Source organism: Salmo salar, chromosome ssa11 (assembly GCF_905237065.1).
Source record: "Salmo salar chromosome ssa11, Ssal_v3.1, whole genome shotgun sequence".
In the NCBI taxonomy this organism is placed as follows: domain Eukaryota; kingdom Metazoa; phylum Chordata; class Actinopteri; order Salmoniformes; family Salmonidae; genus Salmo; species Salmo salar.
This window is the reverse complement of record NC_059452.1, coordinates 21,820,440-21,881,387: the sequence shown is the minus strand read 5'-3', so window position 1 is coordinate 21,881,387 and position 60,948 is coordinate 21,820,440. Positions and strand designations below refer to the sequence as shown.

The window sequence follows — 60,948 nt, the reverse complement described above, 5'->3', positions numbered from 1 at the left end:
CTCGGGCAGTTGTTGCTGCCATCCTGTACCTGTCCCGCAGGTGTGATGTTCGGATGTACCGATCCTGTGCAGGTGTTGTTACACGTGGTCTGCCACTGCGAGGACAATCAGCTGTCCGTCCTGTCTCCCTGTAGCGCCGTCTTAGGCGTCTCACAGTACGGACATTGCAATTTATTGCCCTGGCCACATCTGCAGTCCTCATGCCTCCTTGCAGCATGCCTAAGGCACGTTCACACAGATGAGCAGGGACCCTGGGCATCTTTCCTTTGGTGTTTTTCAGAGTCAGTAGAAAGGCCTCTTAAGTTTTCATAACTGTGACCTTAATTGCCTACCGTCTGTAAGCTGTTAGAGTGTTAACAACCATTCCACAGGCGCATGTTCATTCATTGTTTGTGGTTCATTGAACAAGCATGGGAAACAGTGTTTAAACCCTTTACAATGAAAATCTGTGAAGTTTTGGATTTTTACGAATTATCTTTGAAACACAGAGTCCTGAAAAAGGGACGTTTCTTTTTTTGCTGAGTTTATAAAAACAATATATTTTCAACGTGACGTCCATGGTCTCTAGGGCCTTAGAATGACCACACAGGCCCTGAAATGCACTATGGTCAGGATAAAGGAGGAACATAGTACAGCAGGGAATCTCCAGGGAAAGAAAGGAATGGCATGGTGGAGTGGATATCCTTCACAGATTAATGAATCTCATGCCCTGCAAAACCAAAATACAGGAACACCTTTTTGCATTCCCATATGAATAAAATAAGTCTACATGAGAATTTGCACAATCTAGGCTGTTGGAGCAGACACTAGAGGTTCTGGGGGGGCAGTGCCCCATGTCCCTCCAGTGGCCTGGTTGGGTGGGGGCCAGGTCAGACGTGGTGTCAGTCTACAGGTAAAGAGCCTGTTTGCGTTGCTGCTCCTAGGGAGGCTCTTCCATCCCCCTGTCCCTGTTCCAGTTCTTGAGGCCCTCTGGAAGGGAGGTGTCCTCCTCCATGGCCCCCGTCCCCTCCACAAACTCCTCATACGTAGACTTCTCCTCGTAGGGGCGAGGACCCAGCAGCTTCCGAATATCAGCCTTGTCCAGGACCTCCTTCTCCAGGAGACGCCTCCCCACCTGGAGGAGAGACACATGGGAGCAGATGGAGGTTAGACCACTTTTCAACCATGTTCTACAGTTGAAGTCGGAGGTTTACATACACCTTTGCCAAGTACAATTAAACTCTGTTTTTCCACAATTCCTGAAATTTAATCCTGGTAAAAATTACCTGTCTTATGTCAGTTAGGATCACCACTTTATTTTACGAATGTGTAGTATTTGGTAGCATTGCCTTTAAATTGTTTAACTTGGGTCAAACGTTTTGGGAAGCCTTCCACAAGCTTCCCACAATAAGTTGGGTGAATTTTGGCCCATTCCTCCTGACAGAGCTGGTGTAACTTAGTCAGGTTTGTAGGTCTCCTTGCTCGCACACGCTTTTTCAGTTCTGCCCACAAATTTTCTATAGGATTGAGGTCAGGGCTTTGTGATGGCCACTCCAATACCTTGACTTTGTTGTCCTTAAGCCATTTTGACGCAACTTTGGAAGTATGCTTGGGGTCATTGTCCATTTGGAAGATCCATTTGCGACCAAGATTTAACTTCCTGACTGATGTCTTGAGATGTTGCTTCAATATATCCACATCATTTTCCTTCCTCTTGATGCCATCTATTTTGTGAAATGCACCAGTCTCTCCTGCAGCAAAGCACCCCCAGGGCATGATGCTGCCACCCCCGTGCTTCACGGTTGGGATGATGTTCTTCGGCTTGCAAGCCTCCCCCTTTTTCCTCCAAACATAACAATGTCATTACGGCCAAACAGTTCTATTTTTGTTTCATCAGACAAGAGGACATTTCTCCAAAAAGTACGATCTTTGTCCCCATGTGCAGTTGCAAACGATAGTCTGGCTTTCTTATGGCGGTTTTGGAGCAGTGGCTTCTTCCTTGCTGAGCGGCCTTTCAGGTTATGTCGATATAGGACTCATTTTACTGTGGATATAGATACTTTTGTACCTGTTTCCGGCAGCATCTTCACAAGGTCCTTTGCTGTTGTTCTGGGATTGATTTGTACTTTTCGCACCGAAGTACGTTCATCTCTAGGAGACAGAACGCGTCTCCTTCCTGAGCGGTATGACGGCTGCGTGGTCCCATGGTGTTTATACTTGTGTACTATTGTTTGTACAGATGAATGTGGTACCTTCAGGCATTTGGAAATTGCTCCCAAGGATGAACCAGACAATTCTTTTTTTCTGAGGTCTTGGATGATTTCTTTTGATTTTCCCATGATGTCAAGCAAAGAGGCACTGAGTTTGAAGGTAGGCCTTGAAAAAACATCCACAGGTACACCTCCAATTGACTCAAATGATGTCAATTAGCCTATCAGAAGCTTCTAAAGCCATGACATCATTTTATGGAATTTTCCAAGCTGTTTAAAGGCACAGTCATTTACATTTACATTTAAGTCATTTAGCAGACGCTCTTATCCAGAGCGACTTACAAATTGGAAACCAAACAGACTTGTGAAAGGTAAGTTGAATCCTTTCAAGCGATGTTGAAAAATAGACCTGAAACTTTTCTTTCATAGGCATTTCTGTTTACTTCCGATAGCCTTTGTTCCAGAGAGACACAGCAATTCAATCATAATGGCACCAGCGGTAGAGCACCCCCATTTTCCAATATTCCTTCAACACATTGTACAGGTTTAAAAATGACAATTGATCACTTGGACTGTATATTTTGCAAAATGTACTTAACAGCAGACAAAAAAAACCTAAAAAAATACACATATCATTTTGCATATTATGAGACCTGTTCAAGTCCCTCAACCTATGGTAGATTTAATACATGTCCCAAATGGCACCCTATAGTGCACTAGTTTGTTTAGTGTAGTGCACTATAAGAGGAATAGGGTGCCATTTGGGACAAATCCTGAATGAGTAGAACCCCCCCATTGTTTCACACACGGGACAAACACACATTCTCCAAAACATGACTACAAGCAGTTTATAGTCCATCCAAAATACGAATATAAACAAGACATTTGTGAATTGGTGGCATGAAATCCAGCTTGCGATCATGAAAAGGATAAGACCATGGCTACGAGCAGATCGATCACAAAAAAAAAAAAAAAAAAAAATAAAAAGCGGAACAATTATTTTATAATAAAAAAATAAAAGTTGCTGCTCTTCAACTGTGTTTCTGTCCTCAGAGGGAGAGGAGACTCAGAGGGGTCCATACGCCTTTAAGAGAAGCCTCCGAGAGGAAGGAACCGCCGAGGGGTCCATACACCTTTAAGAGAAGCCTCCGAGAGGAAGGAACCGCCGAGTCAGTCAACTTAGTGTATGTAAACTTCTGACCCACTGGAATTGTGATACAGTGAATTATAAGTGAAATAATCTGTCTGTAAACAATTGTTGAAAAAATTAGTTGTGTCATGCACAAAGTAGATGTCCTAACTGACTTGCCAAAACTATAGTTTGTTAATAAGAAATTTGTGGAGTGGTTGAAAAACAAGTTTAATGATGTCACGTCCTGACCAGTTGTTATTGTAGTTAGGTCAGGACGTGGCAGGGGTGTGTTTGTTTTGTGTTGTCGGGGTTTTTGGGTATTGTTCTATGTTTTGTATTTCTATGTTCGTATTTCTATGTTAGTTTTGGGAACGACCTCCAATTAGAAGCAGCTGGTTGTCGTTGCTTCTAATTGGAGGCCATATTTATATGGGTTTATTTTCTCTTGTGTCGGTGGGTGGTTGTTTCTTTATATAGCTGGTAGCCTTACAGGACTGTTGTTCGTTTTCTTTAGTGTTCACGTTTAGTAAATAAAAGTATAAGTATGGACACTTACCACGCTGCGTATTGGTCCGATATTGATTTCACCTCTTCTGAAGACGAAGCTTATGACAAATGACTCCAACCTAGGGGCATGTTAACTTCTGACTTCAACTGTATATACCTTTCTGATACATTATCGATGTGATTGGCATCCTATTTCTCCCCCTCTTAGGGTTAAGAGATTTGGGCCTCCTCTCTCGATATCTCACTCCTCTGCCACCATCTCTCTCCTACAGACCCCTCTCTTTCCCTCACCTTCTCCACCACATCTCTCTTCTCAGTGATGAGCTGGTGTGTACGTTGGAAGGCAGCGTCTATGAGTGAACGGACCTCCTGGTCTATGAGCTGGGCCGTGGGCTCGCTGTAAGGCTTCTCCATCACCATCTCTCCCTGCCTGGGGAGCTCAAAAGACACCTGGCCCACCACCTCACTCATCCCAAACTGAACCACCTGAGAGGGATCGAGGGGGAGAGAGAGAGCGAGGTTAATTAGTGTTTGTGTGTGTGTGTGTGTGTGTGTGTGTTTACCTGTGCGTAGGCAGACTGCGTGACCTTCCTGAGGTCATCCTGTGCCCCTGTGGTGATCTTCCCAAAAAAGACCTGCTCTGCCACACGTCCTCCCAGCATCATACACATCCTGTCAAACAGCTGCTCCCGCGTGAACAGGTACTGCTCCTTAGGAAGGTACTGAGCATACCCCAAACCCTTCCCCCGGGGGATGATTGACACCTGGGACAGGAGAGGAAACCAACAGGTAAGATCCTACGTTCTGCTCAGGGTGAAATTGAGGGATAGGTAGGTAGAACAGGGACAGAGAAGAGACAGTGGGTGGGGATAAAAAGGTATTAGAAGAGGAGAGAATGCTATTGAGGAGGGGAGGAGATGGCCACACACCTTGAGCAGAGGGTCAGCGTGTTCCAGGTACCAGCCCACCACAGCATGGCCAGCCTCGTGGTATGCTACAGTGGTCTTCTCTAATGGCTGTAGTACCTGGGTCTTCTTCTCCAGACCTGGGGGAAAGGAGGGCATGTTTACAACCACAAAGTGTGTGTGAGTTTCATGTCTCAAGGCTGCACTTGTGTGTGTTAGGGGAGGGGGCTTGGTTACTTGTTCAGGAGTGAAAGAGTGGCCTCACTGGCCCCGACAGACAGGGCAGAAAGGTCATGTCAACACCAGCCAGTCTGACAGTTACATTCCAAAGATGAACTCCCTGTTTGAGCCCTGACATCCACTCTCCCCACCATCCCCCAGTCAGTGACAGTAGCTTACCTCCGATGACCCTCTCGATGGCCTGCTCAAAGTGCTTGACGTTGATAGACTCGTTAAGGTAGCGTGCTGCTATCAGGGCCGCCTCATTACACACGTTGGCAATATCAGCTCCTGTATGTTGAAAGAACCATGTACTGTGTTCATTTCATCATTACTTTTAAAGGGATAGTTTGGGACTTTGGCAAATCCCTTTATCTACTTTCCTCACGAGCAAATTCTAACTAGATTATCGCAAAGACTGGAAGTATTTGGGTAAAGCTAGCGCAAAGACGAAGTCTCGCTAATGCTAGTTAGAGGTGGCTTTGCAGGCCAATGCTAACTTCCTTCCTACTGGACACAGAGACATAAATGGTATCCATGAGTTCATCTGACTCTACGGAAGGAGATAAAGGGCTTCATTTCCAAAATCCAAACTATCCCTTACACAGCTAGCTGTCAATGTGCACACAGACAAACACACCTGGCCCTGCACTCACCAGTGAAGCCAGGTGTGAGGGCAGCTAGTTTCCTGGTCAAAGCTTCAGAGTCTATACTGGAGTCCAGCTTCAGAGGCCTCAGATGGACCTTAAAGATGGACGCTCTGCCCTTTATGTCTGGTGGACCTGAGAGGAGAAGGGGAGAGAGAGAATTTGAATTAGTGCAGGGATAGAAAGGGAAAAAGAAGGGGGATCAGGTTTGACAGGGAGGAAGTGGAACATATTTATGGGGACGGATCACTGGCCCAGGCAGGAGAGGGAAAACATTGACACCCTAGTCAGAAGGCCCAGTGGAGCAGCTTGCCTCCTATCCCTAATGGTTACTGTCCCCGGTTACATAACCTTTCGGTTTATAGAAGCTCTCACTCGGGCTGCAGTTAGTTTCCATGACAGACAGAAGAATGCAGGCCAGTGAGGCCAGGCCAGAGCTGCCTACCATTGTACAGCTGGACTGGACTTTGGGGAAAATGGATCCCAGCTGTCAGAAATAACCTAGATCAGCCATCTCACCTCACTCACAAAGAGTACAACCACATGACATAACATGTTACTGCAATGTTGGGCACAACTCAAATCAGACCGCTATCGACACAGATAAAGCAATTAGGCAAGTTATGACATCACTGATAATGGCAAAAACATTTTGCAGTCAGTGCTTTTGCACCTGTACTTTTGCCAAGAATGTGACCAAAAATGTCTGTGCACTTAAAGTTCTCACTTCTAAAATGGCTTGATTACAAGGACTATTTGCGAGTACAAAAACCACAGGCAAGCTTTTACTGCATTGCTGAGATGGGGTTCAGTCAAATTCTAATCATGTCGGCAAGGGCTGTAGGAAGTGGTTTCACTACCCAGGGAAAGGTGACAAAAAAAGCCTTAACCACATTAATTTCAGCCAGGGCTGTATGGGACTAGAATATGGAGACTAGACAGTGGTCTCACATAGATAGATCAGGAGTTTTTCACTGACCACATGACCCAACCGCGAAAAACTCTGGGCTCTAGTTAGAATTTATAGCGCAGGGTTTTTCCTGTTCAGGTTCAACTCATTTCCCTAAACTCGCAGGGCCAGGCTAGCTCGTTGCTATGGTAATGGGGGTCAGGAGAGGCGGGACGGCACTGGACAGGCATGACGTGCTAATGTCATGAGATATGCCGGCCGGCTAGGGCTGGGTAATCCCTCAATAGACTGCACTGAAGATGCTAATCCAATGACAGGGCAGAAAAGCTCATTCTGTTTGTGGGCTGTTGACCAGAGAGGAAGAGTTGTCAGAGAGCAGCGCCAGAACAACACCAGAGCAAAGAAAGCAATGCTAATGCCACATTAATACACGTAAACCACGTTTAATCCAGGTAAACTACGCTCTTTGAGTCACAGTACTGAACACACTGATAAAGCACTGTTAAAGTAGCTTTTACTGTAGAAATAAACATCATTGTGTATACCCTATAGCGGCTAGATAGCAGCATCTACCCAACTCCACATACTGTGACGTATATCTAGAATGCACTGTATATGTGAGGTACTGATAGAGTTGGACTCTGAAAGAGGGGCCAATGAATTGTCTGATAGTCTAACAATGGCTGTGTTGATCTGTGGCGACAGGTAGAGACAGATTAGGCCCTGCTAAAGTTAGACTATCTGTACCTACTACAGTATTTAGATCATTGATATAATGTACAGCTATGACAGAAATAAACAGTTCCAGGCCACACAGATTGTATTTATGGAGTGGACTGACTGTACCTATGTAAATCTGTCTGTCGAAGCGCCCAGGTCTCATCAGTGCTGGGTCCAGGATGTCTGGTCGGTTGGTTCCAGCCAAGACGACCACGTTAGTGCTGGTGTTGAACCCTACAGACCCAACAGAGAAGTGATGGGGAAAAAAACAGTTGAGATTGTATGGAAGGGTCACATAATGAACAGGACACAGATGACTATGGTTAATTAAACATGGCACATTCATTGCGTGTCTTTGGGAATCATTTCCCTATTTTTTTGCTTCATTTAACCTTCAATTAACCAGTGTAAGACCACCAAACCAGACCTACCATCCATCTCCACTAGAAGCTGGTTCAGTGTGTTCTCCTGCTCACTCTGTCCCCCAAAGTTCCCTCTGCCTCGCTTCCTGCCCACAGCATCGATCTCATCGATGAACAGGATGCAGGGAGCGTTCTTACGGGCCATGGCAAACATATCCCTCACCTGGAAAAAGGAAAGGCATGGGTTACATTACTGGGTAGGTCCACAGCACAACAAATCAACACTTTTAGCAAAGTTTATCATGCTTATTGTATTAAACTCATGCCAATACAGTGATTCAGAGTCATGTATTTATTCCCATAGAGGAGTGAAACAAGTGCGTGACCTCAAAGCAAATATTTAGACAAAGAGAGGAAAAGCTAACAGAAATCCACCCTGTAATCCAACTGTCCCTCTTCCTCCCCTCTCCCCTCGGGTAGTACTCACCCTGGCTGGGCCCACGCCAACAAACATCTCCTGGAACTCAGATCCGTTGACGGTGATGAAGGGGACATTGGCCTCTCCGGCTGTGGCCTTGGCTAACAGGGTCTTCCCTGTGCCGGGGGGACCCGACAACACTGCACCCTGGGAAGCACATGGTCATAGCTGGTATAAGTGGGCACTCTTGTGAGTACTTGGAGGTTAGAGTGCAGTGGTGACTGAGATGCAAAGGAAATGTCTATGTAAACAAACAGCCAATTAACTATCATCTCAGCTCATCACACTGCATAGACAAATTCAACTGCAGTGTTTTCCTGACATGGCCATGAAATCCAACACACTGCTATTTTTTATCTTGGTGAGCATCATCCTGTACAACAGGGTAATCTGAGTAGTGTTTCAGATGCTGGTAGGGTATCTAAGGAAAGAGTTACCTTGGGGATCTTGGCCCCCAGGTCCTGGTACTGCCGGGGGTTCTTCAGGAAGTTGACAAACTCTAGGATCTCCAGCTTGGCCTCTTCGCAGCCAGCCACATCCTTAAATCTCACGTCAATGTTGTCCTTCATGATTTTGGCCTTGGATTCGCCCATTATGAAGGGGTTGCCCCGCCCTCCGCCACGGCCTCCTGCCATTGGTCCCTGGCGCATGGTGAAGAGCAGGAGGCCAACCAGCAACAGGGTTGGAAGAATGCTCATCAGGAAAGTACTATATATAAATAAAAGAGAGATTAGCATTAAGGGGCCAATCAATCTATCAACATCTCCAGGGTCAGTGAGCGCTTGATAGAGAGGACCTTCAAATGAGTTCCAACCCCACAGCTCCTAATCTGAACAACATTCAAATAAAGTCTTCCTGTTCCCACAGCTCTTCATCCATCCATCCCATGGCCTAAACCTCATGATGTCTCACCCGTCGCTCTCGCTTGCGTAGATCACAGGTACTCTGTGTGTAGAGTCCAGGCCCATCTCCTGCTGGGCCAGCTCCAGGTTGTGTTCAAACGTCTCCACGCTGCCGATGTTGAACCACAGGTAGCTCTGTGACACACAGAGACAGGGGGATGTGAACACACTTATAACTGTTGGCATTCCTCACTGGTTAAACTCTAAGCAAAACATTATGAAACGTAACCACATAAGACTAAATAATACATTAAATCCAAATGCTTATCTTACTAACTTGTAAACTCTATACATGTCTTGAAATCCAAAAAAAGGGGACCTATGGATAGTGTAAAAAAACAAAAAACAAGACTCCCAAATGTCTCCCCTGTGATTATTTGGTACACACCACCTCTGACGTATTGACTCCATGCACTGGGATGACTCTGACATACTGTTTGTTGACTACCTCCAGACGGTCCACCTGAACAGAGAACACATCAGACACATCAAAGAATGAAGACCTCAGACTCACTGTTCCACACACAAACAATGACATAACAGCTCCAGGCATGAAAACACATGCAATAATACTTTACTTATGGGTCTTATAAAACGTTATTACATAGTAACTAGTGAAGAACTGTAATCTAGTATATCCCCCGTCTCTCACCAGTCTTCTGGCCAGGTAGTTATTTACAAAGTCCTTCCAGGAGACTTCCTTCCCAGTCTCTCGGAAGTAGAAATACAGGAACGTGGAGGCCATGCCGGCGAATCCGATCGCGACATTGCGCATGGTCTTCTCATCCCAGGGGAAATCATTCTGTCACATTCAGAGAAAACAATGAGGGGAAACAGGGTGGAAATGATGTATACAGAAGTCCGTCTCATCAACACACGCACAAGCAAACAGACACAGTTTCTGAGTGGAAGCAGGCAGAGTGGGGCTCTGGCCACCGTCTGCCTCCCTCTCATGCCAACACCCCCCCCCCCCATTAGTAGTATGATAAAAGGTGATCCTTTATCCTCTTACACAGCAGCCCTTTATAAATAGAACTCTACTTTTTTTACTTTCCTCCCATCTATTACATAACAGGCTGCCAAACAAGGCATTATTGACTGACGTGTTTATATAGCGTCTCTGGTTCAGATCAGGTAGCTTAAGGGGTGGAAAATCAAACATGAGTGATGACAGAGTGCTGTTGTTGTGGAGAAAACAGGCACACCTTGTTTGTTTACATGTCTGCTCTGTAGAAAGCTGAGGCTTTGAAACAGACCTGGAAGCGAGTCCACCAGTCTGATTCATCCTTCCTTCCGCCTCTCCTCCTCTCTCTCTCGCCACCTCCATTTGGTCCCCCTTCTCCTCCGCCCTGAGATTCTGTCTCTTTGGTCTTCTCATCTAAACAAGCAAAATGACACAGGAAATTAAATCACAGACAACTGGCTGTCCATCATTGACATCCCAGTGTTAACAGTGGGCCAGCAGAGAGACAGGATATAGGCTATCAGTCATACCACCGGTCTCTTCAGATGATTTGTTCACTCCAGGAGTGTCCTCACTCTTTGGGAAGAACTTCTCAAATCCTGAAGCAATTAAAACATGGAATTAGCATAGGGATTGAAGATGTAGGACACCATCAAACAACAGCGACAATGAATTGCACAGTCATCTGTAATTGCCATGGTCATTACATGCATAGATGATAACATCAACATATTCCTGGTGTTAGAGGGATTTACCTCGTGGGGGTTTGGAACTGAGCAATCGAGCCAATGTGAAAGTGCATTGATTTAATCCCATGGGATTGATTCGTTTTAATGCGGAACACTGAGGAGAGAGCAGGATTGGATTAACACAGCCTACCTTGAATCTCATATTTGAAAGAGTTAAAATATCTGCATTAGGCTACTGATATTCAACAATACACAGTTGAAGACAATTCAGATGTTATTCACTGAATATTCTAATTATGCTCCCAAACATTTAAATGGGTATAGCAGCTGACTTTCTTTTTATAGTTTACTCTCTGTTAGTCAGCCCCTCCACAAAACATTTTTGGATGTGCATCATTTTTTATCCCTTTTACTATTCACTGAATATACAACACATCCACACATCATAATAACTGATTATTATTACAGTAAATAATATTAAAGTCCTTAATAAACAGATTAACTCACTGAACTGATGTTAGGCTATAAAAGCATCGATTTGGCAAAAGGCCCTAGAATGTTTCACGCAATTTGGGTCAAGGGTATAATAATACGAAAAGCTCCGATACCGTTGCGACGGGATGCAATTCGTCAAATTTACGTCAAATGTCGATTTTTTTGTGCATTTTATCTAACCCTAACAAATTGTCCTAACCTTAACCCAATTATCCTAAAATGATACGATAATTCTCCTAACCTGCTGAGTAAATTAATCTAACCTGCTACGAAAAGTAAAATCTGACGTTAATTTGATCAAAACTGGAGACATCGCTTCTAGCCATGACCCATAATGTGCTGCAGCTGAGACGCCCCTTCCCCAGAACGCATCCCCAGAACGCAGCAACTCGATATGTTATGAAATGAATGAGGGGAAAAAAAGTTTCATAAGCAAGGAAGGGATCTTTATGCAAGAAACTCTTTATGACAAAGTTCATCAAGTAAAGGCAAACAAGGCTTAATCATGCATTTGTAAATATATTGTAAATCTGGCATCAATGTTGTGTGATATCATTACATGGTTCTTTTGCAAGTTGACGGCAGACGGAATTATTTCAAGAAATGACACCCTACCTTCGATAATGCGCTAACGTTACTGTAGCGAAAAGCTGTATGGATGGTGGCGCAGCCTCTGCCCCAAGCCTGCACCCCGTTCCGCAGGGGCCAAACACTCACTGAAAGCAGCCCCATCATGCGAACCATATTTCGGCTGAAGCAGACAGAGTATCCCCGCTGTTGCGGTAGAGCGACTCCCGAGCCTCAACAGTTTAAAACTAGCTACGATTACAGAGTGAGATAAACCAAGTCATCAACCATATATAAGCCTGACGTAAAATAATGTAAACAAAAAATGACATTCACAAATATGTATCTATGCATCTATCATTGCTGTCAATCATTCGTTTTGTGAGTTGTACAATAAGGAATTTCGATTAATTCTAGTTAAATTATTCACATTTTTGTGTATTTATGTTCGTGCATACCCACGACCTCATCTGGTCCTTCGAAGGACCAGACCGCTACTTTGCGATTGGTCAATATGCGTGGAACAATAACAAGTGAAGTTTATGAAAATGAGGGAGTTCTATTAACCCAAGCTGCTGTGCACATGTCTATGAACGAGCGAAAGCGGTGGAGCGCCCTTCTCAAACTTCACAGTAATCTGTGAGGTTGTCAACAAGTTCCATAAATAACAGTCCATAACATATGTTCGAATTTTCTAACTAGTTTTCATTGGGATGGGAAGGCAGATAAAGCGTTTTTATAAAAAAATAAATCACTTGTGCATGTGAAAATACCGAATCCTACTCGTTACTCCACGTGCTTGATCTAGCCTCGGCGATGTCACTTTTCTTTGGAGCCGACTTCACCGTGGGCTTTGAACCACGGAGGTGGGAGGCAGTCCGGTTCTGAAACGAACGCACACCTGTCCAAACTCCTGCCCCCATGGTAACCCGGGCCAGATAATTGAATCCCCTCATTCACTGGTCACATTTTCCACGATGATCAGACAGAAACAATCTCTCAGCTGTTTTTTTGTTTTTTTAAACAGTTTACTGTTGGTACACTGTTCAAAACAACATTTAGTATGGCCACGGTACATAGTAATATTTGCATTAGGCCTGGAGCAGAGGGCTACATTGGCAAAGGCTGCCAGTGTCAGCTAAAACACTCCTCACAACAGAATTTATTAATACACTATTCATGCTTAACGTCACATGATCTTAGAATTCATGTTTATATCTGGATTTTCACTAACACATGGAACATTACACTTGCATGTTATCAAGATCATTACCTAGAGACAAACATAACACAGCCAAACACTCATTATTTTAAAACAAATAATTTGTCAACATAAACATTTACATGCTCATGTGTCCAGAAGTATCATTCGTCAGCTCAAAGAATGTGCCATATTTTGAGGCAAGCTACAAAACACCCCACAAAAATACTGTTAAATTGATGACTTGATCAATGGGTAAATGCACACAGTGTTCAATTAGAATTCCAGCACACAATGTCACCTTAAGATATAGTTAATCAGCACATCATGAGCTCTCCTTGACTTTACCCTCTTGACATTGTTTACATGACTGCCCAATAATTCTACTGTAAAAGCTACTGCATTAAAGTTGCCTAAGACATAACATACAAACCACATGTTCTCTTCTCAAGTGTTTCAGGCAGATCATTTTGTGGTGTTCAAACAAATAATCAAAACCAATTTTAGTGTCATTGTCCATCACGTAACATTGTTTCACAACAGGAGGGGGTGAAATACCTCATGCCCATAGGGAAGCAGTTTTGAAGAGTTACGACCTAACCTCATTAGAAATACCTGGCTCTTGTTATCGATGTCAGTTAAGGCCTGGAGGTGAATGGTAGTTTTGTTAAATTAATTTGTTAAGATAATTGGAATTTAACACCTACTTCAGGGTAGTTAAAGATATTAGAATGTTAAGAGGTAAAGACAGTTATGTGACCCACATTGCAGTTCATGCCTGCAGCATGATGCCCATGATGCCCATTCTCACACAGTAACACACATACTGTACAACATTGGCTTAGTGCTCAGGGTGTTTCTGTGGGCTATACAATGCAGCCAGTCTCAGAGTATCACACTTCATTACCAGATCATATAAAACTCTAGTATCCTGCTACCATCTTCCGTAGTCCACTGAACTGGAACAAAGTACCTTGAAAACATCCCCACAAAACAACAGAGAGAGAGCTAGTCATGTTTGTGTCAGAAAAATGTCTTGATGGTCCTCAACATAAGAAAAAGTGCCATGGTCGCTCCCACAGGTGGTCAGTCACAGTGACAGGGTTAGATCGACAGGGCTACGTGTCTTTCGGATACGGCGGATCGTCGTGCTTGCGTTCGGTCATCCGGGCACATTTCGGGCAAGTTGTGGAATTGTCATAGAAACAGTCCCTAAAGAGAAACAGCACACAGGAAATAGCCAAGTGTCAACCAATCACTGATATTATACATGAACACTACATATGTCTTATAAACGTGTCTGCCAGTGGAGGCTGGTGGGAGGAGCTATAGGAGGAATGGCTCAATGTAATGGCTGGAATGGAATAAATGCAACAGAGTCGAACATGTGGTTTCCATATGTATGATGTGTTTGATACCGTTCCATTTATTCCATTCATTACAATGGGCTCATCTTCCTATAGCTCCTCCCATCAGCCTCCTCTGGTGTCCACAGATAAGGGACTGACCTGTGGAAGACAGCAGAGCAGTCGTGGCACACTGAGGTGTGGCTGTCAAACGGGAACAGGATGTCTCCCTCCTTACACAGCTCACACACAAAGCCTTTGGCTTGGCACCGCTGGAGAAGGCAAAAGACAGGGCACAGGTCAGTATCACAGGTCTCTACAGCTTCAGCAAAACATCTGCCTGCTCTGTTCCATTGGTTTTCTCCCCAGAATGATTCGGGTTCTTCCTCACCTTTGTGACAGACAAGTACTGTATACAACTCACGTCACAGTCCAGTTTGATGTGCTTGGCAAAGGTAGTGTGGATCTCTGTGAGAGAGCAGCTGAGTCTGCCACTGGAGATGTCAATCAAATCCTGCAGCGAGTACATGTCATTGTTCTCCACAAAGTGCTGGCGATCATGGAGCTGAGAGCGGAAGGGAGATTCAAATATATAGAGAGACAGAGGGAACTGAAACATTTCCATATCCATTAAATTAGGTTAACTGACTCTAAACCAACTGAATGTTAACTAAAAGAATGTAATAACTAAAAGCAATGCCTAAAATTTGAGCCCCTTTCACTGTAAAAACAAACCCTAACCTGGGACAATATTTTCTAACACTTTTTCACATTTGCATATGAACTAGAATAATCCCCTCTGGTGCTGTATGTTTCATATACCATAACTGCTCACAACTAAGCCTACATACGACTGTATGCATGTAAGAATGTACAGTAGCTGTGTAACGTCGAGGTCATCCATTAACTCACATAACTTGCATATTGACATTTATATGTGGTCTAGCATTACCAAGACCATTACCTCTTCCTAAACTCAGCAAAAAAAATAAACGTCCCTTTTTCAAGACCCTGTCTTTCAAAGATCATTTGTAAAAATCCAAATAACTTCACAGATCTTCATTGTAAAGGGTTTAAACACTGTTTCCCATTCTTGCTCAATGAACCATAAACAATTAAATGAACATGCACCTGTGTAATAATCAGCTTCTTGATAATGCCACACCGGTCAGGTGGATGGATTAACTTGGCAAAAGAGAAATACTCACTAACACATTTGTGCAAAGCATTTGAGAGAAATATACGCTTTTTGTGCACATGGACAATTTCTGGAATCTTTTATTTCAGCTCATGAAACATGGGACCAACACTTTACATGTTGCGTTTATGTTTTTGTTCAGTATTTATAGCCAAGCTATCATTGCTCATCGTGTACTTATTCCTTGTGTTAATAGCTTTTTTCTATTATGATTATAAACATGTACATTACCGGTCAAAAGTTTGGACACACTTACTCATTCAAGGGTTTTTCTTAATTTATTATATTTTCTACATTGTAGAATAATAGTGAAGACATCAAAACTATGAAATAACACATATGGAATCATGTAGTAACCCCAAAAAAAGTGTTAAACAAATCCAAATATATTTTATATTTGAGATTCTTCAAATAGCCACCCTTTGCCTTGATGACAGCTTTGCACATTCTTGGCATTCACTCAACCAGCTTCATGAGGTAGTCATCTGGAATGCATTTCAATTAACAGGTGTGCCTTCTTAAAAGTTAATTTGTGGAATTTATTTCCTTCTTAATGCGCTTGAGCCAATCAGTTTTGTTGTGAACAAGGTAGGGGTGGTATACAGAAAAACAGCTCAAAACAGCTCAAATAAGCAAAGAGAAATGACAGTTCATCATTACTTTAAGACATGAAGTGCAGTCAATACAGAACATTTCAAGAACTTTGAAAGTTTCTTCAAGTGCAGTCGCAAAAACCATCAAGCGCTATGATGAAACTGGCTCTCATGAGGACCACAACAGGAAAGGAAGACCCAGAGTTACCTCTGCTGCAGAGGATAAGTTCATTAGAGTTAACTGCATCTCATATTGCAGCCCAAATAAATACTTCACAGAGTTCAAGTAACGGACACATAAACATCATCTGTTCAGAGGAGACTGCGTGAATCAGACCATCATGGTCGAATTTCTACAAAGAAACCACTACTAAAGGACACCAAAAAGAAGAAGAGACTTGCTTGGGCCAAGAAAAACGAGCAATGGACATTAGACCGGTAAAAATGTGTCCTTTGGTCTGATGAGTCCAAATTGGAGATTATTGGTCCCAACCGCCGTGTCTTTGTAAGACGTGGTGTGGGTGAACGGATGATCTCCGCATGTGCATTTCCCAACGTAAAGCATGGAGTAGGAGGAGGTGCTTTGCTGGTGACACGGTCTGTGATTTATTTAGAATTCAAGGCACACTTAACCAGCATGGCTACCACAGCATTCTGCAGCGATACGCCATTCCATCTGGTTCGGGCTTAGTGAGACGATCATTTGTTTTTCAACAAGACAATGACCAATTCAACAAGACAATGACCAATCCAGGCTGTGTAAGGACTATTTTACCAATAATTAGAGTGATGGAGTGCTGCATCAGATGACCTGGCCTCCACAATCCCCCCCGACCTCAACCAAATTGAGCTGGTTTGGGACGAGTCAGACCGCAGAGTGAAGGAAAAGCAGCCAACAAATGCTCAGCATATGTGGGAACTCCTTCAAGACCGTTAGTTAAGCATTCCAGGTGAATCTGGTTGAGAGAATACCAAGAGTGTGCAAAGTTGTCATCAAGGAAAAGGGTGGCTATTTGAACAATCTCAAAAACAAATAAATATATTTTATATAACACTTTGATTACTACATGATTCCATATGTACTATTTCATAGTTTTGATGTCTTCACTATTATTCTACAATGTGGAAAATAGTAAAAATAAAGAAAAACCTTTGAATGAGTAGGTGTTCTAAAACGTTTGACCGGTTGTGTGTGTGTGTGTGTGTGTGTGTGTGTGTGTATGTATGTATGTATGTATGCATGTATATATATATATACACACACACTGCTCAAAAAAATAAAGGGAACACTTAAACAACACATCCTAGATCTGAATGAATGAAATAATCTTATTAAATACTTTTTTCTTTACATAGTTGAATGTGCTGACAACAAAATCACACAAAAATAATCAATGGAAATCCAATTTATCAACCCATGGAGGTCTGGATTTGGAGTCACACTCAAAATTAAAGTGGAAAACCACACTACAGGCTGATCCAACTTTGATGTAATGTCCTTAAAACAAGTCAAAATGAGGCTCAGTAGTGTGTGTGGCCTCCACGTGCCTGTATGACCTCCCTACAACGCCTGGGCGTGCTCCTGATGAGGTGGCGGATGGTCTCCTGAGGGATCTCCTCCCAGACCTGGACTAAAGCATCCGCCAACTCCTGGACAGTCTGTGGTGAAACGTGGCATTGGTGGATGGAGCGAGACATGATGTCCCAGATGTGCTCAATTGGATTCAGGTCTGGGGAACGGGCGGGCCAGTCCATAGCATCAATGCCTTCCTCTTGCAGGAACTGCTGACACACTCCAGCCACATGAGGTCTAGCATTGTCTTGCATTAGGAGGAACCCAGGGCCAACCGCACCAGCATATGGTCTCACAAGGGGTCTGAGGATCTCATCTCGGTACCTAATGGCAGTCAGGCTACCTCTGGCGAGCACATTGAGGGCTGTGCGGCCCCCCAAAGAAATGCCACCCCACACCATGACTGACCCACCGCCAAACCGGTCATGCTGGAGGATGTTGCAGGCAGCAGAACGTTCTCCACGGCGTCTCCAGACTCTGTCACGTCTGTCACATGCTCAGTGTGAACCTGCTTTCATCTGTGAAGAGCACAGGGCGCCAGTGGCGAATTTGCCAATCTTGGTGTTCTCTGGCAAATGCCAAACGTCCTGCACGGTGTTGGGCTGTAAGCACAACCCCCACCTGTGGACGTCAGGCCCTCATACCACCCTCATGGAGTCAGTTTCTGACCGTTTGAGCAGACATATGCACATTTGTGGCCTGCTGGAGGTCATTTTGCAGGGCTCTGGCAGTGCTTCTCCTGCTCCTCCTTGCACAAAGGCAGAGGTAGCGGTCCTGCTGCTGGGTTGTTGCCCTCCTACGGCCTCCTCCACGTCTCCTGATGTACTGGCCTGTCTCCTGGTAGCGCCTCCATGCTCTGGACACTACGCTGACAGACACAGCAAACCTTCTTGCCACAGCTTGCATTGATGTGCCATCCTGGATGAGCTGCACTACCTGAGCCACTTGTGTGGGTTGTAGACTCCGTCTCATGCTACCACTAGAGTGAAAGCACCGCCAGCATTCAAAAGTGACCAAAACATCAGCCAGGAAGCATAGGAACTGAGAAGTGGTCTGTGGTCCCCACCTGCAGAACCAGTCCTTTATTGGGGGTGTCTTGCTAATTGCCTATAATTTCCACCTGTTGTCTATTCCATTTGCACAACAGCATGTGAAATTTATTGTCAATCAGTGTTGCTTCCTAAGTGGACAGTTTGATTTCACAGAAGTGTGATTGACTTGGAGTTACATTGTGTTGTTTAAGTGTTCCCTTATATATATATATATATTTTTTTTCTTTCTTCTTCTTTATTGTATTCTGCATTGTTGGGAAGGGCCCGTAAGTAAGCATTTTACTTAGTCTACATCTGTTGTTTACGAAGCATGTGATAATTTAAACTTGATTTGATTCTTATATCAGTATGTTATTAATAAAAGGCCAGAGGGTGGCGCTGTTGCAGCACATACTATCAGCCATGACCTCAGCAAAAATTGGTTCCTCTGGGTTGTTTAACAATAAATACTGCTGCAAGAACCTTATGCAAGGCACTGGACGCAAATGCAATATCCTTTATACTGATTTTGGAATGTGATATTTATGTGATATTATGGCTGTGGTGAAGATGTCGTGGGGGTGTTGGGATGATGTCGGGGTGTTGTGATGATGTGTTGATATTGCGGGGATGTTGCTGACCTGCAGTAGCAGCCGTGCCTCCATGGCCTCCTTACAGGTGATGAAGTAGGGCTTCATCAGTAGGATGTCCTGACGGAGCTTCTGCAGGGAGGAACACATTCACACACAAGCCATCAGTCACACCTTGATTCCATGGGCCAATGTCAGACACAACATGTTCTTTGGGAAATCGCTTTTGAATGTGCCCCCCATCCCATACTTCTAATTTCATGGAACTATTTTTATTATATACCATAAGCAAGTGTTTTTCCTTCTCTGGCCCTCCAATCTCCCCAATGACAGAAACAGCTGTCTGTCTGCCTCAGTATTCTAACCCTCACCACAAAACACACTGGCACAAATAGAACTGCTGACTGGTGAGAATCTCCTGAAAACAAAAGCCTGGTCTACTGTTTGATAGTACAGACAAGGAAGAGCTCCCAAAACAAGTTCTATAGCAAACCCAGACTTCATCCCAGTTTATATGGAGTGGAAATAGAGGGCAAACCAAAAACTGTACAAAAAGACAAAAACACATTTTAATGAATTTATGGCACAAAAAGAGTCCCTGTTGCTGATATGTCACCTACCCTGATCTCCACTAGTTCCTCCACAAAGTTGAAGAGCAGTGGGTTGACCTCCCTCAGTTTCAATACAGGCCGAGGAATCATCAGGGCCAGGTAACGCATGGAGGAACGACATACCTGACCAGAGAGCAGGGGACACACCGTTAGATAGAACTGCACAGAATGCAAATAGTCAAACACAGACGCTAAGAAAACACAACAGTGTTTTAATGTGTTCTGTCTCCATGTGATACACTATAATAGGGTTCTATGCTCTCAACATCATAGGATCATTATTATTCCTGGCTTCAGGCCTGCTTCTTCAGTGATCTTTATCCATTACACAGTCACCAAAGGAAACAGCGGTGCATTCTCTTACCAGCTGCTCATAATGTAATATAATGTAGAGTTTGTTGAAGTTCCTAGTTGTGTAAACATCATGTAATATAATGTAGAGTTTGTTGAAGTTCCTAGTTGGGTAAACATCATGTAATATAATGTAGAGTTTGTTGAAGTTCCTGGTTGGGTAAACATCATGTAATATAATGTAGAGTTTGTTGAAGTTCCTAGTTGGGTAAACATCATGTAATATAATGTAGAGTTTGTTGAAGTTCCTGGTTGGGTAAACATCATGTAATATAATGTAGAGTTTGTTGAAGTTCCTGGTTGGGTAAACATCATGTAATATAATGTAGAGTTTGTTGAAGTTCCTGGTTGGGTAAAATTCTATATTGATAAGGAAAAACAGTGTTCCATTAGCATCTCTCTTTGGTACCTTGCGTGGCTCAAACTCCCAGTTGTGGATGACGCGTGCAGGGATGACAGCGGTGTCATTCCAGTGGCAGGTGCTACAGTAGTACTGGCCCGTGTAGTCACACTGCCTGGCCTCGCTGGGTACGCCCCCTACAGGACAACACAATACAGTGCAGCATGGGGCTCCGTGAGCGATTATAACGCCACACAACTCTCACTGACGTAACTGTCTCAGAGACAACTCTCACAGTCACACACAACTCACTGATCATGCAACTAACACTGTCACAACACATTACAAAACAAATATTTTCCTAACCGCAACATAATTAAACTCTTAATGAGATACTACAACTCAACATAGCTGAGAATGACTAAGTGCTCTAGCTAAATCTCTTCAGATCCCCACAGAGGAACACTAAGACTTATTGGGCTCCAGGTTTATCTTGTACAGTACAGTAGGTTTAGTCACAGTCTGTGAGAGGAGAAGAATGTCCACACAGCCCTACAGGCCATTGACCCAGAGGTTAGGCATTGCTTTTATAACTCTGTTATTAATACAACAAGGGTCCATAGACTTCATGCCCATATATTTCAATTTGTGCTGACTGCTAATTGGCTATCAAGTCGATCTCATAAAGGCTGAACACTCACTTAGTGACACAGGTGTGCGGCACTCGGCACAGCGGTAGTCCTGCCGGTCCAGCCCGATCTCTGGGCAGATGCTGAGCTCGTACTCTGACTGGTGGCTGACCTTTGACCTCACACAGGGCTTGTTGATGAGGTTCAAGCACTTGCTATGGCAACGGTAGTAACAACCTGCGAGAGGAACAGGGGGACAGAGATTAGTCAACAGCTACTACTGTTTTAAAATTCAATATATGACTTAAGATTTGAGAGAAAGTTGGCCATACAGTACACCAATTCATTCAATTTCTCTCTCCAACTCAATTAATTCATCAGGGCCACCGTTGACCAATAGAAGGCCTCAGGAGGGCAGTGTTGCCTAGCAACTGAACGCCATTCAGTTTTGGTTGCTTAGCAATGCTCTCTCTTTTATATGTTTACCCAAGTTCAACCATACAGCTGTAACAGTTCAGTGTCCATGAGGTTTTACCACTGAGAACATTTTGGCTTAGTTTTAATGCACTCCTACCTGCGCAGGTGTACCAGGTCTGGATGAGGCCCCAGATGATAGTGCTGCACTTGTCACACGTCTGTTTCACACTCTTGCTCTTCTCCTTGGAGAAACGATGCTCCAATAGCACCCTCAGGTTTGGCTCATCCTCTTCAGGGTCCTGTTGAGTGACAAGGAGCAGAGCCAATCAGAACGCAGCACAAGAGCACAGCATTGTGTCAGAGGCCTACACTACAGTCTCTGTTAATCAACTGGACGAGTTCACTGCAGCACTTTCAACCCCTCATTCTCAGTGTGTGAATGACACCAAAACAACCCATATTTAAAACAATTCAGGCAATCCCATCAGAATCCAGACACTGCATGAGATATAAAGGGGTGGTTTCACATGTTCTTTTTTTAAGTTAGATGTGACAAACACAGAGAGAGTCTGACATAAAATGAGGAAACATGGACACGAAGAGCAAAACTAGACTTACAGTGCCTTCAGAAGGTATTCATACCCCTTGTCTTATTCCACATTTTGTTGTTACAGCCTGAATGAAAAATTCTTTAAATTGATTTCTCCTCTCTCACCCATCTAAAGACAATACCCCATAATGACAAAGTGAAAACATGTTTTACAAAGTTTTGCAAATATTTTGAAAACAAAATACAGAAACATCTCATTTACATAAGTATTCAGACCCCCGAGTCAATACATGTTAGAATCACCTTTTGCAGTGATTACAGCTGAGTCTTTTCGGGTAAGTCTAAGCACTTTGCAACCTGGATTGTTCCATCTTTTTAAAATTCTTCAAGCTCTATAAAGTTGGTTGTTGATCATGGCTAGACAGCCATTTTCAAGTCTTGCCATAGATTTTCAAGTTGATTTAAGTAAAAACTAACTAGGCCACTCAGGAACATTCAACGTCATCTTGGTAAGCAACTCCAGTGTATATTTAGCCTTGTGTGTTAGGTTATTGTCCTGCTGAAAGGTGAATTTGTCTCCCAGAGTCTGTTGGAAAGCAGACTGAACCAGGTTTTCCTCTAGGATTTAGCCTGTGCTTAGCTCTATACCATTTATTTTTATGCTAAAAAGAACTCACTAGTCCTTGCCGATGACAAGCATACCCATAACATGATGCAGCCACCACCATGCTTGAAATATGTAGAGTGGTATTCAGTGACGTGTTGTGTTTGCCCCAAACATAACACTTTGTATTCAGGACATGAAGTTAATTTCTTAGCCACATTTTTTACAGTTTTACTTTAGTGCCTTGTTGCAAACAGGATGCATGTTTTGGAATATTCTTATTCCGTACAGGCATCCTTCTTTTTAATCTGGCATTAAGGTTCGTATTGTAGAGTAGCTACAATGTTGATGATCCATCTTCAGTTTACTCCTATCAAAGCCTTTAAACTCTGTAACTGTTTTAAAGTCACCATTGGCCTCATGGTGAAATCCCTGAGCGGTCTCCTTCCTCTCCGGCAACTGAGTTAGGAAGGGCGCCTGTATCATTGTAGTGACTGAGCGTATTGATATGCCATCCAAAGTGTAATTAATACGTTTACCATGCGCTCAAAGAGATATTTCAATGTCTGGTTTTTTTACTCAACTACCAATAGGTGCCCTTCTTTGCAAGGCATTGGAAAACCTCCCTGGTCTTTGTGGTTGAATCTGTGTTTGAAATTCATTGCTCGACTGAGGGACCTTACAGTTAATTGTGAGTGTGGGGTACAGTGATAAGGTAGTCATTTAAAACAGTTATGTTAAACACGATTATTGCACACCATTATTGATTCCATGCAACTTTTGTGACTTGTTAAGCAAATGTTTACTCCTGAACTTATTTAGGCTTGCCATCACAAAGGGGTTGCATAGTTATTGACTCAAGACATTTCAGCTTTTCATTATTTCAGCTTTTCAAAAACATAATTCCACTTTGACATTATTGGGTATTGGGTGTAGGCCAGTGACCCAACATCTCAATTTAATAAATGTAAAATTTAGGCTGTAAAACAACAAAATGTGGAAAAAGTCAAGGGGTGTGACCACTTTCTGAAGGCACTGTATGTTACACACTAATATTGTATTGACATTTCAAGAGGTAGTGAATGATTTGTGAATGGCTTTCATGCATACACAGTTCACAAGTAAGTGCTCTGAAAACATTTTTTACTTGTTTTTTTTAAGTTGGTCGACTCGTCTACGTAGATACGACTACCTTCTTGCCATCTACCTCCCATTACTAATTTCTTACCCCCTTAACTCATGGCCTCTGGGTAGTTCAATACATCCCTCCAGCCTCCCCTGGTCTTACCTTGAGCTCCTGTAGTTTGAGCCGTAGGTGGATGAGTTTGACCACAGTGTCCTTCTGTCTCTCTGAATGCTCAGGCAGCTCCAGGATTAATCTCTTACACTCCTCTATGGCCATCTTCAGCTGCTCAATGTCCAATGCTACAAACGAGTCCTGCACAAGGACATACAGTAGAAACACACAAACACACATAAGTCCATGCATGGGCAGACACGGCACCAAATCTCACATTAACACATACTGATTGCCATTTAAACTGCACATAGACAAGTGTATCCATCACAGTCGTGTTTTCACTAAGAAATACTTTTCATGCAACCACACTGACTGGTCAGTGGTTCACCAACATCCAAAATGGCCGTATAAGGATTGTCCTTACGACAGGTCGAGAGAAGTGGTCCTCTGCCAGTCCCAGGTCCATGGCTCGGACCAAACTCTGGCTTCGGCTCTCAGAGGAGAAGAGCTCAGGTCTCAGCTCTGAGGAAAGACAGACAAGAAGTACTGTAAGCATTGTTCTCCCTCTCGCACACACACACACACACACACACACACACACACACACACACACACACACACACACACACACACACACACACACACACACACACACACACACACACACACACACACACACGACATTTGTCTAAAAGGAGTTTCACTCAGTGGATAAAGCAGTCAGAAGATACTGTTTTTATATAAATACGTGCTCTGTTTAAAACCAGAGGGAAACAGGGAAGGACTACTGCCTTTGAAGTGCTAAAGGTTGCTAGGTAACAGACTTAAGGCTATACAGCCTCAAGATTAACAGGCAGATATGACTAACCTAACAGTCGGATGTGGGCCTGGATGTGGGCCAGACATCAGCTTACGCTCCCAGAGTTTCCACCTCACCTATTGGATTTAACAAAGGCTATCGTCCCTGATTTGCAATAATCTTATTCTTCTACGTAAAATTATTTGGGACACGTTTATGCTACTTCATTAAAGGGTTTGACAACAAAGAACTTAGAATTATAGTACAAAGGCAAGTCATGCCAGATAGAAGCTTTATTTTCTGACACCAACTCAAACGTGGGATTCTGTATTACCAGACTAATCACACAGATCAAAGCATTCTGACAATCTGATAAAGAAAGTTCTTCTTGGTTTAGCTTGGCTCCCAACTTCAGCACCAGAACATACACAGTTCAGCTCTTCAGTCATTAAATCAAAGGGAGTGCTGGTAGGCCTGGGGGCATGTAAACTGATCAAATATTGAAAGCCTTTGAGGAACCTGAGAGAGGCTTTAAGCCATTTTGTGTGGTTTTGTGTCAGGGTACAGAGTACCAGATATTGCATGAGGGCTAACCTCTTTGAAGCTCTAAGCTTCTACATCGCCAAAGACCACTTCCTGATAAAAATGTGCTTCCCAAAGCGTTTACTTTTGGCTGTAACAGACGCCTCAACACAGTAAGAAACAGATCTATTAGGGCTAAAGATCCAGAGGGACAAGATTCCCCTCCTATCATAACATAATTCTGAAAATACAGAGATGCTACATGACTTTGCAATTACATCAACAGTTAGCCTGGACCACAAACAGATGTCTACCCCCGGCAAGAAGCATTTTGGATGTCTAACAACTGACTAGTTCATCAGATAGACCTAAAGAAAGAACATATCATTAAACAAACAAACAACATTCAGCAGGTAGTGGTCTCAAATTAGCCTGTATCAAGTAAACCCATAGCTAATCTCCCTATCTAGGCCTGCACATTGTTTGTACCTGCATACACCTCAGATGGCATCATGGTAGTGAGAGACAAGATATCCTGAGTCGCTGGCTGCCAGAGAGAGCTGGAGAGGCAGACAGATGCAGCTGAAGCCTAGACAGTGTTCTAGTGAACTGAGCTAAGTGTAGGCATATGATTACAGGAATCGTTCTGAACCACAGTACTACCTAATGCTCCTGTCTCAGTTCCTCTCATTACTTTTGGCCCACAACTACAGATCCAGGGTCAGTTGGTGTTGTTGATGAGCTCATAATGGTTAGGGCGCTGTTGCAAGAGTGGTACTAAATCAGATATTAAGCAACAGAGATGTGAAAAAACAGCAGCCTTCTTCCTCTTTCAGTCTATGCTGTTGTTCAGCTGTACAGTCAGTCACATCATTTCAAAATGTATAGATTGTTCCATCTCTTGCAGACTATAATTCTGCAGACAAAGCTTGCTCTGGTACCGGTTGCAGCTTTAATCTTGCAGATGCAGCCTGGCTGCACAGACAACATGAACTGACTTCACACCAGGCTACTGCAATACTGCTGCAGTGTCATCAGCCCATCCATTCTCCAGGCCTTTGCTGAGATGAGTAAGACACACAGAATCTGCCTCTGCATTCTCTTCTCATCACATGGCAATCACATTCAGCACTGGTGTTAATTCATTTCACATGTATACTGGGACCCATCAATGAACTAGGCTACTACCCAACCCACCAGTCAAACTCACCATCTTGAGGGGGGATTTTACCCCCTGGGGGGCCGCCCTCCTCCTCCTCCCCCCGGTCAAAGGGGTTGAGGCGGGCTTGGCGAAAAGAAGCAGGTCTCTCATGATATTCCATCTCACCGGCTACATCTGTGGAAGACAACACATGGGCAAACAGTCATGAACCAGGAGGACGAGAGACACATGGACTAGACAACGGGTCGCTCTCACTTGACACTCCCTCAAGGACAAAGTGGTTATTTTCTATCCAGTCAATAAGGCTGTATTGCCATTTATTGCTTTGGTATTTGATACTGTGAGTGTTGATCTTCCCTGTTTTATAGATGAAGGTGAACTACCATAAGCATGAGGACATGGGTACAGAGGATTGGTACTCAGGCATGGTTGATATGCCATGTTATGATGTCTTGTAGGGATCAGATATTGACACGTCATTTGCATTATGACAACAGACACATAACCGTAGCACAGTCATCAGAGCTGCAGGATCAGCTCAGATGAGCGACCGCACTGTCTGAAAACAAGCAAGACCCCCATTAAAAGTAATAGTTTAGGGGGTTGTCACCGTTTTTGCTTTGACTTAAAGCCTAAACATGTCCACAAACACTATTTTATGATTTTACATGCATTTTAGAAGGTATTTTATCAGAGGTGGGACCAAGTCACTATTATTCGAGTCACAAGCAAGTGTCAAGTCACAAGATGAGCCTCGAGTCCCAAGTAGAACGGGTCAAGACTCGAGTCAAGTCCAAGTCGTGCATTCTAAGAGCAAGTCAAGTCTCAAGTTAAAAAAAATAAAACTATAGACGCAACGCCTTGTTCAACTACAAATCTTTGTTTATTTATTGAGTCTACAAAACATACCTTTTGACTATTTTGTCTACAGCACATTCTTGATGATGTAATTGTAAAATAGGGACCTTGCAGCAGTCATAAGGGCGTGACATCAGCAGAAGACGCTCAGAGTGTAGACCTATTTACATGTCTTGGTGATCCAATGGTGAAAGCGCCATATCATACAAAATATACAAATAGATTTACCTAATATACACCGGCAATAACCCAAAAGAAATAGCCTCAGGGCAGGTTAAGCCTGATACACTCTGAACAGACACAGGTAGAGGGCCAGACTGTACAGCCTCCCCCTGAGAAAGCAAATCGAATCTAACAGGAAGACCTACATTATATAAGCACTTGGCACCCAAGACCATACAATTAGCAATTACAACCAATAAACTGGTTCTAAAATGTAAAAGGACATTTCCACATCCGTCTTAAATCAGACTTAATGATTATTCATTATATTTCAACACCATGCATTCATGGAACAATCATTTGTTCACGCACAACAAACATGACAGAGACATATGACACAGACACACAGAACTCCGACATAACCCAGGGAATATGAACAAAGGAAACCATACATTTAATTAAATAAACAGAACTTCAACCTCATGAGTCTTACGAACGTTCATGTGCACTATACACATCGCGCCAACTCACAGCAGAGTAACTAATGGTTGGCTAAATGAAATGGTATCGATCGTATGTTCATCAAACCAGAAACAGACATGTCTACGTGTTGCAATAAACGGTATGGGGATAGAATTATGAAACTTTAGCAATTATTTTAGTATTCGATGGAATATAGATTTACCTCATAGGGCCAATGCATTTCAACGCGTGAAAGCAACAGCAAACGTTTAAACAACAGGAAAATGGGGGTGGGTATAATTTGTGGAACGTTCCAACAGGAATCTGTAACAAAAACTTTGTAAAGTACAAGGTTGCCAACAAACGCATACAAAGTAACATGATCAATTCACCTAGCTTCCGAATAGGCATCAACTCACCATGTAACTTATTCTTAATGTTTGTCCATAGGCTACCAGAGTGTGGACAGACATTTTTCAGAATAAAACGTGGTGAGTGAAAAACTTAATGAAATAGCCCACTCCCTACCCGGTATCTTTGGCTGGCCTTCGCTTCATAATCGTCGCCAAACCCACTGGCTCCAGGTCATCTACAAGACCCTGCTAGGTAAAGTCCCCCCTTATCTCCGCTCACCGGTCACCATAGCAGCACCTACCTGTAGCACGCGCTCCAGCAGGTATATCTCTCTGGTCACACCCAAAACAATTCCTCCTTTGGCCGTCTCTCTTTCCAGTTCTCTGCTGCCAATGACTGGAACGAACTACAAAAATCTCTGAAACTGGAAACACTTATCTCCCTCACTAGCTTTAAGCACAAGCTGTCAGAGCAGCTCACAGATCACTGCACCTGTACATAGCCCATCTATAATTTAGTCCAAACAACTACCTCTTCCCCTACTGTATTTATTTATTTTATTTTGCTCCTTTGCACCCCATTATCTCTATTTCTACTTTGCACTTTCTTCTACTACAAATCTACCATTCCAGTGTTTTACTTGCTATATTGTATTTACTTTGCCACCATGGACTTCTTTGCCTTTACCTCCCTTATCTCACCTCATTTGCTCACATCGTACATAGACTTATTTTTCTACTGTATTATTGACTGTATATTTGTTTTACTCCATGTGTAACTCTGTGTTGTTGTATGTTGTCGAACTGCTTTGCTTTATCTTGGCCAGGTCGCAATTGTAAATGAGAACTTGTTCTCAACTTGCCTACCTGGTTAAATAAAGGTGAAATAAAATAAAATAAATACAAAATCATATTCTGCCGCTATACAACTTTGTATGCGTTGTTTGTTGGCAACCTTGTTATTTACGAAGTTGTTGGAACAGATTCCTGTTGGAACTTTCCAAGAATTATACCCACCCGGTAAAAAAGCGCTCTTCACTAGCAGGAGTTTGGAGAGCAACAAGTGAAAATCCGCGCAGGAGGCTATGGTGCGTCTTCGCCACAGTAATAATACATTTTAACAACAAATTCCCAATGCCAGCTTCATAAGTAAATTACCAATTTCAAGCAATTGTTACATACCAAAACACCAGTAGGCCTATGATAATAAGTGTTGCCCCATTGCTGGTAAGTTTACAAAGTAAACCGTTAATATTCTTGATCACCAATTTTTTTTTGGCGCTGCATATTTATTTATTATGACAATCGTCTCTTCCTACAATTAGACGTTTGCGCTGCACTCGATCGTATAGTTGCACAGCAAATCATCAATCGCTTCGCTAGCTCATCCGACCTGTGATGATTGACAGTTTGCTAGTCCAATCAGAGTGCCGCGTGTGCGTTTCACTAGCCAATCTGTTGCAGGTATTTTGCAAGGGCGACGCTGCAGCTTCTGTCTCTGGCTACTTGTGGAAGTCAATCCACGTATACTTTGTGCCACAAAATGAGTGACAAAACATTAGAAAACCTGGCCAGATAATTTTAATTCATCAATCTCAGGCCAAAGTCGAGTCATTTTATTTTCTATTAAGTCATCAAATTTGTTACTTGAGTCGAAGCCACTGAGTCCACGACTTTGTTGTATACAGACAATTGGTATACAACCCGTATAATTCTATGACAATATTTTAGGTTGACAATTCTATTAAATCATTTTTGATATCACATGCCTTACTTTTATTTTTCTGCATAACTAAAATCAGGAGTATGCCTCAACTGTCGTTTATCCAATTTAGACTGTTTTGGATATCTCCCTGACCAATATGGCTGCCATAATCACTCCATACTGGAACTTCAAGAGTTTATACACAGTAGCCCTCTATCTAGTAATTTAATAGGATCTCAATTAGCTAGTTAGCTAACGTTACCTACGAAACGAAAGGGTAGCACGTAAGAAGGTTCCGAGTTTTAAAACATTTGAAGAGTTGCATTAGCCAGGCAGCCACAACTTTAAACGGCAATGTTATCAACATTGTTAACTATAAAAACTAAAATCACTGTAAATATTAGCTAGCTAGCTAGCAAAACTGTCGTTAGCTTAGCTAGCTAGACTACTTGCTAGCTAACATTCCCTAGACAGATAATTACCCCATTGTCGACCTCCAAACAACAAGATTTCATCCGTATGTGATTGATGTTGGACACTTTAAACGCTGTGCATTCAGTTTTATTCGCAAATATATCCTGTATCCTTCTTGGATTCTCTGTCATCAGCATCACACAGAATGATGCCAATATTTTCTCAGGATGTGTCAGCGCAGGAATACTGCTCTGCAGCGATACCTCGCGAGCAGTTTATGTAACAACAGCCATGACTGGTGTTTTGGAGGCAGTATTGGTATGCACTTGATGCATGCGTGCATGATACAACATTCATAAATCAACCTGTATAACGTGGCATTTTGTTTCTTGTATCACTAGCTCTGGTTTAACGCCTCAAAAAATGAGCTACACAAATCTGACTAGCATTTGGTGAAGATTGCTTTGGGACAGTGCTTTTTCGGGTCATTATCTGCTTGTTTTAAACCAACAGGGTCATCGTCAGCTCATGAATGCCAGAGCAAGAAAGGAAAAGATAAATCTTGCTTTTGTGTTGGGGGGTCACATTATAGAGCCACCTCTCAAGTAGCTCTTCTCATCTCTCCTCTATAATGTGTTAACAGAACTAGATATGGCCTTTACTTTGCTAACAGTGTCAAATACTTTTCCTCTACCATTTATGGCAGTGTTATCTGGCTATAACTTCCTTCCTGTGCCCCTCTATTATCATCTTTCCTCCTTGTTTCCTTTAGCAGGAGAGAACAAATAGTACCATCGAGGAAGATCTATCTAATCTAATTATTTCAACTGTTGTACTGAACTCTCCCAATTTCTGCTGGATCTTGCTGCTGGATTATCTAAAGCAGGAACACCATTCACTCGGTCAATAAGGGCACAGTGGTCAGATGACGCAGATGCTAAGTTACAGGACTGTTTTGCTAGCACAGAATGGAATATGTTCAGGGATTCCTCCGATGGCATTGAGGAGTGCACCACATCAGTCACTGGCTTCATCAATAAGGTCGTCCCCACAGTGACTGTACGTACATACCCCAACCAGAAATAATGGATTACAGGCAACATCCGCACTGAGCTAATGGGTAGAGCTGCCGCCTTCAAGGAGTGGGACTCTAACCCTGACGCTTATAAGAAATCCCGCTATGCCCTCAGACGAACCATCAAACAGGCAAAGCGCCAATACAGGACTAAGATTGAATCATACTACACCGGCTCCGACGCTCGTTGGATGTGGCTGGGCCTGCAAACTATTACAGACTACAAAGGGAAGCACAGCCGCGAGCTGCCCAGTGACATGAGCCTACCAGACGAGCTAAATCACTTCTATGCTCGCTTCGATACAATGCAGATAGCCCGGTTAGCCACTGTGCGGGAGCACTGGTTGGTTGGCCCAATTGAGGTAGTATGTACATGAATATATAGTTAAAGTGACTATGCATATATGATAAACAGAGAGTAGCAGCAGCGTAAAAAGAGGGGTTGGGGGGGCACACGATGCAAATAGTCTGGGTAGCCATTTGGTTACCTGTTCAGGAGTCTTATGGCTTGGGGGTAAAAACTGTTGAGAAGCCTTTTTGTCCTAGACTTGGCACTCCGGTACCGCTTTCCATGCGGTAGTAGAGAGCTGGGGCTGGGGTCTTTGACAATTTTTAGGCCCTTCCTCTGACACCGACTGGTGTAGAGGTCGTGGATGGCAGGCAGCTTAGCCCCAGTGATGTACTGGGCCGTACACACTACCCTCTGTAGTGCCTTGCGGTCAGAGGCCGAGCAGTTGCCGTATCAGGCAGTGATGCAACCAGTCAGGATGCTCTCGATGTTGCAGCTGTAGAACCTTTTGAGGATCTGAGGACCCATGCCAAATCCTTTTAGTTTCCTGGGGGGAATAGGCTTTGTTGTGCCCTCTTCACGACTGTCTTGGTGTGTTTGGACCATTCTAGTTTGTTTTTGATGTGGACACCAAGGAACTTGAAGCTCTCAACCTGCTCCACTACAGCCCCGTCGATGAGAATGGGGCGGGCTCTGTCCTCCTTTTCCTGTAGTCCACAATGATCTCCTTAGTCTTGGTTACGTTGAGGGATAGATTGTTATTCTGGCACCACCCGGCCAGGTCTCTGACTTCCTCCCTATAGGCTGTCTTGTCGTTGTCGGTGATCAGGCCTACCACTGTTGTGTCGTCTGCAAACTTAATGATGGTGTTGGAGTCGTGCCTGGCCATGCAGTCGTGGGTGAACAGGGAGTACAGGAGGGGACTGAGCACGCACCCCTGGGGAGCTCCAGTGTTGAAGATCAGCGTGGCAGATGTGTTGTTACCTACCCTCACCACCTGGGGGCGGCCCGTTAGGATGTCCAGGATCCAGATGCAGAGGGAGGTGTTTAGTCCCAGGATCCTTAGCTTAGTGATGAGCTTTGAGGGCACTATGGTGTTGAACACTGAGCTGTAGTAAATGAATAGCATTCTGACGTAAGTGTTCCTTTTGTCCAGGTGGGAAAGGGCAGTGTGGAGTGTAATAGAGATTACATTATCTGTACTCCCTGTTCACCCACGACTGCATGGTCAGGCACAACGCCCTTGTGGAACGGTCGTTAAGACACTAACAGCTTACAGACGGTAGGCAATTAAGGTCACAGTTACAGTGAGGGGAAAAAAGTATTTGATCCCCTGCTGATTTTGTACGTTTGCCCACTGACAAAGAAATGATCAGTCTATAATTTTAATGGTAGGTTTATTTGAACAGTGAGAGACAGAATAACAACAAAATATCCAGAAAAACGCATGTCAAAAATGTTAGAAAATGATTTGCATTTTAATGAGGGAAATAAGTATTTGACCCCCTCTCAATCAGAAAGATTTCTGGCTCCCAGGTGTCTTTTATACAGGTAACGAGCTGAGATTAGAGCACACTCTTAAAGGGAGTGCTCCTAATCTCAGCTTGTTACCTGTATAAAAGACACCTGTCCACAGAAGCAATCAATCAATCAGATTCCAAACTCTCCACCATGGCCAAGACCGAAGAGCTCTCCAAGGATGTCAGGGACAAGATTGTAGACCTACCCAAGGCTGGAATGGGCTACAAGACCATCGCCAAGCAGCTTGGTGAGAAGGTGACAACAGTTGGTGCGATTATTCACAAATGGAAGAAACACAAAAGAACTGTCAATCTCCCTCGGCACCATCGGACTTTGATTGTTGTCATTGTAGGCAATCTCAACGCTGTGCGTTACAGGGAAGACATCCTCCTCCTTCATGTGGTACCCTTCCTGCAGGCTCATCCTGACATGACCCTCCAGCATGACAATGCCACCAGCCATACTGTTCATTCTGTGTGTGATTTCCTACAAGACACAAATGTCAGTGTTCTGCCATGGCCAGCGAAGAGCCTGGATCTCAATCCCATTGAGCACATTTGGGACCTGTAGGATCGGAGGGTGAGGGCTAGGGCCATTCCCCCCCAGAAATGTCCAGGAACTTGCAGGTGCTTTGGTGGAAGAGTGAGGTAACATCTCACAGCAAGAACTGGCAAATCTGGTGCAGTCCATGAGGAGATGCACTGCAGTACTTAATGCAGCTGGTTGCCACACCAGATACTGACTGTTACTTTTGACTCCCTCTTTGTTCAGGGACACATTGTTCCATTTCTGTTAGTCACGTCTGTGGAACTTGTTCAGTTTATGTCTCAGTTGTTGAATCTTATGTTCATACAAATATTTACATGTTAAATTTGCTGAAAATAAACACAGTTGACAGTGAGAGGACATTGCTTTTTTTGCTGTGTTTATTTACAGCATGAGGAAGCTGGAGGTGGCAGGCCTACTGTGTTATGTGGGGATGCATTTTTGAGATTAGAGAGGCTATGACAAGGTCTGTGTGTTCTGTGATACTGTATAAAGAGCTGCTCTGTTCAGGGCCCCTTGCCACAGGCTCTAAGTGCTGAGGCATCGCCAGCATGTGATCCACCCAGCCGACTGGCCCCATACATTGTAGGAGAGAACACCAACAGCCTCCATCTCTCTAACCAGCGAGCGAGTCACTGCTCTTCCTGTTTCTTCAAGAAGTGCAGGTGTTCTCTTGGGATTGATTCATTTTTGAACGTGTCAAATTTGCAGCACTCTCCACATTTTACCTGTTCCTCCTCGTCCTGCAAATCAATTGGCTCTAACAGTATGCACTAGGGTTCCAGCCTCCTTTTAGAACAGGGGTAAGCAACCAGATTGATCCAACACCACACCTGACCATCTAAACTAATTGATCAGTTCAGTGATTGCCTAAATTCAACTCAGCTGGTCTTCCAGGTCAGTTAAATACAAACATGAGGTGCCTGTGACACTCCAGGACCAGGATTGCCTAGCTATTTTAGACCATACAGATAAGTTTGTAATTGGAAGGCCTTCAGCAGGCCATCTTGTAGATCAGCGGTGTCAAACTCATTCCATGAGAGCCCTAGTGTTTGCTCTTTTTTCCTTTCAATTAAGACCTAGACAACCAGGTGAGGGGAGTTCCTTAATAGTCAGTGACCTTAACCTGAAGTCAAGGGAGGAGCAAAAACACCCAGCCCTCTGTAGAATCAGTTTGACACGTTGTAGATCGTCCACCATCTTAGCTCCTCACAGCCTGTTCTAGCCAGACTCTACCCATGCTGCCCAAGGTGTGCCTCAACCTCCAGGGGACTGAGATCCAGTATTTTTATCCAGCATCTAGGTCACCTCCACATGGGACAGTCATGCAGTGGAGTCCAAGTTTAACAAGGCCCTGCTTTATCCTATTTTTCTGAAAGACCCCTAGTCATTGTACTGCAATACACTGTCCCCGTTTCCACGAAAAACAACTTCAGAAACCCTGAACAGTGTAGCAAAATAAGATGTATAATATTATTCATGTTTAATATCCCCAAACAAGTCAGAAAAGGCTGATTACAAAGTAAGCTTGAACATGTTTATTATAAGAAATTAAGGGCTATTCGTCATCAGTTTATGAGACACTTTATTTCACCCATTCAACTTAGTGGTCTGTCTGGGAGGTTTTTATCAACAGGATAAATCAACAGGAGGCCATGAGTTGGTCAGAGGGCTAAGGGAAGTGGGGCTAACAGTTAGCAAAGACACAGTGAGAGCAGGGAGGGGGATATAGGAAGGGAGTGTTATACAGTACAGTGTACACAAGGCAGATAATAATCCTGCTACACACCGACAAAGCTCTGTCGGCTGGGTTTACACAAGCTTGGCTCCTCTTCCAAGGTGTTCACCGGGCCTGGCTCTCTGACTCTTCCTCATCGTCTTCATACATCTCTCCCTCCTCCTCGGTGGTGGCATCCTGGTACTGCTGGTACTCTGACACCAGGTCGTTCATGTTGCTCTCTGCCTCGGTGAACTCCATCTCGTCCATGCCCTCTCCGGTGTACCAGTGCAGGAACGCCTTGCGGCGAAACATGGCGGTGAACTGCTCGGAGATGCGCTTGAACAGCTCCTGGATGGCAGTGTTGTTCCCGATGAAGGTGGCGGACATCTTGAGACCGCGGGGCGGGATGTTACAGACAGCCACTTTCACGTTGTTGGGGATCCATTCAACGAAGTAGCTGCTGTTCTTACTCTGGATGGCCAACATCTGTTCGTCCACCTCCTTCATGGACATCTGACCACGGAACACCATGGCCACGGTCAGGTAGCGTCCGTGACGCGGGTCGCAAGCGGCCATCATGTTCTTAGCGTCAAACAACTGCTGGGTGAGCTCAGGCACAGACAGTGCATTGTAGCACGCACTGCCACGCGCCGTGAGGGGGGCGAAGCCAGGCATGAAGAAGTGCAGACGGGGGAAGGGCACCATGTTGACAGCCAGTTTGCGGAGGTCAGCATTGAGCTGGCCGGGGAAGCGGAAGGAGGTAGTAACACCGCTCATGGTGGCCGACACCAGGTGGTTGAGGTCTCCGTAGGTGGGCGTGGGGAGCTTGAGCGTGCGGAAGCAGATGTCGTAAAGCGCCTCGTTGTCAATGCAGTAGGTTTCGTCTGTGTTCTCCAGCAGCTGATGGATGGACAGGGTGGCGTTGTAGGGCTCCACCACGGTGTCTGATACTTTAGGGGAGGGCACCACGCTGAAGGTGTTCATGATTCGGTCAGGGTACTCTTCCCGGATCTTGCTGATGAGCAGGGTCCCCATGCCAGAGCCTGTGCCCCCTCCCAGGGAGTGGGTGAGCTGGAAGCCCTGGAGACAGTCACAGTTCTCACATTCCTTCCTGACTACGTCCAGTACTGAGTCCACCAGCTCTGCCCCCTCTGTGTAGTGGCCCTTAGCCCAGTTGTTACCAGCTCCACTCTGACCTATAGGGCAACAACACACTTCAAGATAGAGCTTCAGCAGTTAACACTGCATGTGTACAGGAGCTACACATTTACATCATTTTAATGACATTTGGGAGCATTTACTGTAAGTAAATAGAAGCAAATGTCTTTAAAGGAAATATTACATCAGACTATTTATGTTGTTAGTGATAATGACAGAAGAGACTGTAAATGGCAGATTGTGGTTAGGCAGTAACAGCCACTGAGCACTGTGGCCATATTTAACCCACGTTGGACAGACTGATACTGACCGAAGATGAAGTTGTCTGGTCTGAAGAGTTGTCCGTAGGTCCCAGAGCGAACACTGTCCATAGTTCCTGGCTCCAGGTCTACTAGGATGGCCCTGGGGACGTATTTAGAGGCTGGGGAGACAAAGCAGATGTTGTTACCTGCAACGCCCTAATAAATACTACTGTATATCACAGTCAAGTTCAGGACAATAGGATTAAAGTGGATATTCTCAAGTCTAGATAAACCCCAAAGAGTGAGAGAATGTTCAACTGAAACAGGTCATTACAAGTATTGAGCAACAGGGCTTTTAGTGTTGTGTAGATGTGTATTTAGTTCCAGTATCAGACTCACATGAGGCCTCATTGTAGTAGACACTGATCCTCTCCAGCTGCAGTGGGGAGTCACCCTCATAGTTCCCTGTAGGGCTGATGCCATGTTCATCACTGATCACCTCCCAGAACTGCACAACACAAAGACAAACATTACCAGAAACACATAGTTCTATACAAGCAAAGTGGATGGAAACTTCAGATTTATAGTCGGGACCATATTGAACTATCACTTGGGTACTTGGAGGTGAAATTAGTGGGGGGCTCTAGTAAAAACTGTTAGGAGTGTGGGCCAATGTAAGTTGGGATAGTGGGCGTCTAGGCTTTGTCTGCCATCCGTCCTGGGTTCTGCTTCATTGATCCATGACCCCATTTAACCCAACAGTTAGTCCAGCTGTCTCCACCCTCCCCCAGGGCCTTGGGTCACTAGACTCATACTGAGGTAGAGGCCCTCTCAGGGGGGACGGACTCCATCTGGAGGCTCTCTCTGCTTACACACAGTGTTGCTAGGTAAAGAGACAAAAGAGGACACTGCCTAATGAAGTCCCCTTGATCACTTAAAATATGTATACTGTCACTGAGTGTATAGGCCAGTGTGTGTGTATCAGACAGAGACAGAGCCCTATGAAAATCTAAAATAGAACACAGACAGACACCCGCAGGCCCACAGACAGCACTATCAAGGGCAAACACAGGACACGTACTTGGACGGAGGACGCTAAATGGCCATATCAAGTCACAGATTAGATATTGTCCATTTTACAGTTTCTCATTACTATGCAATAGAAGGTCCTTATGTGCAAAGTGCTGTTCTCCTTTAATAAGCAAAAAACACCATCTGGGCATTCACTAAAAGCAGACACAAAAACACCAAAAAGATACTGTACGCAATAACAATGGTCTCTCAAAAGCCCCATAGTGATCCCATATTGGTATCAGTGTTAATCCCATATTTGTGTCACTCAACAGCCAGCCAGATGAAGTGACATTTACATTTTTTATTTCACCTTTATTTAACCAGGCAGGCTAGTTGAGAACAAGTTCTCATTTACAACTGCAACCTGGCCAAGATAAAGCAAAGCAATGAGACACAAACACAGATTTACACAAACAAACGTACAGTCAATAACACAATAGAAAAGTCTATATACAGTGAGTGCAAATGAGGTAGGATTAGGGAGGTAAGGCAATAAATAGGCCATAGTGGCAAAGTAATTACAATTTAGCAATTAAACACTGGAGTGATAGATGTGCAGAAGATGAATGTGCAAGTAGAGATACTGGGGTGCAAAGGAGCCAAAAAATAAATAACAATATGGGGATGAGGTAGTTGGATGGGCTGTTTACAGATGGGCTATGTACAGGTGCAGTGATCTGTGAGCTGCTCTGACAGCTGATGCTTAAAGCTAGTGAGGGAGATATGAGTCTCCAGCTTCAGTGGTTTTTGCAGTTGGTTCCAGTCTTTGGCAGCAGAGAACTGGAAGGAGAGGCGGCCAAAGGAAGAATTGGCTTTGGGGGTGACCAGTGAAATATACCTGCTGGAGCGCGTGCTACGGGTGGGTGCTGCTATGGTGACCAGTGAGCTGAGATAAGGTGGGGCTTTACCTAGCAAAGACTTAAAGATGATAAGCAATGACTTATAGATTAATCCAATATGGTGTCAGTGTGTTGACAAAAACAACCTTTCCTCTATCCAGACTGCTGTGACAAAGGGCACCACACCCAGTATGAAGACCATCTTAGGTCTGAGCTCTGACAATGGTGTCCCTCTCCCCAGGTGCTGTACTCCCTCCTCTGCAGAAGATACTCTTTAGTTCTCCAATTATCTATCCTGTCCCAAACAGATGTCCCCTGCCATCTAAATCGGTAATTAGGAGTTCCACTTGTTCCTTAATTATGGCTCTGTAACTCAATCTGGCAATATCTCTTCTAGGGGACAAACAAAGAAACAGAAAATAAATAAGAAAGGGAGAGAGAGAGATTAAAGGTAAACCGCTAGCGATAGAAAAATACAGAGTTAGATGACTAAAGAGTCTGTGGAATTTGCCCTCTCATTCTTAGTTACTGTCGCTACACTGGCAAAAGTGTAGAATTCTTCCGTTGTCATCGGACTTCATCCTGTACTGCATTAGCAATGGCAGATGTGTTGTGCTAGTAGACAAACTGCCATATCATAGTTGAGCATCAGAATGAGCTCAACATTGCAGTATATCAGATGACAAAAAGTCCCACTCCCAACACATTCTCTTCCCTTCCCCATCTCTCTGGGTTTCTCTTTGTTGGGAGTAACCTGAGCATTATGAACAAGTCATTTTCACAACTGCCCCATTAGAGAAACGGTGGTCAGAATCAGCAAAAGAGCCGAGTCACCAGTGAAATACTCCAGAGGGGAGTGAAGGAAAGTGGATACATGACAGGTTCACTTGTTCAGCTGTGGTAAAACAAGTATGTTTCAGCTGATGCTGTAGATTTGGTTCTGGGTAATGATGATTATGGTGATGAGGCTACGTAGCTGTCCGAAATCACTACAGAGCCTCATGAGGCTCAGAAAAGGCTGCCTTAAATGTTATGAATAATAAATGTCCCATCAGGCTGACAAGACAGTGTCATTCGTCCCCCATGTCTTTCACTCTGAAATGATTGCCATTTATGATCCACCATGTTGAACAAATCCATGATAAATCGTCTCCACCTCCAGTAGACTCTCATAGATCATAGTGAACTAATGTAGTCTATCCCCAGATGGTCAAAACACAACAAAAGAGAGGAAGAACTGTAGACCTGTTTAGTTTTAGATGGCCACGTACAGCCAGCCAATCAGGTGATGTTGGAAGTGCAGGTGATGCCATTCAAAACAGAGCAGCAACAAAATAAAAAGCTGTCTACTGTAGGCTAAAAAAACTGTCTCAGTCACACACAGTAAAAAATGCATTACAGCTTTAGACAGAAAAGTTTTCAGCATTTAGGCAATATCCTTCCTGAAGACTCACTGTGTAATAAATCATCAAAACAGACAGCAACCCAAACCACTAGTCCCTGCGATTGTAGGCTATTTGCAGTGGTAACTTAGGTCCAGTTATCATCATTTGATCCTCCATTAATACAACTTTGATGTACTGATCCAGTCAAATAGGTCATATGTCTATCTATATAGGCAATCAACTACTACAGCAACTGGAGGCTGCTTTGAGAAAGAGAGTTATACTTGTCATTGTGACAGTGGCCTGTAAATTGTGTTCGGGCCCTAAGTGGAGTGTTTGCGCAGCTGGACAAGCCTTTGTCTGGCCCCCTGCAGTCCACCCGAGGGCGTGGTAGTTTTCAACAGTGTCTCACCACGCCTGTCTGTGCATGACACACTCGCAGTTTAAAAAAGATGGTGGATCTCTGTCCGTTAACCATTAAAACAAATGGTCACAGTTCCGGTCTGGTTAAGGTGTGGGCTCTCCCGGTTTACTCAATTGACTGTGTATGAACCAAAAAAAGGAGCGAGTGAAATCCCCCTCTTCCTTTCCCGTCTCGGAGTTTAGTTCCATCTACTCATCTCTTTCGCAATCTGCGACACAGGCGGGGATCCCAAACTATTCAACTAAACTAACGTTACCGAGTAAACCCGCTGCCCCACAACTTCGGTGTAACAAAAAATATACGAATGCATTACATTAAAAAAGATTACACCACAAAGCTTAAAATGGCACAATAGCACTTGCGTAAAAATATTTGAAATAATCATATTTTGTTTATACCTTGGCTCCGATCTGGTTGCCACACTGGCCGGCTTGAAGGTGAACGATTTCCCTCATCCTGTCCTCTGTGAGTTATGTATGTCTTCTTGCGGATGTGGGCGAGTTGACTGGTGTGGACGAGTTGGAGAGGGCGCTGGTCCCAGTCGCACACGGAAGCAAAGGGATTGGTAAGTGCTGAGTGGAGGTTTTATCTTGCGCAGGTCTGCTGTGTGGCGAAACGGGTACTATGTTCCTTCCACCAATTTCTGACGTAATTTATGTCCTGGAGAGAGACGGTCGCTGACCAATGGCAGACACCTGCGGCAGAGCATCCAGTCAGGGGAAAACTAACGGGACGTGGCTGACTTGTAGACCGATATTTCATTTTCGAACTGGTTCAAATTTGGTGATGGTAAAAACCTCTTAAGGTTTTAAGTAACAAGAACATTTCCCAGGACATAGACATATCTACTATTGGCAGAAAGCTTACATTCTTGTTAATCTAACTGCACTGTCCAATTTACAGTAGCTATTACAGTGAAATAATACCATGCTATTGTTGGAGGACAGTGCACAGTTATGAACTTGAAAAGTTATTAATAAATCAATTAGGCACATTTTAACAGAAATACAATGGTTCATTGGATCAGTCTAACACTTTGCACATACACTGCTGCCATCTAGTGGCCAAAATCTAAATTGCGCCTGGGCTGGAATAAGACATTATGGCCTTTCTCTTGCATTTCAAAGATGGTACAACAACAAAAAATATGTTTGGTTTTTTTCTTTGTATTGTCTTTTACCAGATCTAATGTGTTATATTCTACTACATTAATTTCACATTTCCACAAACTTCAAAGTGTTTCCTTTTCAAATGGTATCAAGATTATGCATATCCTTGCTTCAGGTCCTGAGCTACAGGTAGTTAGATTTGGGTATGTCATTTTAGGTGAAAATTGAAAAAAAAGGGGTGGATCCTTAAGAGGTGGTAAGGGTCAGTAATAGATTTTGGCTAGTCGTAGCTGTCAAAGGGATGCCGGTCAGAAACACACAGACACACCACACCATCAACAACACTACGACCACGACCACCAACATTTGAAAAATCCCAGAGTCACGTGAAAGCAACAACACAGCTTAGTTAGATGTCAGGGAGATGAGAGGAGAGAAGATTATCTTAAATACTGAACAGTGTTACTGATTATTGCTCTGTGTGCACATAGTCTTGTGGCATGGTGCATTTTTTCTATAGACTAGGAGATCACTCACACCTACGTATCCTTAATGACAGAGATGAACAATTTCTGACAGCAAAATATTTTTTTACCAAAGTGAGTCCCATATTTGTAATCTCAGAAACATTATGATTCAGTATCGGCAGATTCAGAGAGGAAGAAGAATGGACCACGTTGAACACTGATGACCACAACCTTGCTGTGGCCCTTATTAGCATGAACACTGCAATCATTATACAGTGAATAGTCTGGTCCAAGGATGTTTATCTATGCCTCAACTCTCTGCAGTCTCTGCCCGCTGAGATATGTATTGATTGCTGAGTCAGGTAGCAGTTGTGGTTAAGTGCTCTGAGCAAGACTCCAGTGGCGCTCCTCATGGACAGATGGCCTGCCTATGAAGAAGGTCCTGTTTGTGTGTGTGCACGTGTGTGTATGAGACATCTACAGTACATGCATACAGTACATCTCACACTGTAAGTTGTGTCTGTTCCAGTAGCTGTGTGTTCTGATTTCCAGAAACACGATTGTGATGAGCCATTCATCTATTTGGACGTTTAGGCCTGCTTTGTCTTCACACAGAGCCTGTGGAGAGGATGACAAGCCAACACCCGTGAAACCAACAGCTGAGGAACCTCTGCTCAGAGCGCAGAGACCAGTATGAGGCAGCCACCACAGCCCCCCCCCCCCTCCCCCTCGTCTCTGCCCCCTCAGTGTCTGCCAACCACTGCTGCTTAGCAACTAAATCCACACAATGTGAGCGAGCCTCCGTCGCTAACCAGCCACATAATGTGGGATAGCTGTTGATTTCCTGTTCATCTGCTAATACAGCTGAGCTAACTGTGCTTTAGCAGAGGGGCGTTCACCTGTTAGAACATCAATAAACCATAGTGTCCCTGTAAAGATGACGCTAACACCAATAATTAGGCTATTGACCACACTGCCATAGACAAGGGAGTGGAAAGCTAGATTAGAGGGATTCTGTATGGAATCTTACTGGGTTAGAAAATTCTGAGTTGGTACTTTAATTAGACATTGTGAATAGTAGTCCTACTTTCACTGCTCTGGGTTACTGGTAGTCTGCTATGACTCTGTTGAGGATTTAATGAGAGTTGAATCATGGATTATGTCACTGTTCTTTAATCCCAAAAGTCTCCACATCCTGTGGGTCTGCAAGACCACGTCTGTAGAACACTGGCCTATGCACTGCCAATTCTGGGGGTAATGAGAAAAACTGAAGCTAAATGTTTTGCCAGCACTGGTCAAGAGTTGCTTGTCCGCCCCTCCCATGTCTCAAAGCCAATATGGCCATCTAGTGGTCAGAAATTGCCAGAGCCTCTCTAACATGTTTGATATAAAGGGCCCTAATAGTGGCAGGGGGCACAGAGTGTGGTGAAGCTGATCAAATTGATGCTACTGTCATATAACACTTCTGTCAAAATGATTAAATCATGCATCTCATAACTTATCTATCCTTCTCTGACTCTGCATTATCCCAGTAAGGTTAGAGAGGAGGATTGCCATGATGAGTCACACAGCACCAGTTGACTTGATGACAGGGTTATCTGGTCAACAGTTATAAAATGGCAGTTCACATCATGAAGCACTGTTGTCGAGACAGTATCCATATTTGAAAGGCCTTAAGTGAGTTTACGACTCACTTAATTTGTTGGTTGGATCTGAGGGCCCCTCTTCTTCTAGACAAAACCACTTCTTAGAAGTATTTTGAATGTCCGGTGGGAAATAAATTGTAAACCAATAAGTCTGAAACAACGTCTCATCTCAGAAAGGGACTGAATGTGGAGTTTTTAAAACAACCTCTCATCTCAGAAAGGGACTGAATGTGGAGTTTTTAAAACAACGTCTCATCTCAGAAAGGGACTGAATGTGGAGTTTTTAAAACAACCTCTCATCTCAGAAAGGGACTGAATGTGGAGTTTTTAAAACAACCTCTCATCTCAGAAAGGGACTGAATGTGGAGTTTTTGAAACAACCTCTCATCTCAGAAAGGGACTGAATGTGGAGTTTTTAAAACAACCTCTCATCTCAGAAAGGGACTGAATGTGGAGTTTTTAAAACAACCTCTCATCTCAGAAAGGGACTGAATGTGGAGTTTTTAAAACAACCTCTCATCTCAGAAAGGGACTGAATGTGGAGTTTTTAAAACAACCTCTCATCTCAGAAAGGGACTGAATGTGGAGTTTTTAAAACAACCTCTCATCTCAGAAAGGGACTGAATGTGGAGTTTTTAAAACAACCTCTCATCTCAGAAAGGGACTGAATGTGGAGTTTTTAAAACAACCTCTCATCTCAGAAAGGGACTGAATGTGGAGTTTTTAAAACAACGTCTCATCTCAGAAAGGGACTGAATGTGGAGTTTTTAAAACAACCTCTCATCTCAGAAAGGGACTGAATGTGGAGTTTTTAAAACAACCTCTCATCTCAGAAAGGGACTGAATGTGGAGTTTTTAAAACAACCTCTCATCTCAGAAAGGGACTGAATGTGGAGTTTTTAAAACAACCTCTCATCTCAGAAAGGGACTGAATGTGGAGTTTTTAAAACAACCTCTCATCTCAGAAAGGGACTGAATGTGGAGTTTTTAAAACAACCTCTCATCTCAGAAAGGGACTGAATGTGGAGTTTTTAAATCCACACAAAAAAATTCAACTGGGCACGTGGTATGACCCCATACCTAACGTTTTGTCTCCCTAAGCGTTTCAAACTGTCCTTTAGCTAACCTCTCTTTAAAAGTGAGCACACTAGCTAATTTCAGCATTTGTCAGTAATGTCTCACTTTGAAATGAACATATCGCTGAAGAGAATACTGTAGTTAGATTTTCATGGAAGCTTCCATGCACAGAACTCAAACAAATACTTGTGTGCTATTTTTTAAATTGGGGCCGTATCATACAGTGTACAGTTTCATACTTACATACAGTTCATTGTATAGACCATTGTTGAAAATATAACCTATACGGGGTTAGGCAGAAGGCATCAACAGGCAAGTAAGAATGTTGGTTACCTAATTTGATTCCAGTGTGACTAGGAGACATTGGGCTCAGACCAGACTTTCTTGGGGAAAACACGCACATGGAGCCTATACAATCAGGTCCTTGTCAGGATTTCAAGCGCTCATTTGGATGCCAGCCACTAAATGATTACTGCACCCATCTCATCCCAACCTCAGTCATCCATCCATAACCCCTACATGCCTAATCGCCTCTATCGATCTTCTCTGATTGGATGTGGTGACCTCAGAGGCATGGCAGCATGATTATGTGCATGCAGAGACACAAGTACATAAGGGGTGTGTTCCAGATACACATTTTCTGAGCAGTTTTCTGCATAGACCCTTATATAGTATTTGTATGTGGTTCCTGAGATGTTGCACTTCTACTGTCATTGTACTGATAATCTGCACAGACCTGCATAGAACCTGTGTACCTGGAACGCACCCAAGGTCAACAGGGGCATGATTGAGGTTACACTATGTCCACATTGACTTCATCATGTACTACATTGTACTACACTAAAACCAAAACTATTATAAAGCACTATGATGAATTTGAGTTCGTAGAGGAAATATTCTTCATCTATAGGACTCATTTGTCAGGAAGGGGTTTAAGTTTCCTCCCTTGGGTTGCAACAATGAGGGCAAGCATGTTGGTTCTTCAAACCAAAGCAGTGGAAGATGTGAACAGAGCGGCTTTGTGTAGCAGAGCTAATGGAGAAGACATCAGTTGAGTGTCAGCCCCCTCCCCCCATTGCTTCAGTGAAGTGACAGGAATTCCTATTTGATGCCTAATATAGGGCCAAAACAAAAAAATGTTTGTTGATATGAAAGCCCTCTTATTACAGTGCATTCCAGGCGCTCAGTCCTCCCAAAATACACAGCCTACCCCAGGGCCCACAACGACCGGCTACCACGTGGTGGACGGGGGGACGGGGGGCAGGCTGAAGTCCGTGGCCCTCTGGCTCTGTCTCCTACTTCTAATGAGGATGTTAGGATACTATGTCCATCCAAACAAACAAATCCACAAAGTTCCAAAGGTTACAGTATCATCAGCACACTCTCAATCTCAGATGCTGCTCAACCAGTTTTCTGTTTATTTGATAGAAGGCTCCTGTCACATCTTTGCATACAGCATATGGCTTTGGTTGACTTTGGTTGACTTTGGTTGCCAATTGAAGTCATTCAACAAACAATAGTGAAAAGGAAATCTAGAAAGCTCACAGACAAACACGCTTTTCATTTCACCCCGAAGGAAAGGAACTAGGTGATCGGTGAAGGTTAGGGTTCAAAGGCTTTCATTTTAAAACGGGGATCAGAAAATGATCCAACTTAATGAAGATGCCCATAAGCAGCTTTTAATTTTCCCCATCAGTTTAAAAATGTCTCCTTCCATTAAAAAGCACCCCGGGGTCAGCTAGTTGAATGGACCTTGTGTCTCAGTGGGCAGCTTAACTAAAAATAAATGCATTTTGAATACATATCTCTCCATATTTAAAATCCCTTGAAAAAATGTTCTGTCAATCCCATGACAGCAAGTATACAGCTTTATAGCCTGGCTCAAAACAAACTGTCCTCCTCTCTTCCTGGTCTTGTTTCAGCCAGGTTAATACAGCTGTATATAATTGTATTCTTGTATTAAAAATAGTGTCTTCAAATATATTGATACCTGAAATAGAAAAATGCAGTAATTATTATCTTTCAAAAGGATTTAATAATATATTAAAAATGATTGAAGCTTTCTTTGGAGGACTTAGAAGAGCAGTGGACTGTAGGCCGAGATACCTCTCCTCTTGTCTGAGAGAGGAGACAGTTAGACAGACGGTCAGCCCAGGTTACACTGAGGACAGAGAGCTTGTGGGCCTTTATATGGACAAGAGAGACACATATGGTATTTCAGAGGGAACTAAATGAATTCTCACATAACATCACTTGTGGCTTGAGAAAGGTTGAAATTACACTTCTGAACCAAAATAGTTTTTTATATACAAAAAAATATCCACAGGATCACATACTGACTAAAAGAAATGAGGATTGACATCAACAAACATTACATGATTAAGAAATGTAGGACATGACACTGTACATAAAATAACATGAACAATAATATTTTAGGATTAATTATGTTATTATTAGTATTGCAATAATAATAGTAATTATTAATTATCAATATTACAACAATATTATAGTAACAAATGATATGACAACAATAGTGTTATAATTATATTGTTATCATGCGTACTATCATTGTCCTCATTACTGATGCTGTTATTAAATAATACACCATCACGAGCTGAAATAACAAATCCCAGAAATGTTCCATACACACAAAAAGCTTATTTCTCTCAAATGTTGTGCACAAATTTGTTTACATCTCTGTAAGTGAGTGTTTCTCCTTTGCCAATATAATCCATCCACCAATTGGCATGCTGACTACAGGAATGTCCACCAGAGCTGTTGCCAGATAATTGAATGTCAATTTCTCTACCATAAACTGCTGCTAACGTTGTTTTAGAGAATTTGTCAGTATGTCCAACCAGCCTCACAACCGCAGACCACGTGTAACCACGCCAGCCCCTCCACATCCGGCCTGGGTGGTGGTTTGGCCTGGCTGGCAAGTGGTTGGGCCTATGCTCTCTAAGGCCCACCTATGGCTGCACCCCTGATTGGCTGGGCCTGGCTCCCCAATGGGTGGGCCTGGCTGGCAAGTGGGTGGGCTGCACCCCTGCCAAGTAATGTGAAATCCATAGATTAGGGCTTAATAAATGTATTTCAACTGACTGATTTCCTTATATGAACTGTAACTCAGTAAAATCTTTGAAATTGTTGCATGTTGCGTTTATATTTTTGTTCAGTATATATTAGTACAACTTGACCATAGCAATATGTTGAAATACAGTAAAAAGTTATCAAATGTACACATTTACAATGAGATAAGTTTGAGCCTTGGTTCTGACACACAGCCATAAAATAGCATTGATTGTTTAGGATGAATATTGATACCCTCTTGAGGCTTTTGAACATTTTATAAATATGTTGAAACATTCAAAGTGTTCAGTACATCCATAACACAATTAAAAAACATGGCTAGTCTACATTACATGGGCTACTTGTGAAATAAACATTGAAATAAACATTTTTTTTCCGTCTATGCATACATTATTATTTGCATTAAAATGGTGAGGATAATCTTAAAATGTCTGATCTGTTTCAAGATTGGATTTCATGTAAAAAGTTGTATTCCAAAAGTTTTATTTCAATTTATAGGCCATTTTCGTCAAAGGCCTAAGTGGGCTAAGTTAGGCCTAAATCATACCGTGAAACTTCTTTGTACATACTTGGAAGTTGGATGTAAACAAATAATGAGTGAATAAATAAAAATGCAACTCTATATAGACCAATTAGGCTATTATTGGACTTCACAATGCACTAATTTTATTTAATCAAAACGTGACAGAATTGTTTTCTTGTACAAAACACAACTTAATGACTCATCTTTCTTTGACTCCATACAAAGCATTAGGGCTAGTGTATATCAGTATGCCCATAGATCTTTTTCTTCAAAAATAGCCTCTTTCAAACAACATTCTGGGAAATTCTTTCCTATTTTAAACAGAACACTTGCTATATCTTATTTAAAGTCTATTTCCAGTGTCGGCTATACAATTAAAGCACAAATTACTATTTGTCCTACATAGTACACTGTAAAATAATCATGTTTTTATGCTAATTTACTGGCAGCCATTTACCTGTAAATTATTGTAAAAAAATGTACAGTATGTTACCATAAATTCCAAAGCAACTTTGGTTTAACAGTACATTACTGTAGTACATTACTGTAAAGTTTACAGTAATGTACTGTTAAACCAAAGTTTCTTGGTGCCTGAGAAAACTGGACCCGCAGCTTTTACACACATTGGCATCTTTGAAAAAGTTATGTCAGTTGCTGTTATTTGGAGATGATAACTAAATAGCAAATTTGAGGGTGTTAAAATCACAGTGTTGAGGTAAAAAGTGTTGTGAGTGTTATATCTGAGTGTTGATTCTGGTGGGGATAACACCAGTGGGATTAAAATTGAAACCACCCGCAGTGAATAAATTAAGTTACTTGAATCACAGTGGAATCAACACGGTGTGGTGTTGTTGTTACTCGGCTGTGTTGAGTTAATTTCCGTTAACTCTCTCAGATTGAAGACATGGGAGGGGCCCATTATCATATTTCCCAGCATGCCTTGTTGCCAGTTGCTTTTTAGAATAGTTTGTTTTAATATCTAGGCCTATGTTTCTGCATGCACATCGATTGATAAATTGATCTTATACTAAACAAAGATAAATAAAATAAAAAATCTAAACTAATCCAATCTGTAAGTAGTTGGCCTTATTTCACCCGTTATTGAAATGGTTGTTCCAGTTCAGATGGTTAAGGAAGTCTCATTTATCAATCTTCCCTACCTTGGCAGTCATTCTAACTGCAGTTGTTGCTGTTGGATATTCTAACTCTGACTGGATTCCAATAGGAATTATCCAACACTTCGAAAGCGAGTGACTAAGGTAACTTGCTAATGTGGCCTGTACTGGGCACAGACTTAAATTCAATCTACTCCATGTTGTTTCAACATAAATTCAAAAAAAGTAATGTATGTGTATTGACATAAATAATTACATTTTTATGATCAAATATTCACTTAGTCACTCACTTGGTAAAGGCTAGATGACTGAAAGCCATCGAATGCAACAATCATGTCTTTGTCACTAACAAACACACAGCAAAAAAGTAACCCTGGGAAATAAATGTGCAGTCTTTACACCCTAAAGTGTTAAAACACTCCAAAACGAGTTACTGTAACACCACATATGTTAATTAGCTAACACTGAGAAAGTGTTAGCAGCATCAGCTCTTATAAGGTGTTAATTTAAATTGGAATCTTCAACACCCATTGTGCTAGGGACCAATCACTTTGATTTATCAACACTTTTAAAAGTGTTAGTTTAACACTAGGCTATTTGAGATGGTTACATATGATTTCTAAGAAAGTGATACATTTAACACTGTGGAAGTTACAATTCTGATCACACATTTGCTGTGTATAATTAGATTAGATGCTTTAGATTATGGTTCAAGCGTTTGTTCGACACGCAAGTATGGCATATATGTATGGCTTGGCCTGCAACATGGAAGAGGCCAGGGGTTGGTAAAAGGTCCCATACGTGGCACTGTGCCGTTGTGCGCAATCCAACCTGAGGTCTCATAGTTTATTAACTATGTATTTCAGTTAATTCAACAGCAATGGCAGGCATTCGCCTAATAGTGCCGCAAATATCAAATAATCTGTTATTCCTGAACAAATCCTGCAGTCACGTGAACTTCCATGGAAATAGACAGTCCAGCATGGAATCGCACCGAAAGGTGACGCAGGAGCAGAAGAGCAGCTCCTTGAGTGTCTTGCGCAGCTCCTGGCTCCTGTAGGCGTAGATGAGCGGGTCGATGAGCGAGTTACAGATGATGAGGATGAGGAAGAGGTTGAAGTAGCTGAAGAAGCAGGTGCAGAAGGGGGTCGTGGGGCAGGTAAGGATGAGAATAAGGTGGAGGAAGAAGGGTCCCCAGCAGAGGATGAAGACCCCTAGCAGGATGGTGAGCGTGATGGCGCCCTTCATGCTCGTGCCCTGGCGTCGAGACTTGTAGATGGCCATGATGCGCCGCGAGTGCACGTGCGCCAGGATGAACATGTGCATGTAGAGCACAGCGGTGAAGACAAGAGTGATGCAGAAGAAGGTGACGAGGCATACAATGACGGCGGTGTGCGAGTGGTAGACTATGAAAAATATGCTGGCGGTGATGCTGGTCAGCCACACCATCGCGATGATGGTCACGGCGCGCTGCGTGGTCATGATGCTGTGGTAACGCAGCGCGTAAAATATGGTGATGTATCGATCCGCGGCGATGGTGCACAGGAAGGACAGCGACGACACCACCGAGCTGCAGGTCATGATGTCGATGACGTTGTCCAGGTGCCGCAGCATTTCAGGTGTGACCACTAGCAGCCCGTGTTCGGTGAGCAACATGACTATGGTCTCCACTACGTTGGCGACGCTGACCAGCATGTCGGAGACGGCCAGGCAGCATATGAAGTAGTACATGGGCGAGTGCAGATTGCGGTTCTTGATGATGGCCAGCACCACTAAGATGTTCTCCACCAGACTAATGAGGCCCAGCGTCAGGAACAGCTCCTGTGGAATGCGGAGCGAGCAGGTCGTAGAGTTCTGCTCCCTGGCGCTGGTGTTGTTGTCGGTGCTGTTCTCGCTGTACATGGTGAGGGTGCTCAGCTCCATGTGGTGGTGCATGATGAAGTTATGTTGAGACGTGTTGTCCGTCATGTCTGCTGCTCTCTGCTGTAGTAGGCTATTGGATAAGGTGGAAAGAAAAAGCCTTAAAATATTTTCTTTGTGGTCTCTATAGTGTAACAGAATTAACTAGTTATTCTATAGACATCATATCCTATTCAACTGGGCTGTGACCTCAGGAAAAAAGAGCACAGAATGTGTGAGGTGAAGGTAGTTTAGCTCACGTTTATGTCGCAACCCTGAAATTGGAGTGATGTTTTCCAACAAACGGAGGTCTCCAGAACGAACTTTAACACAGAGTGAAGAGTACAGATGCTCACAGTGGAGAATCATCCATGTGAAATTGTCTCTTTCCCAAGTAACTGTTTAGATTCAAAGGTTTATCCAACTGTATTTTGCACATAGCCCATGTATGGTATTTCCAAGTGATGAGAATCCTAGTCTGAGTCTGAAAACAGCTCATTGGTGCTGGATCGCATGAGAGAAAATCCTCTACCATTTGGACGTCCAAGTAGGCTCCAAACAATCCTAATGTGTGAACTGAAGCCTATCCAAGTGAGCTCTCAGGCGCATAAAGTGACAGTGTGTTCTTAAAAGGGTCCACCGCCTTTCTAACTCCTCCTTTCTCATAGCGAAAGCCAACCGCATGATTCTTAGACTGACACAAACTCTAATGAACGCGTGATCCCGCATGGAAATATTTAACAAGATTAGGGAGTAAAATGGATGGAGAGAGTGTAGTATTGATATACTTACTAATCGCCTGAGCAGAGCATAATAATAATAATTCAAAGACATAGTTGAGAACATGTTCCTCCAGCACTAAAATGGAATTTACCGCGCACTGTGCACAACTGATGTGACCAATTGATTTAGACAATGCATACTTCACGTGCCTCAAATACACAGTGTGCAAAACATTAGGAGCACTCCACACACTATGGAAGGGCTATTATTACACATGCATCTGCCTCGGCCGTGTATCTTGTCTAGGATGTGGTGGTTATGGTATACACTGAGTGTACAAAACATTAGGAACACCTGCTCTTTCCATGAGATAGACTGACCAGGTGAATCTAGGTGAAAGCTTTGACCCCTTATTGATGCCACCTATTAAATCCGCTTCAATCAGTGTAGATGAAGGGGAGAATACAGGTTCAAGAAGGATTTTTAAGCCTTGAGACAATTGAGACATGGATTGTGTATGTGTGACATTCAGAGGGTGAATGGGCAGGACAAAATATTTAAGTCCCTTTGAGCGGGTATGGTGGTAGGTGCCAGGCGCACCGGGTTGAGGGTGTCTAGAACTGCAACCCTGCTGGGTTTTTCACGCTCAACAGTTTCCCGTGTGTATCAAGAATGGTCCACCACCCAAAGGACATTCGGCCAACTTGACAACTGTGGGAAGCGTTGGAGTCAACATGGGCCAGTATCCCTGTGGAACGCTTTCGACACCTTGTAGAGTCCATGCCCCTACGAATTGAGGCTGTTCTGATGGCAAAAGGGGGTGCAACTCAATATTAAGAAAGGGATTCTTAATGGCAACCGACAACAATGATCAGTTAATAAAAAAAAGACACGCTGCACTCATGTATCTGTATTTGGACGGGAACTTTACGCACAGTTCGCAATTGTAAATGCATTCATGATTATGACTCAAACTGTTGCAGTATTTTTCTTATTTGATTTCATTCCGAAATACATTTGTAATTACAATAAAGTTTTAAGAATAAATGTTGTAAAGGCTCGCAAACATGATGTTTGTTGTCTGCCAAAACAGCGGAAACGCGCGCTATTATCCAAAACAAATGGGAGGGGATTTGGATAGACAAACCCGATTGAATGGGTTGGTCCATTACGCATGAGGGTTTTTGTAGTGACCTAGTTGCAGCAGAGCCACTTGGCATTTTGACAGGTTTTGTGTGTGTATGGGGGACTACCTGTCCTGCGTACCGAACCGATTATAACAGAAGGGCGGGCTCTTTTCTCCGCTGCATTGAATCGGATGTTTTTTTCTACTTCATTACAATCTCTATTTGATTAAATGTTTTTATACCGTGTCGTTGAGCAATCAAGAAAGCGTTTTTTTCCAACTTCAGAAACCCTTCGCAACACTACAAGCGGAGCCTCAGGTTCATGATGACGCAAGAAGCTGCCCTTCAGGGAACACGTAGGCTACAGTAGCCTGCCTACACATGGACAAATTGAGGTCGAGTGTTGAACCTCATCCCAGCCACCCATTAACAATACACAGGGATCCATTCAGGACGGAGTTCCCGAACTCATGAAGCAACATCACTTTAAACCAAACCTAAACCATAACAAAATTAAATATATCATTTAGTTGACAATGTTCCAAAACAAGATATATTTGTTCAAACTTGTGACAGCTGAGAAGTGAATACTTCCCGCTGGAGGAAACCACATAAAGAGTTCTGAACAAAGTGACAAGTGTTATGGCTCCAGCCTTTGAAACAATCCTTCTCAGTGCTTGCATAACCAGCCTCTTCCTCTAGCGATTTCATGGGAGATATAACACACACAATCTGCAGTTTGTGCAAAAGGCAGCACTCTTTCACCTGTGGAGAGCAGCAGTGTCAACTGTAAACAGCCAGACTGTCCATAGTTAGAGTGTGATAGTGGGAGATAAGGAGAATCCTCCATTCACTCAGGGCCAGACCCAGATCTATATCAGCCTCTAGCTGAGGAGCACCACTCCTACCTGGGATTACAACTTCAGACCTGACCAGATCGACTCAACATCTGGGCCTATCACACCCTCTGCAAAAGGGGCAGCCAACTCCCATATGTGTGTCTGGACTGTCACTGTCTGTCAAAGAGAGAGACAAGAGGGGTTGGATGAGGTAGGGGGGACCCAATAGGACAGATGATAAGTGATGTGGCCAGTGGCGACCTGTCATTCAGGGCAGGTGGAGCAGAGCCCCACCTGTTTTGAGCCCCACCTGCTTTGAATGTTATTTTGGCATTAATACGATGTAAAAATGTAAACAATGTAAAAAAAAAAGAAGAAGAATAATTGAGTTAAGAAAGCTGCATTCAAACATGGTCTCTTTTTGCTTTCTTGTGTAAGGCAGCTCCAAAATGCAGGTGTTTCAGCCTAGCTCAGTGCTTTCTGTGGTGGTGGGGCAGCCAGCGGAAAATATGGAGCTTAGGGGCTGGTAATGTTCTCTAATTGAGCTGTGATTGGCTCAGTGTTCTGCCACTCATAGGGACACCTCGTCACCACAAAATCTACAGGGAGAGCTCGAAAATTCAACCCCCTTGGGTGCTGCCATAGAGTTACATTACAATTGCCCACCCAGTAGCTCTTTTCCAAGCTTAAAAGGATAAACATTTAACATTGGCCATGCTGTCAATCCATAATGACTTCTGCCGCGCTCAAAACAACTGTAAACTCGTAACTGGAAAATCTCAGACTCAGTGAGTTCAAGACAACTGGGAACTCGGAAAAAAATGAGCTCCGACTGGGAAAATACGCTTTGAACGGTCATCCAACTCAGAATTGCATGTCGGGAACTCAGGCCTCTTTCTAGAGCTCCGACCTGAAGATCACTGACTTCATCATGATTCAATCTTGTTTCTTTTCCAAGTTCCCAGTTGTCTTGAAAGCACCAATAATCCAGAGAATGCCAGACTTTAATGACAAAATTTGCCCACGAAGGACCGCCGCGCCACCTTCCTGTTCAAGTGAGCACAGTACAGAGAGAATGCCAAGAATGTGCAAAGCTGTCATCAAGAGAAAGGGTGGCTATTTGAAGAATCTCAAATATAAAATATATTTAGATTTGTTTAACTTTATTGGTTACTACATGATGCCATGTGTTATTTCATATTTGTGATGTCTTCACTATTATTCTACAATGTAGAAAATAGTAAAAATTATTTTTAAAAACTTGAATGAGAAGCTGTTCTAAACCTTTTGACCGGTAGTGCACTTTAACCCCAGTTCAACCTCAGTACACCGTTAAAGGTCTATTACAAGTGCTGATCAATGCTCCTGCTGTTTCGCAGGGTGTTTCTTAGAACAACGTCTCATAACCCAATATAGTTTTTTTACAGTGGCCTTGAACTACCCATGTAATAGTACATCCCAGCAGGCAAAACTGTACCAGCTTTAACTTTAGAATTATAAATACTTTGAATCAGGGGTGGACTTGGAAGAAGTCTGGGAACTCACCATTGTAAAAATCCCCCCCCACCACCACACACACACACACACACACACACACATTTTTACATGACAAAATGATTTCACTTTGGAAACTTTCTAGAGCATTCCCCACAATTCCACCCATGCTTATAATAAACCATTATTGCAGGCTTCCTAAACCATTCGTAAAACATAATTAATCACCTGTCTACATAACTATAGGTGAAAAGGACAATTTGTATAAATCATTTAAACTTTTCTACCCACAGTTGGCAGAAGAAAGAAATATGGAGAAGGTTACAAGGAGAAACTGAATAGATCAAGATTTACTGAATTTATCGATTTCCCTGGATTTAGTTATTTACAGTTCTGAATGTTCAGTAGTTTATCTAATCCAATAGAGAAAGATTTACTCACATAGATTTCTCTAGATTTATCGATGTACTGTGAATCGCCTCTTCACTGTTGATGTTGAGACTGGTGTTTTGCGGGTACTATTTAATGAAGCTGCCAGTTGAGGACTTGTGAGGCGTCTGTTTCTCAAACTAGACACTCTAATGTACTTGTCCTCTTGCTCAGTTGTGCACTGGGGCCTCACACTCCTCTTTCTATTCTGGTTAGAGCCAGTTTGTGCTGTTCTGTGAAGGGAGTAGTACACAGCGTTGTACGAGATCTTCAGTTTCTTGGCAATTTCTCGCATGGAATAGCCTTCATTTCTCAGAACAAGAATAGACTAATGAGTTTCAGAAGAAAGTTCTTTGTTTCTGGCCATTTTGAGCCTGTAATCGAACCCACAAATACTGATGCTCCAGATACTCAACTAGTCTAAAGAAGGCCAGTTGTATTGTTTCTTTAATCAGCACAACAGTTTTCAGCTGTTCTAACATAGTTGCAAAAGGGTTTTCTAATGATCAATTAGCCTCTTAAAATTATATACTTGGATTAGCTAACACAATGTGCCATTGGAACACAGGAGTGATGGTTGCTGATAATGGGCCTCTGTATGCCTATGTAGATATTCCATTAAAAATCAGCTGTTTCAAGCAACAATTGCAATTTACAACATTAACAATGTCTACACTATATTTGTAATCAATTTGATGTTATTTTAATGGGCAAAAAATGTCCTTTTCTTTAAAAAACAAGGACATTTCTAAGTGTCCCCAAACCTTTGAAGAGTAGTGTGTTTCTGATAGTCCCATCCTCCTGACACCGAGGCTCACATAGAGCTGGGAATGTACTTCATATCACAGTGAACACTACCGACCATGTTGCTTGTGGGGACATGTCTTAGCAGGGAAGAGGGTAGATCTCACATGAACACCCCTCGTGACCAGGCACTGCAGTAGCTCCAGGTAAACTCTGGAACAAGGCTTTCGTTTGAGCAGCAGTCTACCAACTGCACCCACAGCATTACACAATGTGGTTCTATTAAAAAACATTACAGAGTGGATGTATGTGTGTTGTTGATGTGGGTGTCTTTTAAGCGAGTACGGTTTTGAGTGTGTGTGTGAGCGGCGGTGTACCCTTTGACTCTGCTTTCATTTATACATCCTCTGATAGGAAACAGCATATTTCTGGACTATTTCAAGGGAATGAAAACTAGGCAATTACGCAAATGAGTATCATGGGATGGTCTCTTCCTTTTGCCAGATGGTCTTTCAAGAACAATAACTTGGACTCTTTTAAACCCCTGGGCAACATCTCACTTATAAAATTACTTGGAATAATCAACAACACACAACCAAAAGACGGAGGAAATAATGCATCAAAAGTAATATGGAACAGTGGTGGAAAAAGTACCCAATTTGTCATACTTGAGTAAAAGTAATGATACCTTAATAGAAAATGACTCAAGTAAAAGTGAACGTCACCCAGTAAAATCCTACTTTAGTAAAAGTAAAAGTATTTGGTTTTAAATATACGTAAGTATCAAAAGTAAAAGTATAAATCATTTCACATTGCTTATATTAAGCAATCCAGACAGCACCATTTTCTTATTTTTATTTATGGCTAGCCAGGGACTCACTCCAATACTCAGACATCATTTACAAACAAAGCATGTGTTTAGTGAGTCCGCCAGGTCAGAGGCAGTAGGGATGACCAGGGATGTTGATAAGTGTGTGAATTAGACCATTTTCCTGTCCTGCTAAGCATTCAAAATGTAAGGAATACTTTTAGGTGTAAAAAGTACTTAAGTAAAAGTACTTTATAGTACTACTTAAGTAGTTTTTTGGGGTATCGGTAAAAATACAGATACCCCAAAAAATGACTAAAGTAGTACTTTAAAGTGTTTTTACTTAAGTACTTTACACCATTGCTATGGAGAAAGCAGTGGTGTAAAGTACTTAAGTAAAAATACTAGCCATAAATAAATGAAAAAAAGAATAAAGCGAAAATGGTGCCGTCTGGTTTGCTTATTAAACAGAATGTGAAATGATTTATACTGGGTGCCTTTCACTTTTACTAGAGTCATTTTCTATTAAGATATCTTAACAATTACTCAAGTATGACAAATTGGGTACTTTTTCCACCACTGTTACATATTCCTTTTGATGTTTTATTTCCTCCATCTTTTGGTTGTGTGTCATTGATTCTTCCAAGTAATTTGATAAGTGAGATGTTGCCTGGGGGTTTAAAAGAGTCCAAGTTACTGTCCTTGAAAGACCATCTGGCAAAAGGAAGAGACCATCCCATGATACTCATATTTTCGGCAACTTTTACTTTACTACATTCCTAAAGAAAATAATGTACTTTTTACTCCATACATTTTCCCTGACACCCAAAAGTACTCGTTACATTTTGCCAGGAAAATGGTCCAATTCACACAGTTATCAAGAGAACATCCCTATTGCCTCTGATCTGGCGGACTCACTAAACACAAATGTTTCGTTTGTAAATTATGTCTGAGTGTTGGAGTGTGCCCCTGGCTATCCGTCAATAAAAAATTTTTTTTTGCCAATTGTGCCATCTGGTTTTCTTAATATAAGGAACTTGAACTGATTTATACTTTCACTTTGATACTTAAGTACATTATAGCAATTCCATTTACTTTTGATACTTAAGTTTATTTAAAACAAAATACTTTTAGAGTTTTACTCAAGTAGTGTTTTACTCTGACTTTCACTAGAGTCATTTCTTTTAAGGTATCTTTACTTTTACTCAAGTATGACATTTTGTGCTTTTTCCACCAATGGGAGACAGAACGTTTAGTTGAAAATAATCTAGAATATTCCCCCCAAATGAGGAGTGTAGCCAGCTAAAGGAGGACATGTGGCATCTTGAATTCATGAGAAATGACTGAATACAACACACCCCATTTTAACTAATGAAGTTAATACTGAATATCATAAAGCTTCGGTGGACAGATATTCCGTTAGAAACAGGTTAGTTAAGGTCACCAACAAGATCAAAGCAATGCTGTCAAAACAACTGTTGACACCCACGAGACCAGACAGAGAGAAAGAGTGCTCATGAATGCAGGTGGCAAAATATGACTAATAAATATCCTGGTCATTCCAGGGTCATAAAAGGACACTCAGGGTAGAGAGTCATTTCCCTAGTAAACTGATATTGGAACAAGCACCAATATAACATACAGTTGAAGTCGGAAGTTTACATACACTTAGGTTGGAGTCATTAAAACTTGTCTTTCAACCACTCCACAAATTTCTTGTAAACAAACTATAGTTTTGGCAAGTCAGTTAGGACATCTACTTTGTGCATGACACAAGTAATTGACACATGACACAAGTAACAATTGTTTACAGATTATTTCACTTATAATTCACTGTATGACAATTCCAGTGGGTCAGAAGTTTACATACACTAAGTTGACTGTGCTTTTAAACAGCTTGGAAAATTCCAGAATGATGTCATGGCTTTAGAAGCTTCTGATAGGTTAATTGACATCAGTCAATTGAGGTGTACCTGTGGATGTATTTCAAGGCCTACCTTCAAACTCAGTGCCTCTTTGCTTGACATCATGGGAAAATCAAAAGAAATCAGCCAAGACCTCAAGAAAAAAATTGTAGACCTCCACAAGTCTGGTTCATCCTTGGGAGCAATTTCCAAGCGCCTGAAGGTACCACGTTCATCTGTACAAACAATAGCACGCAAGTATAAACACCATGGGACCACGCAGCCGTCATACCGCTCAGGAAGGAGACACGCTCTGTCTCCTAGAGATGAACGTACTTTGGTGCGAAAAGTGCAAATCAATCCCAAAACATCAGCAAAGGACCTTGTTGAAGATGCTGGAGGAAACAGGTAAAAAAGTATCTATATCCACAGTAAAACGAGTCCTATATCGACATAACCTGAAAGGCCGCTCAGCAAGGAAGAAGCCACTGCTCCAAAACAGCCATAAAAAAGCCAAGCTTTAACTTCCTGACTGATGTCTTGAGATGTTGCTTCAATATATCCACATAATTTTCCTCCTCATGATGCCATCTATTTTGTGAAGTGCGCCAGATCCTCCTGCAGCAAAGCACCCCTACAACATGAGGTTGCCACCCCCGTGCTTCACGGTTGGGATGGTGTTCTTCGGCTTGCAAGCGTCCAATTTTCTCCTCCAAACATAACGATGGTCATTATGGCCAAACAGTTCTATTTTTGTTTCATCAGACAAGATGTGCAGTTGCAAACCGTAGTCAAACCGCAGTTTGCAACTGCACATGAGGACAAAGATCGTACTTTTTGGAGAAATGTCCTCTTGTCAATTAGTCTATCAGAAGCTTCTAAAGCCATTACATCATTTTCTGGAATTTTCCAAGCTGTTTAAAAGCACAGTCAACTTTGTGTATGTAAACTTCTGACCCACTGGAATTATGATACAGTGAATTATAAGTTAAATAATCTGTCTGTACACAATTGTTGGAACAATTACTTGTGTCATGCACAAAGTAGATGTCCTAACTGACTTGCCAAAACTATAGTTTAACAAGACATTTGTGGAGTTGTTGAAAAACGAGTTTTAATGACTCCAACCTAAGTGCATGTAAACTTCCTACATCAACTGTACGTAAGATTCTCTATTGCAGGGTTTCCCAAACTTGGTCCTCGGGACCCCAAGGAGTGAACGTTTAGTTTTTCCCCCTAGCACTACACAGCTGATTCAACTAATCATCAAGCTTTGATCATTTG

General features: G+C 42.8%; 4 protein-coding genes across 7 annotated transcripts; all 4 read right to left on the bottom strand.

The window, feature by feature from the left end:
• Nucleotides 1–384: 384 nt before the first annotated feature.
• Nucleotides 385–11,939, bottom strand: LOC106562288 (AFG3-like protein 1). Its single transcript, XM_045689182.1, has 17 exons — nt 11,735–11,939; nt 10,691–10,778; nt 10,466–10,534; nt 10,228–10,349; nt 9,624–9,773; nt 9,360–9,434; nt 8,982–9,106; nt 8,507–8,777; nt 8,079–8,216; nt 7,661–7,814; nt 7,356–7,463; nt 5,609–5,734; nt 5,133–5,243; nt 4,758–4,873; nt 4,392–4,592; nt 4,120–4,314; nt 385–1,114 (listed from the first exon to the last, which is right to left on the bottom strand). The coding sequence occupies exons 1-17, from the start codon at nt 11,861–11,863 to the stop codon at nt 920–922; spliced, it is 2,373 nt and encodes a 790-aa protein (XP_045545138.1). The 5' UTR covers nt 11,864–11,939; the 3' UTR covers nt 385–919.
• A 753-nt stretch (nt 11,940–12,692) lies between these two features.
• defi8 (Differentially expressed in FDCP 8 homolog) lies at nt 12,693–30,601 on the bottom strand. 4 transcript variants are annotated; one of them, NM_001173570.1, is given in 12 exon segments: nt 12,693–14,099; nt 14,396–14,505; nt 14,658–14,798; nt 19,270–19,350; nt 19,839–19,952; nt 20,590–20,717; nt 21,222–21,386; nt 21,724–21,865; nt 24,009–24,158; nt 24,385–24,482; nt 26,492–26,617; nt 30,466–30,601. In NM_001173570.1, coding segments are annotated over 11 exon segments (1,335 nt in total). In that variant the 5' UTR covers nt 26,604–26,617; nt 30,466–30,601; the 3' UTR covers nt 12,693–14,005.
• A 4,750-nt stretch (nt 30,602–35,351) lies between these two features.
• Nucleotides 35,352–41,336, bottom strand: LOC106562270 (tubulin beta-3 chain). The gene is made up of 4 exons (XM_014127039.2): nt 41,069–41,336; nt 37,348–37,456; nt 37,017–37,127; nt 35,352–36,744 (listed from the first exon to the last, which is right to left on the bottom strand). The coding sequence occupies exons 1-4, from the start codon at nt 41,123–41,125 to the stop codon at nt 35,672–35,674; spliced, it is 1,350 nt and encodes a 449-aa protein (XP_013982514.1). The 5' UTR covers nt 41,126–41,336; the 3' UTR covers nt 35,352–35,671.
• A 6,106-nt stretch (nt 41,337–47,442) lies between these two features.
• mc1r (melanocortin 1 receptor) lies at nt 47,443–52,657 on the bottom strand. The gene is made up of 2 exons (XM_014127040.2): nt 51,857–52,657; nt 47,443–51,690 (listed from the first exon to the last, which is right to left on the bottom strand). The coding sequence occupies exon 2, from the start codon at nt 51,663–51,665 to the stop codon at nt 50,646–50,648; it is 1,020 nt and encodes a 339-aa protein (XP_013982515.1). The 5' UTR covers nt 51,666–51,690; nt 51,857–52,657; the 3' UTR covers nt 47,443–50,645.
• Nucleotides 52,658–60,948: the final 8,291 nt, after the last annotated feature.

Coding starts and splice junctions, on each gene's coding strand:
- LOC106562288 (XM_045689182.1), bottom strand. CDS start 11,863: ATGGTTCGCATGATGGGGCTGCTTTCAGTGAGTGTTTGGCCCCTGCGG. Junction 10,535..10,690: donor CAGTTCCAAACCCCCACGAG/GTAAATCCCTCT, acceptor TAATTGCTTCAG/GATTTGAGAAGTTCTTCCCA. Junction 9,107..9,359: donor GAGTCAATACGTCAGAGGTG/GTGTGTACCAAA, acceptor TGTGTGTCACAG/AGCTACCTGTGGTTCAACAT.
- LOC106562270 (XM_014127039.2), bottom strand. CDS start 41,125: ATGAGGGAAATCGTTCACCTTCAAGCCGGCCAGTGTGGCAACCAGATC. Junction 37,128..37,347: donor CTACTACAATGAGGCCTCAT/GTGAGTCTGATA, acceptor TTGTCTCCCCAG/CCTCTAAATACGTCCCCAGG. Junction 36,745..37,016: donor ACCAGACAACTTCATCTTCG/GTCAGTATCAGT, acceptor GTTGCCCTATAG/GTCAGAGTGGAGCTGGTAAC.
- defi8 (XM_045688841.1), bottom strand. CDS start 26,603: ATGGAATATCATGAGAGACCTGCTTCTTTTCGCCAAGCCCGCCTCAAC. Junction 14,799..19,269: donor AGGCACGGCTGCTACTGCAG/GTCAGCAACATC, acceptor TTCCGCTCTCAG/CTCCATGATCGCCAGCACTT. Junction 14,506..14,657: donor ACATCAAACTGGACTGTGAC/GTGAGTTGTATA, acceptor TGCCTTCTCCAG/CGGTGCCAAGCCAAAGGCTT.
- mc1r (XM_014127040.2), bottom strand. CDS start 51,665: ATGACGGACAACACGTCTCAACATAACTTCATCATGCACCACCACATG.